The following is a 72,089-nucleotide window of genomic DNA, read 5'->3' on the forward strand; positions in this document are numbered from 1 at the left end:
TAGTTGAGGTATTATATAAGTTTTGAGGTAGAGGTAATTAGTTAATTAAAGTTACAAGAAGTTGTAATTTTAACTAACTTGTAATTATGGGACTCATTATATGTTGATATAATGGTAGTATACTACTCAAAAAGTGGAGTGTATATTATATTATTAATTGTAATATTTAAGTGTTAAATGATTACATTAATAATTAATTAAAATAAGAGAATAAAAGATGATTCTTTTGTTTTTGTTTGTTTTGGTTAGAGTGTGATAGTGACTTGTCATATGAGCTTTAATCATACCTATCCTTACACTACTCTGCCTACACTTTACAAATGAGTAAAAACAAATGGAAAAGATTCTTCCCCATGCTAAAACCCACCGGTTTTTGCTCTTTAAATAGAGCATTAGTTGCTCATTTTTCTATGTTGTTCTTTGCTTGTTATTACTTTCATCTTACCTCACATGCAAAGTCATAAAAACTCTCTAAAAATACTAATACTCTCCAACTATTACTAGAGGTAGTAATACTAGAAATATTAGTAATATTAAGGTTACATTTCTACTACATATCTAGTTAATATTAGTAGGAATTTTTGGGATTAATCTTGGGTGCAACTTATTGGAGTGTCTTCTATACTTGGAGTCTTAGGAGGATCATCCATCATATTAAGCTCAAGAACAAGTGAAGGAAGGTGACCTTACTTGTGCCCAATATTTCGAACCATATAGCAATGTAAGGGACATTGCTTTTCTTATAAATCTTTTATTTTGTTATGCATGCACTAGATCTAAAGAACATATAATTAAGAAGTTAATTAGTTCATCATTAGAGGAGTCTAATAATAGGTATATGAACCTAACAGTAGTGACCATTCAGCAAAATTAAGCCCGTTAAACTTAATAACAGACGTGGCTTGCGAATGAACAGATACGGGGATAGAGGCTGCAAATTTATGATATATGCTTAAACATTAATAAGTAGTAATAAAGATTCAAAACATAAATTTAAATTATACATTGAAGTTACCTTTGGGCAAACTACAATATATACATATAAGTAGGCATAAGAGATGCTTAATAAATTCACATAAGCAATACTCGACGTAATTCGATTGTATATGTTTGGCATCTTTGGATGTACTAAACGCACCTAACTTATCATGTCAATGTACCACGATAATGTTTATGTATTGTAAAACAAAAAATCAACCTTAGGGCGATCCTAAACTATTTTACAACTATAAATTCTCAATGTACTCATGAATAAATTGGAAAATATTGTAATGTCATTTCAACGAGCATCTCATGAGCATGAGTAATTGAGCTAATTTTAATCCGATACATATAAAATTTTCTGACTTGGCCACTTTGTTCTACTTTACAAATAACCACCTAACTTTAAAAAAATTCCACACCAATCTAACTTATTTTACATTATTGTGACGTTTTTGCGTAATTATCGACTCGATTTTATTTTTATGACTTCGGATTATTTTTATGACCAAACTACCCTTACTAATTACCTAGACTTATTACTTAGGAATTCCTAAAATCCTAATACTTGCTTCTCACTTTTCATTCTTAGGAAATTGACACTTAAAATTATGAATCCTAGAAATTAATTTTTCCCCTTTCTTCACCTTTTATCATCACATATAATTCATTAAATGCTCAACAACAGTTATTAGATTCCTGCTCGACATAGTTTCAAATGAGTTCACAGTTGGAGCACCACTTAATTTCAATATAGATGGCGGAATCTGAATTGTTTTTTAGGGAAACTACAACAAACACAACAGGTTAGAGTTCCTTGGTAGTTTAGTTCTTCATTGAGTTCTAAGTATGTATTTATTTTTATTCTAAATTTAGGAAAAAATCTGGGAACTTACGAGTTTACAACTTTTGTTTGGGAATTTTACTATAGTACTGCAACTTCAAATAACCCTGATCACAATAAAAGTCGTATACTCGTTTTCAACTGGATTAATTCGTATTTTATTTCCATATTGTAAGTGTTTCCTTAAATCTATCAAAAGCTTCGTTTTCGTTTTTCCTGATATCTTGCAATTAGAGAGTCAAATCGATATGGTAGAAATTCTGAACTCCACTGATAATCATGATCGTCTTGATGATAATTGGAGAATCATAGGGTCAGTTAGAAGAAGCCCGAGATAAGCAGAACGGAACCCTAATATGCCTACTGTGTCACCTGTGAAAAGACTTGAGAAGCTCCAAGTAAGGAGGCAGTTGTCAGCACTTTTTGTCCAGGAACAACAACCTGATTATGCTCAAGAAGAGTAACTTATTTATGCTCAGGAGGTAAATGATGAAGAGCATTGGAGTGAAGACAGTCAATATAGTCAATTAGATATTGGGGAGACTGAAGTTGACGATGATTTAGTAGACCATGAGGAGTTGTTTAGTGATAGGTCTCCTAAAGACATGGTTAATGTGGTTAACAAGAACATTAATCAGTCTTGTTCAAGGGTCACGGGCAAGGGGAAAGCAAAGTTGATTAATGTCGATGACTTGGATGTAAGGGTTGGTGAAGAAGTTAATTTGAATTCTGATGAGAACAATAGTCTGGCAGGTTCAGGGGACGAGGACAATAGTGTGACAGGTTTATATGATACTTTTGACCCTGTTGTTGACTTTGGGAGACCTATCGTTCTAAAGAAATGTTTGAAATTCCCTTCTGTTGAGGTTCATACGAAAGCAGTTAGGCAACATGCTATTGAGAATGGTTATGAACCATATTTTCAACACAATGACAGTACTAGAGTAACAATTTACTGCCGACATAGATGTGAGTGTCCTTGGAATGCTAAAAGGAGCAGGTTGCCTAAATGTACTTGTGGTATCAAGAGAAAGTGTAAGTTTAGGTTGTATGCAACTAAACTAGATGGTGATACCCTAACATTTGAAATTAAAACATTGAACTTAGATTATGTATGTGTATACACAACAAAGAATGTAATGGTCACATCGGAGTGGATAGCCTCAAAGTACCTGGAGGTGTGGAGGTCAGACCCTCATTGGACTTTAAAGGGTGTTCAAAGTAGGGTTAAGTTGGATTATGGTGTTGATATAGGATACCATATGTGTTGGGTAGCTAGAGCAAGGGCAAAAATGATGATAGAAGGTAATTCAGATGACCAATATAAAAGAGTATGGGACTATGTGTTTGCAATTATAGAATATAATCCAGGTTCCTCGGCTTGTGTGAAGGTATATAGGATTGACAGACCCCCTCCTATTTTCCAAAGAATGTACATATGCTTGGCAGCTTGTAAAGAAGGATTTGTGAAAAGGTGTAGGCCCCTCCTTGGTGTTGATGGCTGCCATTTGAAGGGGATGTATCCTGGAATGTGTTTGGTGGCTGTGGCAATGGATGGGAATATTAATATTTTCCCAGTTGCATGGGTTGTAGTAGAGGTAGAAAATGCCAAGACGTGGGGGTGGTTTTTGGATTTGTTGGTCAGAGATATAGGCTCAGATGAAGGGGATGGCCTGGCCTTTATGTTAGATAGGCAAACAGTATGACCTTTGTACCATACTTAATACAATTTCTAGGTCTAACTATGTAATAAACCCATGTTAAGTAATAAATTCCTTGTGTGTTAGGGATTGATTAAAGCTATGAATGTTATTGTGCCTAGAGCTGAGATTAGGTACTGTGTTAGGCACATATGAGCCAACTTCAAGCTACAATTCACTGGTCAAGCCTTCAAAGATAGCTTTTGGAAGGCTGCTTGGGCAACAACAGAGGTAAATACCATGCAACTGTTTTTAGAAATAAAACCTATTTCTGGCATGGAAATGCACAAAGCATGTATGCAATTGATCTGCTACTCTTCCCTTGTAAACTACTACTTGCCTACTATTGAACTGCTATAGATTGACCTTACTAAATTGTTACACAGGTTGACTTCAAATCAGAAATGGAAGAAATCAGATATCTTTTAGAGGGTGCTTACAACTATCTCAGTAGAATATCACCAAGGCATTGGAGCAGACATGCCTTCTCCACCAATTGTAAAAGTAGCATGATCCTCAACAATCTTTGTGAGACTTTCAATTCTGTCTTAAAGGATGCAAGAGACAAACTCATACTTACACACATGGAATGGATGCGTAGATATGTTATGAAGAGGAACTTTGTGGAAGAGAAGGAGCGGATAAGTATGAGGGGAAGTGCATGCCATACATTCAGAAGTGCTTCAAAAGATTGTTTACTGAATCTAGGTATGCTAAAGTCCACTCAAGTATGTCTACAAATTTTGACGTTGACTACAAAGGATGGGCTTTTACTGTGAACTTGGTGGAACATAAATGTAATTGCTTTCATTGGGAGTTAACTGGTATACCTTGCGTCCATGCCATGACATGTATTCTGAAACAAAGACTAACTCCTGAAGATTTTGTCAATGAAGCATATTCTAGTGAGAAGTATCTTATGGCATATTCACCTGCGGTCAAACCCATGCCGGGTGTTAGTCAATGGAATCAAATAGGCCTAGATGAACCACTACATCCAGTCTTAAGAAGGATGCCTGGGAGACCGTCTAAGAAGAAAAGAAGAAAAAAGGTTGATGAATCCACTCAAGTGAAGAGAACCAAAAAATCTAATAAGTGTGGAAGATGTGGTGGTCTAGGGCATAACAAAAAGACTTGTAAGAACCTCCCATCGTCACCCAAGCAAAGAGACAAAGGTGGTAGACCTCCTACGAACAGTTCCTGGGTCAATGCAAACAAGGGTAGAGCTCAACATAAAAGAGCAACAAGAACCCGTGATGAGGCCATTGTTAGTCAAATTGGAAGTCAACTATCTTTTAGGTCAACAACCCAACCACATTCGTAAAAGATCATTTGTAAAAAAGTTGGAAGTTTTTATCAATTAGGAATTTGAAAGTTCAAGCCATTTTGTTTTGTTTTTGTGAAAATTTTTGATGTAACATGGAATTTTGAATTGATTTGTCAATATAATTTGACTCATTTTGATTCTACTCCACTCATCTATCTATTTTAGGCAATTTTATTGAAGTCATTCTACTCAATTTGAATATGGAATTCCTTAATCTACATAGTATAAAAGCCAAGTTTTTTGGTGAATTGTGATTGGCTGCTTATTTTAGGGGTAAGAAAGTAATTTTCTAATGTGGGGCCTACCCATGATCTTAACAACAATTAATTAAAATTTTCAACAAATTCTTTACAAGTATTTGGGTAATTTATTTAACTAGTTTTACGCCCCGTGCAAAAAATGCACGAGTTTAATTTTATTAAACTGAAAAGATCAATAAGAAGGTGAATATATTTAATAAAAACATGATTTTAGTATTATAGTTATATCGATGTAAAAAGTAAATAAAATTTATACGCTTAACTTAGACGTAAGTAAAAATAACGCATTAGCTCGATATTATAAAAATACACAAATTCTTAGTTAGGACGACACTATCCGTTTAAGTTTAAAACGGCCATATATATATATATATATATATATATATATATATATATATATATATATATATATATATATATATATATATATATATATATATATATATATATATATCTAGGATAGTAGCCAATAAAAATATTTGTCCTATATACCCATGGAGAGTGATACTGAGCCATTTTAAACTTAAGACGAATAGTAGCCAATAAAAATATATATAGATATGAAAATTATACTTATGGTTTAAATTCTAAGTTCCTAACCATCGTAATTAACCCAAATTATTATTGGACCGATCCTCTAAAAACCAAAAAAAAAAAAAAAAAACTCCGACCATAAACCCTGTCCTATTTTTTTGGGTTTTTTCATCAAGATATTATAATATGGGTCTTTGTGTTAAATTTGGTGTATATTGATATCAATTTGCTTGTCTATATTTTATTTGTTATTATCCATTCGGTTTGTTATTTTCTAATTTAGTTTGAAATTTATTAATTTGTAGTCGTTGAACATATGAAATTTTGTACAGATTTTCATTTTTCATTTATTTTATTTTATTTTTTAGCATAAAATTTTATGTAAATAAACTTTTTATCATAAACTTAACATATGAATATGAATATTCTCAAATTTGTAAAATGGAAAACAAATGAAATTGGAGGAGAGATAGTAATTAATGGAGAGAAATTATAGTGGGGTCCATTTGCCCTAAAACCAAGCAGCCAATAGAAAGCATCTAAATGCTTTGGCTTTTATTGTTAGAGGATTCGTTATTACTACATTTCAATTTAATTCAATGTCAATTCTCTAATTTAATTTCAATTTATATTTTTTTATTTAATTATTGATAAAATAAATATTATATCTAATTATATTCATACAAGGTCAGTATATGATAATTTAAAACCGACCCGTGCATTGTTTTGCACGGGAATAAAACTAGTTGATTTGTAAAGCCATTTGTTAAAAATAGGAAAAATCACCTGTGACTTGCTATTGAGCTACTGATCTGCTAATGATCAGGTTATAATGCTACTGATCTGCTTACATCAAGGTGAGTTTAAAGCATAATTTTTCATTCATATAGGAATTTAATTACAACATCAGTGTCATCGTTAAATTCCATTACAACAAAAATCATAGTCGCCATTACATTGCATAATGATCTTACAACATAAACTTACTAATGCATAAACAAATACACCCGCATACAATTGCACAACATAACATTAGTATTGCTTTCACTTGTTCTTTATCTCTTTTTACCCATTTGCATTCCTCGATCAATTAATTGTTCTTCAATTTCAAAGCTTCATTTTCTGCAACTATCTTATTGTTCCCCTCCATCGGAAATGAAATCTTTTGGTCAATCTCTACAAAAGAATTGTAACTTCTGTCTTGTCATTTAAGACTTGCCAAATGATGTCCTTCTGCCATTCCGTTGAGTTTTGATGCGAAATGAGCAGACCTACCTTCAACATTATGACTGAAATTTAAAGTAACAATTGCATGTAAAATAGCTACTATGCAAAAATTAACCATCCAGCAAGTAAGAAAACAAATGAGAAGGTGTATCTACAAACGATACTTTCGTGAACTCGTTTGAAATTGTGTCGAGCAGGAATCTAATAACTGTTGTTGAGCATTTAATGAATTATATTTGATGATAAAGGGTGAAGAAAGGGGAAAAATTGATTTCTAGGGTTCATAATTTTAAGTGTCGATTTCCTGGGAATGAGGCAAGTATTAGTTTAGGAATTCCTAAGTAATAAGTCTAGGTAATTAGTAAGGGTAGTTTGGTCATAAAAATAATCCAAAGTCATAAAAATAAATTCGAGTCGATAATTACGCAAAAACGTCACAATAATGTAAAATAAGTTAGATTTGTGTGGAATTTGTTTAAAGTTAGGTGATTATTTGTAAAGTAGAACATATTAGGTGGTAAATTGTAAAAAAGGGAACATATTAGGTGGTAAATTATAATTTTTCCTAGTAGAAATGACCAGAATAATGAATCAAAACCACTAGTTATAGAAAACAAAAGATGATGCGAGGCATGATATCAGCATGAAGACCAGTAAATAAAACAAGAGATCACCAATATCAGGAAATATAGCCACTTGATCACAAAACCCATCAAAGTCTTAGACGTGCAGCAAGCAAAAAAACGAGATTATATTGCAGCAACTTTATGTGGATTTATGTGAAAAGTAAGTTACAGGTAAACATATCATAGTCAAAGGGTCATTAAGATAGCCATACATACACCTGTTGGGGCTGGTGTCCTTAACAGTTAGTGCAAGGACTTATAAATCTCTAAAAGGATCAAAGGGCATACTTTTGGTATTATTATCAGTTGATCCACGTTTATCAATAACGGTTGGCTTGCTAGATAAGTTTGACGTTATTGTCATACAGATGGCGGTGATCAACTGGTCCCTAAAAGTCACACCTATAGGATACGTTTGAGAGACGTGACAAGATGAAAATACAAATCATGTTGATGCTAATTTTGACTAACCATTAGTCCGAGTTATTTGACTAGTAATTAGTCAAAATGTGATGTTGAGATATTATATTTAATACGGATTAAATAAAATGGGCTAAGGCGAATTAAACAGTTAATTCGTAAATTAAATATAAACGATTATATTTAATTAATGTATATTGAATAAATTATACAATATCGTCTTTGTCGGACATGTATTAATACTTCAACTAACCCGTGTTATTAGTTGATATTTTAATAGCCGATAACCGATGACGATTTATAATAAAAACCGCATCATATACATTTTAGCGAGACGAGTCGGATCACGAGTTAAATGAGGAGAAAGTGGAAAGCCCACTCCCTCCTCTAGTGACCCGCGGACCGAGGCAAACAAAAGGGGAGGTCCCCTCTCCTTTGTAAATTAATTCATTTTTGACAAAAATTAGGGTTTTGGAGATCATTTCTCTCTGAAACCTAGATCTCACATCTCGAAAAACTCACATCAAGTTCTCTCAATATTGCAAGGCAATTAGAGAACACATTTCTAACACAAGGGCATATTCTCAGACGATCTTGGGTGCAACAATTAGGAGGAGGTCTACTTTGATCTCTCATTGCCGAATTGCACTAGGACCGAAGGTTAATTCTTGTGCTTAATCGTTTTTCGTTATATTTCGTTTATGACCATATTTCACATGTTAAATTTACGTTATAGTCCTAAATTTAAAGGGTCTTAGACGGATATTACCCCACAAGTGGTATCAGAGCGAGGCCACGTAAATTTTCATTGTGATTTTTCATAAAACGATCTTGAAACGATTTTTATTGTCTTGAAATTCGTGCGGCAACAGCATTTTTCTCTCGGCTGTTGCGGTTTTTGAAACCGTGACATGTTTTACACGGTTGATTCATCATTTTTCGTTTTGTTCTTTTGCATATTGTTATTTTATACGGAGATTATAACAATATGTCAAGTTTTGTCAGATTGTAAAATTGTTTTGATGCGGTTTTGATCAAAATTGCGTTTGTTTTGTTTCGACAAAACTGTTTTCACGAGGGTTTTGTTTTTCCAGAAACTTTTGTTCTCGATCGAGCTTGTTTTTAATCGATCGAGAGGTTTTTCTGTCTTATTTTTACTCGATCGAGTCCTTGCTGTACTCGATCGACCACTTTCAAAACCCCACTGCTCGATCGAGAAGTCCTCGTACTCGATCGAGCAGATTTGCTTGATAAAGCCCTCGATCGACCTCCGATCATCGTCGATCGAGTACTTTCTGATTAGCATACCTCTCGATCGACTAGCGATTCGATCGATCGAGCCCTTTTGTTCCTCGATCGAGCACTTTTGTCCCTGGATCGAGGGATTTTTGTTCTGCGACTTTGAAAATTTATTCTTTTTGTTTTAAATTTTCTTTTGGCCTTAATATGTACTTTATACGGATATTGTACACTCGCTATGATTGTGAAACGGTTCACACACGTACCATTGAGTTATTTTAAAGCCTATTTAAAGTAACGGATTGTAATAGATTAAAATTAAACTGATAGAAGCAGTTTTATCACATAAATTTTAATCGTTAAAAGGTGGTTTGGATAAATTTAACATAATTACGGAATTATGTCACGAATAAATTTGTTTTAGTTGATGCATTTTATTTATCGTCAATTTTGAATGCTTTTGAATGCTTTTATTACGTTTTTATTTATTTTACAAACGGTTGTAACTTAGTGTGGCCTTAGTAGAACGTGTTACTGTAATGATGGAACACGGTCTTGGTTGTATTTTGAGATCTCGTATCTCCGTTTTGGATTTTTCACTTGTAATTACAGTTTTTAATTAGAATGTAAATAGGTTTATATTTTGTAATTTTTAATTGTAATTTTGAGAAGACCAAAGATGGAGATCGGATGCTCACTCCCGCTGCAAGGTCAAAGATGGAACATCAAGACAAGCTTTTCGGGTCCAACGGTGGATTCCAAAGTTGTATTATGTTCTTTTTACTAGGATAGGCCACACTAGGAATTTTATTTACGTATTGCATTCTTTTATTTATTTTTCGTAACGATAATATGCATCATATTCCGCCTAAAACCAAACCACCTAATTATTGCATGAAAACTGACTCATATAGAGGTCACGAGTTAGTTTTCTTTGACATTCTTATGTCACACGATTTTAAGCCATCACCTAAGTTAATTCATTCACGTAATGCTAGTTATTTGTTCACTTAAAATGAATTAAAACTGAGTTGATGGGATCTTCCTCGTATAAACAAAATTGAGAATGGTCTTTATAGGTCAAACTCCAATGAGTCCCTTCTTCGTCGGTAGGCATAATATGACCCCTTCTACGTCGGGTAAGTTGGAACCGATTGACCTATTTTATCTCAACACTATGGTCACTCGTACGATCCTGTGATTATGGTGGACTATAGATAGGATTTACAGAAATCTATCGACCAAGAGTTCTTACGGAAGAACTAGCTAAACAGTTGGCTTATCAATTTACGGAAATTGAGTCTTGGGATCACTTGTATCATTCTTGAGGAAGATCAATTATGCAAGTGCTTGAGTCTACACGTTAAAATACATTTTAAATAGACTTAAATCACCTCGATGAGTTGCTTATTTCGTTTTTGTTTTTCTTTCTTTTTCAGTGTAGAACACGGATTTTTAAACTCGCTATAACGAAATGGTTGGTCCAACTAACGACCCAATGCCAAGTGCCACATTGGACCGTGAGTCCTGGCTTCGGATCTTCATGAATCGGATGAATCGGTCTACTCGATCAAGAATGATGGATCAAACTTCGCGGATGGGAGGCGGCATTACGGAATGCTTGCCACGCTGGCGACGGGAAGCTCAAATATCTAATAGAGCCCATCCCGCCAAACCTAGGTCCCACGGCTAGAGCTAATGAGATCGCCAAGTTTAACGATTTCTGTATGGAAGCGGGTGCGATTAAAAACGTACTCATTTTTGCAATGGAACCCAATTTGCAGAAACGCTTCATAGCCCATGGTGCAAACAAGATTTTCACCACGCTCACTAAGGAATTCTCGAAAGCACCGAGAATCGTGACCTATGAGCATACCACTCGCTTCTTTGATGCGAGACTCCGAAAACCAACCAGTTAGCCCACACATTCTCAAAGCATGATTGAGAATGTCGAGAAGCTGGAGACGCTTGATTGTAAGATCAGCGAGAACATCGTCATTGACCGCATGCTTCATTCACTCCACGATGGTTTTGCGCTCTTTAGAGCGAATTACTATATGAATGATTTGAAGAAAAGTCCCCATGAACTGCACTCTCTTCTCGTATGCACCGAGAAGGACATGAAGTTCAGTGGGAGCATGAAACATGATGATCTCGTTGTGTCAAACAAGGGCAAGGGAAAGGGCAAAGCTAAAGCGGAGACCTAGCAGAGGTAAGGCGAAGTTTAAGAAGTCGAGTTCGAGGCAAGAGTGGGCCTGGTGAGTCGAGCAACTCATCAAGCGCGACAAAGAGCAAGAATGAAAACATGGAATGCCATCATTGCCACAAGACTGGGCATTGGAGGCGTACATGTCCTGTCTATCATGAGGACATAAAAGCGGTCGCGTTAAACCCGTTGGTATGTCTTCTTCTTCTACTTTTATTCATATGATTGAGATTAACCACGCAAGTTACGGAACTTGGGTACTAGATACTGGTTGTGGTTCTCATCTGTGTAATCATGTGCAGGGGCTCCGAAACATCGAACCCCTCGTAAAGGGTGAGGTGGACCTGCGTGTCGGGAATGGAGCACGAGTGGGTGCCGTCTCGAGGGGAACATATGTGATCCAGCTTCCTAGCGGATTTGAGTTATCTTTATATAACTGCTATTATGTACCCAGTCTTTCTAAAAACATTATTTCAGTTTCTGCACTTGACAAACTTGGTTTTTCATTTGTAATAGAGAATAATTCTTGCATTTTCTCATTACACGATATGATTTATGGCAAGGCAGTCTCCATGAACGGAATTTATGTTTTAGATCGGACAATGAAAATATTACACGTAATGAATAAAAGGTGAAAGGTTGGTGACAAAGATCAAACATACCTATGGCAATCGTCGTATGGGACACATTAATGAGAAACGCGTAAAACAAATTTCATAAAGAATGGAGCTATCTCGGCCTTTGATTTTCAATCATTTGGCACGTGTGAATCATGTCTCATCGGTAAGATGACTCGGATTTCTTCAAAGGTGTTGGAATGCGCGCTGACCCTATTAGGGCTCATACACACGGATGTATGTGGACCTATGTCAATCACCGCACGAGAAGGCTATAGGTATTTCATCACTTTCACGGACGATTTAAGTAGATATGGCTATGTCTACTTAATGAAGCACAAAAGTGAATCCTTTGAGAAATTCAAAGAATACCAGAACAGGGTACATAACCTAATGGGTAGAAAGATTAAAACACTGCGTTCAGATCGTGGTGGCAAGTATCTTTCTCACGAGTTTGATCAACACCTTAAGGACTGTGGGATTGCCTTACGCTTAACTCCACCGAACACCTCGGTTGAATGGTGTGTCCGAACGGAGAAATCGAACTCTACTTGATATGGTTCGATCCATGATGAGTCACACGGTATTACCCGATTCATTATGGGGTTATGCTCTTCTCGTCACCGCTCTAATACTTAACCGAAGTCCGTCTAAATCTGTTGACAAGACTCCATATGAACTATGGAAGGGAACGGTCCCTAACTTGTCCTTTATACGGGTTTGGGGCTGCGAGGCTTATGTCAAGTGGAGACACGAGGATAAGCTCGGCCCGCGATCGGTCAAGACATACTTTATAGGTTATCCTAAAGGAACACTTGGTCATTACTTCTATTCGCCAACCGAACAACGTGTTTTTGTTGCGGCTAGTGCGACATTCTTAGAGAAGGAATTTCTCGAAAATGCAAAGAGTGATAGAACCTTCGAGTGTCGGAGATTCCAACCAAATACCGAGCAACCATTGGAGGAACTGTTCTTTCAATCCCGGCTGCGGTGAATATTCCCGAGGAACCTAGGAGGTCGGGAAGAGTCTCTATTCCTCCGGCATGATACATTGGTATGGTCGAGGAACATGACATAGATGACATTCTACTCTTAACGAGTAGTGAACCCGCAACCTATAAAGGTGCCATGACTAGTTCTGACTCAAAGCTATGGCTTGAGGCCATGCAATCCGAGATGGACTCCATGTATGAGAACAACGTGTGGGATCTTGTTGACTTACCTGCTAAGGTTCGTCCCCTTCAATGCAAATGGCTTTACAAGATAAAGCATTCTGTGGAAGGTCAACAAGATATCTACAAAGCACGACTAGTTGCCAAAGGTTTCACCCAAGTGCCAGGTTTGCACTACGATGAGATTTTTGCACCCGTAGTCATGCTGCGTTCCATTCGGATTATCTTAGCGATTGCCGCTTTTCATGACTATGAAATTTGGCAAATGGACGTGAAAACCGCCTTCTTAAACGGCTTTTTGGAGGAAGAGTTGTACATGGTACAACCCGAAGGTTTCATCGATCCAGAACATCCTAAGAAAGTGTGCAAGCTTAAGCGTTCCATTTATGGACTTAAGCAAGCATCAAGGAGTTGGAATCATCGCTTCGACCAAGTGATAAAAGAAAATGGATTTACTCGATCGGTCGAGGAACCATGTCTGTATATCAAGTCGAGTGGGAGCAAGATTGTCTTCCTAATATTGTATGTTGATGACATACTCCTGATTGGGAATGACATACCTCTCTTAACTTCGGTGAAAGTATGGTTGAAGAACCATTTCCAGATGAAAGATCTGGGTGAGGCACAAAGAATTTTGGGCATCCGTATCTATCGAGATAGATCACGTCGGATGTTATCTCTCGGTCGAGTCTTACATAGACAAAGTCCTAGAGAGATTCAAAGATGACTAACTCCAAAAGGGGTTTCTTCCTATGGCTCCAGGGGTGCATTTGAGCAAGTCTCAGGCACCAGAGACACCGGAAGAGAAAGAGCGCATGGCAAGGATTCCTTATGCCTCGGCTATAGGATCAATCATGTATGCCATGATATGCACACGTCCGGGCGTGGCATATGCATTGAGTATGACAAGTCGATTCCAACAAGATCCAGTGATTCACATTGGATGGCTGTCAAGAACATTCTTAAGTACCTACGGAGGACTAAATATTGGGCATTGACTTATGGAGGCGAACAAAAGCTATGCGCAACCGGTTTCGCAGATGCTAGCTTCCAAACGGATCGTGATGACTCGAAATCTCGATCGATTCGTATTTACTCTTAATGGCGCTGCGATCACCGGAAGAGTTCCAAACAAACCGTTACAAAGATTCTACGACTGAGTCCGAGTACTATGCCGCGTCTGAAGCTACAAAGGAAGCGATATGGATGCGTCAATTCTTACATGGACTATCTGTAGTGCCTAGTTCGAATGACCCGATCACCATCTATTGCGACAATAGTGGTGCCATCTTCCAAGCTAAGGAGCCAAAGTCTAGCAACAAGTCTAGACATGTACAACGGAAAGCTCATCTAATCCGGGATTACGTGGAGCAAAAGGAAGTAGTGATAGAAAAGATTGCTACAGATGATAACATAGCAGATCCTCTCACTAAACCATTACGACAAGATAAGCATTGTGGGGTAATATCCGTATAAGACCCTTTAAATTTAGGACTATAACGTAAATTTAACATGTGAAAAAGGTCATAAACGAAAAACACAATGAAACGATAAAGATTAAGCAATAACCTCCGGTCCTAGTGCAATTCGGCAATGAGAGATCAAAGTAGATCTCCTCCTAATTGTTGCACCCAAGATTGTCCGAGAAATGCCCTTGTGCTAGAATGAATCCTCTAATTGCCTTGCAATATTGAGAGGATTATTTGTGAGTTTTTGCTTAGATGAGAGATCTAGGTTTCAGAGAGAAATGATCTCCAAAACCCTAGTTTTTCTACAAATGAAATGCTTAGGTTAACAAAAGAGAGAAAGCCTCTCTTTTGTTCTTGTTGATTCGGCCAAACCGAGTCCAAGGGAGAGGAATGGGCTTTCATTTCCTCTTCATCTTAACTCGTAGTCCGACATGTAATTCGCTAAGTGTATATGACGCGGTTTCATTATAAACTGTCATCGGTTATCGGTAATTAAGGCATCAACTAATAAGACGGGTTAGTTGAATTATTAATACATGTCCGACAAAGACAATATCGTATAATTATATTCAATATACATTTAATTAAATATAAAACGTTTATATTCAATTTACGAATTAACTGCTTAATTCTTCTTAGCCATTATTATTTAATCCGTATTAAATAAAATATCTCAACATCACATTTTGACTAATTATTAGTCAAATAACTCAGACTAACTGGTTAGTCAAATTTGGCATCTACATGACTGTATTTTCATACCGTCACATCTCTCAAACGTATCCTATAGGTGTGACTTTTAGGGACCAGTTGATCACCGCCATCTGTATGACAATAACGTCAAACTTATCTAGCAAGCCAACCGTTATTGATAAACGTGGATCAACTGATAATAATACCAAAAGTATGCCCTTTGATCCTTTTAGAGATTTATAAGTCCTTGCACTAACTGTTAAGGACACCAGCCCCAACAAGCTCCCACTTGTCCGTACAAGTGTATGTGCAATGACGTTATCCGCACTAACTGGAGGACACAAGCTCCAACAAACTCCCACTTGTCCGTACAAGTGTATGTGCGATAACCGATTCTCATATTCATTTAAAATTTATCCCACTCAATGTAAAACAATTTGCAGATCCGGATCCGCAAAGGTCGTATTTTACAATCGATCTGTATCAAGAGTGGTTTCCCCGAATAGAGAGTAACTTAACTGATAAAACGAATCCGTATCCGAGTATGGCCATGCATTTCAGTTACAGCTCCTCGAGTGGCCCTGAGAAATATCGAGTACCTGATAAAGGCTGAATATTTCCTTCAACTCGAACTCCTTCCGATCTAAGCGCAGCATGAAATGACCCAGAAAAAATCTACTTGGCCCCCTGTTACGGATGACCGTGAGAAAGAAACCAAAGTCACCCAAAATCGCCTTAGTCTCAAGAGACAACATAGTCAAAAGAATCGACTCTTAGGATCACCATGGAAGTCCTATCCACGACCGGGCACCGAATGTTATAAAACATTTAGGACTCCACGTCGATGTCACAATTGTGTCCTACGAAATATCCGTATAAATCGCCTCTGTGATTGGTCACCAACCGGTTGACTTATGGCTCGTTGAACCCATCATCAACCAACGTCACAAAATAATTGCCAGAGTTATCAGCTCATGTGGGCAATTAAGGACTGAAAAATATAATGTTCTTTCAGTTCACTTTGTGGTGTTCAAAAATTGTCGCACAATTCCACATGAAAAACAAAATATATAAATATCAAAACGATGATGTCGTATAGAGTACAAAAGGGAATGAATCTAATCCATAAAAGAGTACTACAACTTAGGAACACGTTTAATTCCCATGGAATTAACGTGCCCTTCATGCTTATCTTGTCGTAATGGTTTAGTGAGAGGATCTGCTATGTTATCCTCAGTAGCAATCTTTTCTATCACTACTTCCTTTTGCTCCACGTAATCTCGGATTAGATGAGCTTTCCGTTGTACATGTCTAGACTTGTTGCTAGACTTTGGCTCCTTAGCTTGGAAGATGGCACCACTATTGTCGCAATAGATGGTGATCGGGTCATTCGAACTAGGCACTACAGATAGCCCATGTAAGAATTGACGCATCCATATCGCTTCCTATGTAGCTTCGTACGCGGCATAGTACTCGGACTCGATCGTAGAATCTGTTTATGAATGATTTGTTTGGAACTCTTCCAGTGATCTGCAGCGCCATTAAGAGTAAAAACGAATCCAGACTGAGATTTCGAGTCATCTCGATCCGTTTGGAAGCTAGCATCTGCGTAACCGGTTGCGCATAGCTTTTGATCGCCTCCATAAGTCAATACCCAATCTTTAGTCCTCCGTAGGTACTTAAGAATGTTCTTGACAGCCAGCCAATGTGATTCACCTGGATGCTGTTGGAATCGACTTGTCATACTCAATGCATATGCCACGTCCGGACGTGTGCATATCATGGCATACATGATTCATCCTATAGCCGAGGCATAAGGAATCCGTGTCATGCGCTCTTTCTCTTCCGGTGTCTCTGGTGACTGAGACTTGCTCAAATGCACCCCTGGAGCCATAGGAAGAAACCCCTTCTTGGAGTTAGTCATGCTGAATCTCTCTAGGACTTTGTCTATGTAAGACTCCTGACTGAGAGATAACATCCGTCGTGATCTATCTCGATAGATACGGATGCCTAGAATTCTTTGTGCCTCTCCCAGATCTTTCATCTGGAAATGGTTTTTCAACCATACTTTCACCGAAGTTAAGAGAGGTATGTCATTCCCAATCAGGAGTATGTCGTCAACATACAATATTAAGAAGACAATCTTGCTCCCACTCGACTTGATATATAGACATGGTTCCTCGACCGATCGAATGAATCCATTTTCTTTTATCACTTGGTCGAAGCGATGATTCCAACTCCTCGATGCTTGCTTAAGTCCATAAATGGAACGCTTAAGCTTGCACACTTTCTTAGGATGTTCTGGATCGATGAAACCTTCGGGTTGTACCATGTACAACTCTTCCTCCAAAAAGCCGTTTCAGAAGGCGGTTTTCACATCCATTTGCCAAATTTAATAGTCATGAAAAGCGGCAATCGCTAAGATAATCCGAATGGAACGCAGCATGACTACGGGTGCAAAAATCTCATCGTAGTGCAAACCTGGCACTTGGGTGAAACCTTTAGCAACTAGTCGTGCTTTATAGATATCTTGTTGACTTTCCACAGAATGCTTTATCTTGTAAAGCCATTTCCATTGAAGGGGACGAACCTTAGCAGGTAAGTCAACAAGATCCCATACGTTGTTCTCATACATGGAGTCCATTTCGGATTGCATGGCCTCAAGCCATAGCTTTGAGTCAGAACTAGTCATGACACCTTTATAGGTTGCGGGTTCACTACTCGTTAAGAGTAGAATGTCATCTATGTCATGTTCCTCGACCATACCAATGTATCTGTCTGGAGGAATAGAGACTCTTCCCGACCTCCTAGGTTCCTCAGGAATATTCACCGCAGTCGGGATTGAAGGAATCGGTTCCTCCAATGGTTGCTCAGAGTTTGGTTCTGGAATCTCCGACAGGTCGAAGGTTCTATCACTCTTTGCATTCTCGAGAAATTCCTTCTCTAAGAATGTCGCACTAGCCGCAACAAAAACACGTTGTTCGGTTGGCGAATAGAAGTAATGACCAAGTGTTCCTTTAGGATAACCTATAAAGTATGTCTTGACCGATCGCGGGCCGAGCTTATCCTCGTGTCTCCACTTGACATAAGCCTAGCAGCCCCAAACCCGTATAAAGGACAAGTTAGGGACCGTTCCCTTCCATAGTTCGTATGGAGTCTTGTCTACAGCTTTAGACGGACTTCGGTTAAGTATTAGAGCGGCTGACAAAAGAGCATAACCCCACAATGAGTCAGGCAACACGGTGTGACTCATCATGGATCGAACCATATCGAGTAGTGTTCGATTTCTCCGTTCGGACACACCATTCAACTGAGGTGTTCCAGGTGGAGTTAACTGTAAGGCAATCCCATAGTCCTTAAGGTGTTGATCAAACTCGTGAGAAAGATACTCGCCACCACGATCTGAACGCAGTGTTTTAATCTTTCTACCCAAGAGGTTCTGTACCCCGTTCGGTATTCTTTGAATTTCTCAAAGGATTCACTTTTGTGCTTCATTAAGTAGACATAGCCATATCTACTTAAATCGTCCGTGAAAGTGATGAAATACCTATAGCCTTCTCGTGCGGTGATTGACATAGGTCCACATACATCCGTGTGTATGAGCCCTAATAGGTCAGCAGCGCGCATTCCAACACCTTTGAAGGAAATCCGAGTCATCTTACCGATGAGACATGATTCACACGTGCCAAATGATTGAAAATCAAAGGCCGAGATAGCTCCATTTTTTGATGAGCTGTTTTACGCGTTTCTCATTTATGTGTCCCATACGGCAGTGCCATAGATACGTTTGATCTTTTTCACCAACCTTTAACTTTTTATTCATTACGTGTAATATTTCGCTGGTCTGATCTAAAACATAAATTCCGTTCATGGAGACTGCCTTGCCATAAATCATATCGTGTAATGTGAAAATGCAAGTATTATTCTCTATTACAAATGAAAAACCAAGTTTGTCAAGTGCAGAAAATGAAATAATGTTTTTGGAAAGACTGGGTACATAATAGCAGTTATATAAAAATAACTCAAATCCGCTAGGAAGCTGGATCACGTATGTTCCCCTCGAGACGGCAGCCACTCGTGCTCCATTCCCGACACGCAGGTCCACCTCACCCTTTACGAGGGGTTCGATGTTTCGGAGCCCCTGCACATGATTACACAGATGAGAACCACAACCAGTATCAAGTACCCAAGTTCCGTAACTTGCATGGTTAATCTCAATCATATGAATAAAAGTAGAAGAGGATGAAGACATACCAACAAGTTTAACACGACCTGCCTTTAAGTCCTCATGATAAACAGGACATGTACGCCTCCAATGCCCAGTCTTGTGGCAATGATGGCATTCCATGTTTTCATTCTTGCTCTTTGTCGCGCCTGATGAGGTGCTCGACTCACCAGGCCCACTCTTACCTGAACCCGACTTTTTAAACTTCGGTTTGCCTACTGCTAGGCCTGGCTGAACTTTGCCCTTACCTTTGCCCTTGTTTGACACAACGAGAACATCCTGTTTCATGCTCCCACTGAACTTCATGTCCTTCTCGGTGCCGTACGAGAAAGGGAGTGCGATTCATGGGGACTTTTCTTCAAATCATTCATATAGTAATTCGCTCTAAATTGCGAAAAACCATCGTGGAGTGAATGAAGCATACGGTCAATCACGATGTTCTCACTGATTTTACAATCAAGCGTTTCCAGGTTCTCGACATTCTCAATCATGCTGAGAATGTGTGGGCTAACCGGTTGGCCCTTCTGGAGTCTCGCATCAAAGAAGCGAGTGGTATGCTCATAGGTCACGATTCTCGGTGCTTTCGAGAATTCCTTGGTGAGCGTGGTGAAAATCTTGTTTGCACCTTGGGCTATGAAGCGTTTCTGCAACTTGGGTTCCATTGCAAAAATGATTACGTTTTTAATCGCACCCGCTTCCAAAGTGAAATCGTTATACTTGTCGATCTCATTGATTCCAGCCGTGGGGCCTGGGTTTGACGGCATGGGCTCAAGCAGAAATTTGAGCTTCCGTCGCAGAATGCGGCATTCCGTAATGCCGCCTCCCGATTCAGCGAAGTTTGATCCATCATTCTTCAGTCGAGTTGACTGATTCATCTGATTCATGAAGATCCGAAGCCAGGACTCACGGTCCAATGTGGCACTTGGCATTGGGTCGTTCAAGTGACCAGCCATATTGTTATTAGCAGTTTATGTGAACGTGATCTACACTGAAAAGGAAAGAAAAACACAAAACGAAATAAGCAACTCATCGAGGTGATTTAAGTCTATTTAAAAAGTATTTTAACGTGTAGACTCAAGCACTTGCATAATTGATCTTCCTCAAGAATGATACAAGTGATCCCAAGACTCAATTTCCGTAAATTGATAAGCCAACTGTTTAGCTAATTCTTCCGTAAGAATTCTCGGTTGATAGATTTCCGTAAATCCTATCTATAGTCCACCATAATCACAGGATCGTACGAGTGACCATGGTGTTGAGATAAAATAGGTCAATCAGTTCCAACTTACCCGACGTAGAAGGGGTCATATTATGCCTACCGACGAAGAAGGGACTCATTGGAGTTTGACCTATAAAGACTATTCTCAATTTTTGTTTATACGAGGAAGATCCCATCAACTAAATTATAATTCATATTAAGTGAACGAATAACTAGCGTCTGCGTGAATGAATTAATTTAGGTGATGGCTTAAATCATGTGACATAAGAATGTCAAAGAAAACTAACTCGTGACCTCTATATGTGTCAGTTTTCATGCAATAATTAGGTGGTTTGGTTTTAGGCGGAAAATGATGCAAATTATCGTTACGAAAATAAATAAAAGAATGCAATACGTAAATAAAAATTCCTAGTGTGGCCTATCCTAATAAAAAGAACATAAAACAACTTTGGAATCCACCGTTGGACCCGAGAAGCTTGTCTTGATGTTCCATCTTGATCCATGTAGCGGGAGTGAGCATCCGGTCTCCATCTTTAGTCTTCTCAAAATTACAATTAAAATTTACAAAATATAAACCTATTTACATTCTAAATAAAAACTGTAATTAAAAGAAATAAAATGGAGATACGAGATCTCAAAATACAACCAAGACCGTGTTCCATCATTTCGGTAACACGTTCTACTAAGGCCACACTAAGTTACAACTGATTGTAAAAATAAATACGTAATAAAAGGCATTTAAAAGCATTCAAAATTAACGATAAATAAATGCATCAACTAAAAAAAAACAAATTCATTCGTGACATAATTCCGTAATTATGTTAAATTATCCAAACCACCTTTTAACAATTAAAATTATGTGACAAAACCGCTTCATCAACTTAATTTTAATTCATGATAATCCGTTACTTTAAATACGCTTTAAAATAACTCAATGGTACGTGTGTGAACCGTTTCACAATCATAGCGAGTGTACAATATCCGTATAGAGTACATATTAAGGCCAAAAGAAAATTTAAAATAAAAGGAATAAATTTTCAAAGCTGCCAGAACAAAAATCCCTCGATCCAGGGACAAAAGTGCTCGATCGAGGAACAAAAGGGCTCGATCGACTGAACTGCTAGTCGATCGAGAGGATTTCCAAACAGAAAGTGCTCGATCGACTAAACAGGTGGTCGATCGAGTACTTTTATCAGCAAATCTGCTCGATCGAGTACGAGGACATCTCGATCGAGCAGTCAGGGTTTTAAAAGTGGTCGATCGAGTGCAGCTGAGGACTCGATCGAGTAAAACAAGACAGAAAAACCACTCGATCGATTTAAAAACTTGCTCGATCGAGTACAAAAATTTCTGGAAATGCAAAACCCTCGTGAAACAGTTTGTCAAAACAAAACTTATTGCAATTATGATCAAAACCTTGTAAAAATAAATCAACAAATTTCAAAACATTAACATATTGCTATAATGATCGTGTAAAATAACAATATGCAACGGACAATAACCGTATCAGCCGTGTAAACACAAGACACGGTTTTAAAACCGCAATGACCAAAACAAAAAAAAAATTCTGCCGTGAGAATTACTGCTGCCGCATGGATTTTTAGACAAAACAAAAATCGTTTCAAAATCGTTTGATGAAAAATCACAATGAAAATTTACGTGGCCTCGCTCTGATACCACTTGTGGGGTAATATCCGTATAAGACCCTTTAAATTTAGGACTATAACGTAAATTTAACATGTGAAAAAGGTCATAAACGAAAAACACAATGAAACGATAAAGATTAAGCAATAAACTCCGGTCCTAGTGCAATTCGGCAATGAGAGATCAAAGTAGATCTCCTCCTAATTGTTGCACCCAAGATTGTCCGAGAAATGCCCTTGTGCTAGAATGAATCCTCTAATTGCCTTGCAATATTGAGAGGATTATTTGTGAGTTTTTGCTTAGATGAGAGATCTAGGTTTTAGAGAGAAATGATCTCCAAAACCCTAGTTTTTCTACAAATGAAATGCTTAGGTTAACAAAAGAGAGAAAGCCTCTCTTTTGTTCTTGTTGATTCGGCCAAACCGAGTCCAAGGGAGAGGAATGGGCTTTCATTTCCTCTTCATCTTAACTCGTAGTCCGACATGTAATTCGCTAAGTGTATATGACGCGGTTTCATTATAAACTGTCATCGGTTATCGGTAATTAAGGCATCAACTAATAAGACGGGTTAGTTGAATTATTAATACATGTCCGACAAAGACAATATCGTATAATTATATTCAATATACATTTAATTAAATATAAAACGTTTATATTCAATTTACGAATTAACTGCTTAATTCGCCTTAGCCATTATTATTTAATCCGTATTAAATAAAATATCTCAACATCACATTTTGACTAATTATTAGTCAAATAACTCAGACTAACTGGTTAGTCAAATTTGGCATCTACATGACTGTATTTTCATACCGTCACATCTCTCAAACGTATCCTATAGGTGTGACTTTTACGGACCAGTTGATCACCGCCATCTGTATGACAATAACGTCAAACTTATCTAGCAAGCCAACCGTTATTGATAAACGTGGATCAACTGATAATAATACCAAAAGTATGCCCTTTGATCCTTTTAGAGATTTATAAGTCCTTGCACTAACTGTTAAGGACACCAGCCCCAACAAGCATGAAGGGCACGTTAATTCCATGGGAATTAAACGTGTTCCTAAGTTGTAGTACTCTTTTATGGATTAGATTCATTCCCTTATGTACTCTATACGACATCATCGTTTTGATATTTATATATTTTGTTTTTCATGTGGAATTGTACGACAATTTTGAACACCACAAAGTGAACTGAACAAACATTATATTTTTAGTCCTTAATTGCCCACATGAGCTGATAACTCTGGCAATTATTTTGTGACGTTGGTTGATGGTGGGTTCAACGAGCCATAAGTCAACCGGTTGACTGACCAATCACAGAGGCGAGTTATACTGATATCTCGTAGGACACCATTGTGACATCGACGTGGAGTCCTAAATGTTTTATAACATTCGGTGCCCGGTCGTGGATAGGACCTCCATGGTGATCCTAAGAGTCGATTCTTTTGACTATCGACTGTCTCTTGAGACTAAGGCAGATTTTGGGTGACTTTGGTTTCTTTCTCACGGTCATCCGTAACAGGGGGCCAAGTAGATTTTTTCTGGGTCATTTCATGCCGTGCTTAGATCGGAAGGAGTCGAGTTGAAGGAAATATTCAGCCTTTATCGTACTCGATATTTCTCGGGGCCACTCGAGGAGTCAGAATCGAAATGCATGGCCATGCTCGGATACGGATTCGTTTTATCGGTTAAGTTACTCTCTAGTCGGGGAAACCACTCTTGATACAGATCGATTGTAAAATACGACCTTTGCGGATCCGGATCTGCAAATTGTTTTACATTGAGTGGGAGAAATTTTTAAATGAATATGAGAATCGGTTATCGCACATAAACTTGTACGGACAAGTGGGAGTTTGGTGGAGCTTGTGTCCTCCAGTTAGTGCGGATAACGTCATTGCACATACACTTGTACGGACAAGTGGGAGCTTGTTGGGGCTGGTGTCCTTAACAGTTAGTGCAAGGACTTATAAACCTCTAAAAGGATCAAAGGGCATACTTTTGGTATTATTATCGGTTGATCCACGTTTATCAATAACGGTTGGCTTGCTAGATAAGTTTGACGTTATTGTCATACTGATGGCGGTGATCAACTGGTCCCTAAAAGTCACACCTATAGGATACGTTTGAGAGACGTGACAGATGAAAATACAAATCATGTTGATGCTAATTTTGACTAACCATTAGTCCGAGTTATTTGACTAGTAATTAGTCAAAATGTGATGTTGAGATATTATATTTAATACGGATTAAATAAAATGGGCTAAGGCGAATTAAACAGTTAATTCGTAAATTAAATATAAACGATTATATTTAATTAATGTATATTGAATAAATTATACAATCTCGTCTTTGTCGGACATGTATTAATACTTCAACTAACCCGTGTTATTAGTTGATATTTTAATAGCCGATAACCGATGACGATTTATAATAAAAACCGCATCATATACATTTTAGCGAGACGAGTCGGATCACGAGTTAAATGAGGAGAAAGTGGAAAGCCCACTCCCTCCTCTAGTGACCCGCGGACCGAGGCAAACAAAAGAGGAGGTCCCCTCTCCTTTGTAAATTAATTCATTTTTGACAAAAATTAGGGTTTTGGAGATCATTTCTCTCTGAAACCTAGATCTCACATCTCGAAAAACTCACATCAAGTTCTCTCAATATTGCAAGGCAATTAGAGAACACATTTCTAGCACAAGGGCATATTCTCGGGGCGATCTTGGGTGCAACAATTAGGAGGAGGTCTACTTTGATCTCTCATTGCCGAATTGCACTAGGACCGAAGGTTAATTCTTGTGCTTAATCGTTTTTCGTTATATTTCGTTTATGACCATATTTCACATGTTAAATTTACGTTATAGTCCTAAATTTAAAGGGTCTTATACGGATATTACCCCACAACACCGATATACAATTTCTTTAGACAATATTCATCATTGATTATTACTGTATTAACTAGTAATTAAGTGAATGTTGTAGATCTTGATCACAATCATATGCAATAAATCAAACTTGAGTAAGAATCATAAACGGAAAATCATAAGTTCAATAATCCATGGCTCAGATACCACATGTAAGTTTTAATCAGCAATTAACATAAAGCCAAGACCTTTGAACATTATGATTATCACAAGAATAAGATTAGAGAGCACCTACCTTGATCCATGGTGAGAAGCTAGGAGCAGCAGCGGAGACGCAACCGAGACGATTAATTCCTGAGATTCAGTTTCTCCCTCTTGACCCTTTTAGTGCTTGACAAAGTTTCTTGTCTGATGGAGGCGTAAGAACTTTTGTAAATGGGTTGAGAGAGGACCAATCCCTAGAGGCATTATTTATACATATTCACCATAAGAATATATCAGGAATTTACCTTATTTTATAACCAATAGAATATTATCTTTACATATATTAGACCATATAATATACCATACTTGAGCCACAATAAAGTAATAATGATTACAGATTTACGAGTCAGACTTATAACTCATAAAGTCCAACACTTTGTGGCCAATGGAGGGAAGCTGCAGTGCTGTTTTTCTATCAATGAGCTAAGGTGGAAGATTAGGAATTCAGAGTTCATTATTGACTTTTATGTTATTCCTCTGGGAAGTTGTGTTGCTGTGTTGGGCATTCAGTGGTTAGAAACCTTGGGACACCACATCACATGAGACTTTAAACAACTCTCTATGCAATTTAAATATACTGAGAGGAACCATGTGCTGAAGGGAGCACAACCTTCTAAGCTCAAGGAGTAGAGAAGGTTAGTAAGATGATTGTTGAAGGTGGTCATTTTTCACTAATACAACAACTGGAGGAAGGGGAAATAAAGTTCTTTGCCATCTCCTTAACAAGTGACAAAGGGGGACTGGAAGGATGAGAACTACAGAGCATGCCAGACTAGTATTCAGGAGTCTTTGAAGAGTCTAAAGGTCTACCACCATTGAGAGAAGGACACAAACCTAATATTGTGTTAAAAAATGGAGCTGCACCTGTAAACATTAGGTCTTATGGTACAAAAAGACATCATAGAGTCCATGACACAAGAGCTCTTGAACAGTGGGGTGATCAAACATAGCAACAGTCCTTATGCATCTCCTGTAATACTGGTTAAAAAAAAGGGTAGCACATGGAGGTTATGTGTGGATCATAGGGCTCTAAACAAACAGACAATCAAGGATAAATTTCCCATTCCTTTGATTGAGGAGCTCCTAGATGAACTGCATGGAGCAAAATACTACTCTGAGATTGATCTTAGTTCTGGTTTCCATCAAATAAGGATGAATCCTGAAGATGTGGCCAAAACAACATTGTAAACCTTATAACGATCTGACACATCTTCTTATCATAATCTCATTGTAGCTTTAGAGGTAATTTGTCATTTAAAAGAATGTAAGGAAAAAAAAATAGATTTTGGGGATTACCATTAATTGTGATGAATGTAGGTTATTATTATTTTTATCTTTAGAAGAAATTGAGTAGAGGCATGCAATTGGTTGTGTTATTGATAATAGGTTTTGTCATTTAGATAGAAATTATATTTAATTATAACATACAATATACGAATAACACGACAAATCAACGATGTAAAGCAATTGTGTAAAATGGTTGTGAACTCGATTATCATTAATCGATTATTATACGGTTCGCCAATTATCGTAGACACGTATATACTTATTTGTGAGACTATGACGAAGAGAAAACACGAAAAATAAATATTTGTGTGGAGATACAATAGTCTTATATGAGTTTTACAAATTATTAATCTCCCCGTTTTAATCGCGTGATTACATTTGATTAAAAATTTTCTCACAAATAAAAAAGAATTCAAAAAGGAAGGGATGTAACTTCTAAGGGCATATAGGAGGCTTGACTCATCTTTTAAAGTGCCATAGAACTTATAGGCCAATGCGAAAATTCTTCTTCCCAGGTTTTCCATGTAAATAGAATAGGGATACAAGTCAAGGCATACTTACCCATCTTTTCTTATTCGCATGGAACATAGTCTAACTAACCCTCCCATATACTAGATTTCATGCTTGCCCATTATTGGTCTTATTCCCAGGGCCCCTTTCTTATTCTCTCACCTGTTATCACATCCTCTATCCCCTCTCTATAAAAAAAAGCATGCCGGAAGCACGAAGAGCTAAGCCACTAATGTCGTGTGGCGAAGGTTATACTTCAAAAAGTAAGCGAAACTAAGGTTTCGTATGTGTTATATCCTTTCGATCAAGCAACAACTTATAGGGCAATAAAATTCTTCAAGAAGTAAAAAAAGAGCGTTATGGAAAAATGGAAAAAGAGGGAGAAAGTTGCAGAAGTGCTTATGGAATTCATGAAATAAGGCAGAATTTAGAACAAGACTTTCTATCTCATTCTTTCATCATAGAATTAAAAAATATATAGTTGAGAACTAAAACCTTTCATCCTAATCTCATTTTCTGAAAAAGGGAGCCCTCTTGATCACCAAAATAGATTTTTAGACAAACTTGGCATAAATAATTATTCAGGTTAAAGGACGAGGGAAGATTGAGCTGCCAAAAGGTTTCATATCGCGGAAAAGCTAGTTGGATAAACAATATAGGGATCAGCCACTTGGCAATGTTACCTTGGGAAGAAAAAAAAAGATTTGAACTCACATTCTAAAGCGTTTTTCCTATATGAACAAGATTAGTATAGAAGAGTTGGTGAACATTGTTATGACTCATAGCTTTAAGATGACAAGGATGAATTAGCCACTTCAACACCACATACACTCTTAATTACAGACATACTTGCATTGACCTCAACATAAAAGGATGAGCATGATATTTGTACGCATTGGTTTTGTAACACCCTCATACTCCAAGTGTCTTACCAGGACTACTTAAGGCATGGGAGTGCTACCATCTCGATTGCCGGAGGCAATGTATATCAAATAGATAATAACGAAACATACTTTATTAAATATATTTAAAGCGATACAATTCCAAAACCAAAACTGTCTAATTGAAAATAAAATTGTTCCTCTAAACTGTCAAACAAACTAAATAAAATAAATAAATGTTTAACGACACAACGAAAGACTTCTAGATATATCGCGACGACTCAACCCAGCTATCTATGCGCGTCCATCTCATACATGTTCAATAACTGCTCACCACCCCCGAATGGATCACCACAGTTTTCAAAACATTTAAACGGGGTCAGTTACTGATTACATAAAAGCAATACAAAAGAGACAGTACACAATCATCCCATTCTCCAACATAAGTCCACACACCTGACTACACACTTGTGTAGTCCTGCCAAAATACCTGTCGCAACAAGTATTCCACACCGCCAGTGGGGGACCGCAGCCGTTCCCACCTAAACCCCGCTCATCTCATCCGAGCGATAACTCATGTTCCTTAATGTGCACATCCCCTTCTGTGGCGAACCACAGACAAACAATCACAACCAACTATACAATCAACAATCACCAATTCCAATTCCAATTCCAATATGATATGAATCAACAACAATAAACAACATCATGTAATCAATAACCGAGTAAGGAAACCCTACCTGGAATAGCAACCACAAGACCGTCACAACAGCTAATCAGTAATGCTCCCCTGCGAAATCTCCTCCTATATTCACATATAATCATACAATCATCGTCTAAACAACATCATACTCCCAAATCCCTAATCTACCCAATTAGGGCTTTAAACAAACTCAACGAAATGATATAAAAATTATACAAGAATCTTACCCTTGACACGACGAACACATCAGCGTAAAGAACACGACGATCCGACAACCTTAGCCTTTGGGATTTGCTAACAACGCGAAGAATGAAACAACGTCTCTTCTCTCTTAGAAAGTTTTTTAGAAAAGTGAAAAATGATTAAGAGAGATGACGGAACCCTTAAATATTAATCACGTGTTATTAACAAAACCTGGCTAAAACAGCCCGTAATACCAACTTACTCGATCGAGTAAGTGACTTACTCGATCGAGTGGCCCTTACTCGATCGAGTGTCACACATACTCGATCGAGTACCCATCAGGCAGACTACTGTTTCGTATAAAAACATACTTACTCGACAGAGTAAGCCCCCACTCGATAGAGTACCCAAAGATATAGAAAATCGTAGTTTTACAGTCTTCCTGTAATACTACGGTTTTATATGTCTATGGGTACTCTATCAAGTGGGGCTTACTCTGTCGAGTAAGTAGTTTTTGACGCAAAACAGTAGGCTTCCTGTAGGGTACTCGATAGAGTAAGTTGGGGACTCGATCGAGTAAGGGGCACTCGATTGAGTAAGTCACTTACTCGATCGAGTAAATCACTTACTCGATCGAGTAAGTGTGTTTTACGGGTTTATTTTGACGGGTTTTGTTAATAACGCGTGATTAATATAAAAGGATTCGTCATTATTTCTTAAACACCTTTTCAACATTCTAAACCTTTAAGAGAAGATTTGAAGTTACGTACATTGCATATCTCGCGTTATTGGCAAATCCTAAAGCTAAGTTCGTTGGATCATCTTGTTCTTTACACCGTTGTGATCATCGTGTCAGGGGTAAGTTCCTTGTATAATTTATGTAGTGTTTCGTTGAGTCTCTTTAAAACCCTAATTGGGTAATGTTGGGGGTTTTGGGTGATTTGCATAGTATTGGTGGTAATTGTATGTGTGTATGTTATAGGAGGAGGATTCGTAGAGGAGAGATTTTAATTAGCTGCTAGATCATCTGTGGTGATTTCTATTCCAGGTAGAGTTACCCTACTCAGTATTGGTTACATAGTGTTGTTGGTGATTGTCATTGTTGTTGATTAATTATCGTATGGAATTGGTTTTGGGTAAATGTTGATTGTGTAAGGTGATTGTTGTATAACTGTCTGTGATCTTCGGGGTGCGTCCCTGGCTGAGTGGAGTCACTTACGGGAGTGGCTTCACGCCCTTGATTCACCTTCTGTGGAGCCCGCCACAGAAGGAATGTGCACATTAATGAACATGGGTTTATCGCTCGGAAGAGATGAGCGGGGCTTAGGTGGGAACGACTGCGGTCCCCCACTGGCGGCGAGGAGTATTGTTGCGATGGGTACTCTGGCAGGACTACACACTCAGTGTGTAGTCAGGTGTGTGGAGATGAGATAGAGTTGTGGTGATTGAGTTGTACTGATTGAGTTGTTTGTAGTATTGTTTCATTGCAACTGTTGTTTTATTTAATCAGTACTGACCCCATTTAATTATTTTAAAAACTGCTGTGATCCATTCGGGGGTGGTGAGAAGTTGTTGAGCATGTATGATGGCTTACGCGAGGGATAGCTGGAATGGAGTCATCGCATGTCCTAGAGTCTTCAGTTGTGTCATGGACTAGTTGCTTTTAGTCGTTTGGATTTTGAGAACATTTGTATTTCTTTTTATCAGTTTTGGATTTGATTTGTATCACTTAAACTTTACTATTATTTAAGTACATTTCGTTATTGTCCATTTGATTATCATTGCCTCGGGTAACCGAGATGGTAGCGTTCTCATACTTTAAGTGGTCCTGGTAAGGCACTTGGAGTATGGGGGTGTTACAAAGTGGTATCAGAGCCAGGTTCTTGAAACCTGTAACCAATGAACCTAATTAACATAGGGAGTCAAACTAAAATGAACCCGGGTAGGAGTTGTAGGAGTTAATGCAAAGACTTGGGAGACGTCCTAAAGTCGCGAACTCCCCTTACAACTTTGAACCGGTCACTATGGGGTATGTGTCGGGATCGCTATGTGTTTATCTTGTGTTGTGTATCTATATAATAATGTGTTGTGTGAATTGGTGGATGCATGCATGTGGAGGATAGCAGGTGTGAGGTAAAAGATGATAATGATGTGATTATGTATGTCGTTGAATGAATGGCGTAATTGCATGATAGTTGATCTATAATGTAGCTTGTTAGAAACATGTAAAGTAAGTTGTTGATATATATATATATATATATATATATATATATATATATATATATATATATATATATATATATATATATATATATATATATATATATATATATATATATATATATATAGAGGCAAGATCCGGTGAGTTTGCCACTTTTCGTGAGTTTCCCCCGCATATATAAGCAAATGAGTTGACAAAACCCAATTATCAAAAATTTAGCCGTCATAAATCGCCAAACTTTCTCTCTCTATCTCCCTTTCTCTCTCTCTTGATAAACACTCTGTTTCATCAAAAATCAAGCGAATTTTTTCATCGCTTCTTCAAATTTTGATCAACAAATTTGATCAAGAAATTCATCAGTTCTTCAAATTTGATCAACAATTCGTTCATTATTTTGATTCTTTCAATTAAAACTATCAATTTGTTCATCAATTTTTCGAAATTTGATCCACAATTCTCCGAAAACCCTAATTCTTCAAATTCGACTGAAGGTATTGATATTTCTTCCCTATTTCTGATTTAATAATCGAATAATTTCAGTAATTGAATCAAATAACAAATTCTGCCTTAATTTACGTGTTTTTCTAATAAAATTCAGCTTCAACGATGCTGAATTCAGACGATCAAACGCTTACTATGATTGATAATAATGCTGATAATCAAACAACGATGAATTCAGGTATAAATTTGTGACATAATGCTGATATAAAAACTGTTGTTATTACGTTGATAAGTTTTTTGTTCAAATTACTGATTGCATGTAAGTTGTTTTCATATTGTTTTCATAACAGTAATTGCATGTAAAGTTTAACTGTAATTGCATGTAGGTTTTCATTCATGATATCATTCAATATCTAGTATTTGAATAATTGGATTACAATAATACAATAATTGCCTTACAGTATTAAAATAACTTTGTTATCACATTAAAATAACTGCATTAATACTACTTTATAGGAACTGATAGAATAATTGCATTTGTATAATACAATAACTGCATTATAACGTTAAAATAATTGTTGTAACAGAGATTGTTTTTTCCTAATAAATACTACTTTATAGGAACTGACAAAAAAATCCTTACAATAACTACTCTTTAATAATGAAATAACTTTGATATTACATTAAAATAACTGTGTGTGCATTGTGGTGGACTAGGCTACCAATTTCACTAAAACCCTTTCCCCCTCTGATAGAATAATTGCATTTGTATAATACAATAACTACATTATAACGTTAAAATAATTGCTGTTGCACAGATTGTGTTTTTCATAATAAATACTATTTTATAGGATCTGACAAAAAAATCCTTACAATAACTATTCTTTAATAATGAAATAACTTTAATACTACATTAAAATAACTGTATGTGCGTTGTGGTGGACTAGGCTACCAATTTCACTAAAACCCTCCCCTCTCTGATAGAATAATTGCATTTGTATAATACAATAACGCATTATAACGTTAAAATAATTGCTTTAATGAGATTGTTTTTTTCCTAATAAATACTACTTTATAGGATCTGACAAAAAATCCTTACAATAACTACTCTTTAATAATGAAATAACTTTAATACTACATTAAAATAACTGTGTGTGTATTGTAGTGGACTAGGCTACCAATTTCATTAAAACACTCCCTATCTCGATAGAATAATTGTATTTGTATAATACAATAACTGAAATATAACGTTAAAATAATCTGCTGCAGAGGTTGTATTGTTTTGTTTTGTATAGAATCTAAGATATTGAAATTAATAATACCATAACAGTTCTTCTGTTTTAATGTTTCCAGGCATTGAAATTAATACTACCAATGCAACAACTTTTTCTACACCTACCGTTAAATGCGTCGAAACAGAGAAAATACTATCCATAATCTGGGATTGAGATATACTCCGGTGGCGGTGAGGAGTGGAATAGGATGGTAGAAAATGGTTTCAAACCTGCTCTGGGGTTAATGTTTGTAAAGCTGGAGGAGGCAATAGAGTTTTACAATTTATATGCTGTGGCTTGTGGTTTCATACCAAGGAAGTACACACAAACAAGATTCCGTGATGGTTTGATAGACAAAAAATCAATGGTGTGCAACAGACATGGATTCAAAGAGGATCGCAAAAAACTCAAACCTGTTGTTGAATTTGAAAACACAGAAGAGAAAAAAAAAGAGGAAAAGGTCTGTAGAGCCAAAGAAAACAAAAATAACAAGATTTGGTTGCAAGGCAAAAATACGGTTTTGTGCTGTATTCAATGACCTTAAGGAGCTAATAGGGTATGCTATTGATACATTTTATGAAGGTTATAATCACAAGCTCTGCTCACTCAAAGAACGGGAATTCCAGAAAAACGTAAGAACACTTAACCTTTACATGAAGCAGACAATTGTTAACAATTGTAAACTCAACATCGGGGCTACCAAGACTTTTAGAATTCTCATGGAACAATCAAATGGGTATGCAAACATTGGTGCATCTCTCAATGATTTCAAGAACTTCAAAAGAAATATTAAATGTTATATAGGTGAGAATGATGCTGACATGATTCTCGATTATTTAAAGGCGCTTTCTCAATCGCAAGATGGCTTTTACTATGCTTACCAAGTTGATGAGGATAATTGTTTGGCTAAACTCTTTTGGGCAGATGCACAAGCAAGAATGAATTATTCCTTGTTTGGGGACACAATCACCTTTGATCCTACTTACGGTACTAACAAGTACCGCATGGCCTTCACCCCATTCACCGGTGTTGACAACCACAAAAAATCGGTGACTTTTCTTCTGCACTTGTTGATCATGAGAACGATGGGTCATTCATTTGGGTGCTTAAGAAGTTCCTTGATTGTATGGGCAACAAGGAACCTCGGTGCATTCTTACCGATCAAGATCCTAAATTAAACTCGGGTGCGTTCTGTATTCAAGCAAGCAAGACATCGCTACTGCATGTGGCATATAATGAAAAAACTTACCGATAAAGTTGAGTCACAGATTTGTAAGGAGACTGACTTTGTTGAGCGGATATGCGGAGTTGTTTGGGATACTGACTTGGAACCCATTGAGTTTGAAGAAAAATGGACTCAAGTGATTAATGACTTTGAGTTGAATGATAATACTTGGTTGACATACATGTATGGCAAAAGGCACAAATGGATACCTGCTTACTTTAGGGATTTGCCTTTAGGCTGCCTTTTGAAGACTACACAAAGATCAGAGAGTCAAAACAGTTATTTCAAAAGATTTGAGAGCATAGATGGCACACTTGTAGAATTTTGGTTGCGTTTTCAGAGTGCAATGGAACAACAACGCTATAATCACAGATTTCTTGATGCTGCAAGTGACAGCACATTGCCACAGGTTTCTTCTAAGACAATGATTGAAAAACATGCCTCTAAAATCTACACACATACTGTTTTCTATGAGTTCCAAGAGCAAGTGCAAATGGCTCCCTGTTCGTGTGCCGTTGTTGGATTTTCTGAGCAAGGAAACATGCACATTATAAATGTTGAAGATGCCTACAGGAAGCATAGAATATTTCAGGTTATTCAATTTTATAAACATAATTGTCTTTTTACTTTAACATACAATAACTGTGATAAAAGAATACAATAACCGTCTTTTACCATTACAATAATCATGTGAAAACTATACAATAATCACAATTATGCTTTACAATAATTGATGTAGAGTTTATTTGCAATTGTTCTGATTTTTTTCCATAAATATATTAATTTGATAATGCTTTACAGTAATTGATAATGCTTTACACTTGCCAATTTGTTACAATAATCAAGGATATGCTTTAAAATAATTGGGGAAGAGCTTTACAATAATCAGATACATGAGAGCTTTAAAATAATCAGAAGTATGCTTTACAATAATTGGGCAAACGCTTTACAATAATCAGCTACATAAAAAGCTTTAAAATAATTGCATTTGATCATTTGAATAAATTAATAATCATGTGAAAACTACTTTGTAACATTATATTAAACATAAAAAAACTGAAGGACTTCTACCTTGGTGTTAATTGCTAGTCTGCATAAAATAATTCATGTTGAACTATATAATAACTATGATTGCCTTTTAAAATAACTACACTTTGTGCATGCAGTTGCTCACAATAACGAATCAAAGGAAACAACATGTACGTGCAAGATGTTTGAGAGGAAAGGAATCCTTTGTAAACACATTATATGGATTATATCGGAAAAGGACTGCAAAGCATACCGGAGCAAAGACATCGAAACTAGATGGACGAAGAAATCATATAGAAAGCCTTTGTATGGATTGGATGGAAAGTTATTGCAAGACTACGATCCCACTGATTTGAGAAAATTGGAATTATCAAGGGTATGGTCAGAGTTTTATGCAACAATAAGTGTTCTTAACTCGATGCCTGATAATCAAATCAAGGAGCTAAGTTTGATGCTTTTACAATTCCGAGAGAAAATAAATCCAACCAAAGAGAGCTTGACAAAGGATCAAGAACTGGAAATGCTCTTAGGTTGTTCAGCAAAATCAAATATTACTGTTCTTCCACCCAAGATTGCAAAAAACAAAGGAAGCGGCATGAGAATGAAATCAAACAAGGATAAGGCAATTGAGAAGGCGAGCAAACCGAAGAGGCTATGTAATAACTGCAAACAAATGGGACACCATGACAAGAGAAACTGTCCAAATCCGTTTGTTGAGCATGCTTTGGAGGAAGAAGATGAAGAGGAAAACGAAATGGAGGATGAAGATGAAGAAGAAGAATGAAAAATGAAAAATGCATTACGCTTTAAAATAATCAAGATTACGTTTTAAAATAATCCATATTATGCTTTACAAATAACCGCAAGATTGCAAAATAATTGTGTTAGACTTTTTTACAAGTAATCAGGGGTATACTTTACAATAATGTGTTAGACTTTTACAATAATCAAAGTTATGCTTTACATTAATTGATGTTGAATTTTTTTGCAATTGTTCTGATTTTGTTCATTTAATAATACCTTGCGCTATTACAATAATCATGTGAAAACTATACAATAATCACAATTATGCTTTATATATTTCCAAAAATATATTAATTTGATAATGCTTTACAGTGATTGATAATGCTTTGCACTTGCCAATTTGTTACAATAATCAAGGATATGCTTTAAAATAATTTGGGAAGAACTTTACAATAATCAGATACATGAGAGCTTTAAAATAATCAGAGGTATGCTTTAAAATAATTGGGCAAACGCTTTACAATAATCAGCTACGTGAAAGCTTTAAAATAATTGCATTTGATCATTTGAATAACTGAATAATCATGTGAAAACTATACAATAATCACAATTATGCTTTATAATAATTGATGCTGAGTTTATTCGCAATCGTTCTGATTTTTTTCCATAAATATATTAATTTGATAATGCTTTACAGTGATTGATAATGCTTTGCACTTGCCAATTTGTTACAATAATCAAGGATATGCTTTAAAATAATTTGGAAAGAGCTTTACAATAATCAAATACATGAGAGCTTTAAAATAATCAGAGGTATGCTTTAAAATAATTGGGCAAACGCTTTACAATAATCAGCTACATGAAGGCTGATAGAATAATTGCATTTGATCATTTGAATAACTGTCTAGAGATATTACAATAACGACTTAAAGGCATTACAAAAACACTAACTTGTTCATCAACCAATGACAATGACTACATCAAATTTGTTCAAACAATCAATAACAGCTATCTAAACATTAGATTATCGAACAAATCCATCTAGAATTGTTTGCTAAATCCATCTATAATCAATCAATTGTTCTTTTATGTGTTTCGCCGAGAAGGACCAGTAACGGCTGTTGTTTTAACCCTTTTCTTCCCTAATCTTCTGAATTTTAGAAGTTCTTTCTCTACTTCCGATATACTCCGCCTGAAAGTTCCCACTTGTTCCAAAAGAGATGCTCTTGACTCGTTGACATCTGACATCAACAAAATAGCAACCATCTCAAGCCATATAGGAATCCTCTCACATTTCTTGTTAACCGCATACAATCCTTGCTCGTGCTTCCCTTCATATGTGAGCATGTGAAACATTGTGTAAAATCCCGATTCCTTATCACCCTTGATAGTCGCTTTCCATTCAAAATCAACATTCACGAATGTAAATGTGTTAATGACAACTCCTTCTTTTGCTGTTTTCCTTGTCTCCAAAAAGTCAGAAAAACAATTAACCTACAACATGTACAAAAAAAGAAAGAATTAGAAAGCACGACTATACAATAACAAGTTTAAAACAATACAATAACTTTGTTACAGCAATACAATAATTCTGACTGAAAATAGCATTTGTATATGATCAGGAGTTAGAAAAACGTACTGCAATCTTTGCAAGTCTGTAAAAATCGGATTTTTCCCAATCTTTATACGACGTATGGTCCAGCACATCAACCGTCTCGTTCATAAAGTTCACACAAACACAAAAGTAGTACTTCTCTAAAGACAACGGGATGAAGAGAAGGTCCACATCGATCTCAGAGTTTACAACATTTTCACCTAAAAAATGGGACCAAGACTGCACTGTAATACTCCGTATTTATGAGTCTTGGGGTACTCTATCGAGTAGGCCTTACTCTGTCGAGTAAGGGAGTTTTGCGAAATAAAATAGTTTCTGACCTGTTGGGTACTCGATCGAGTAACTAGGGTACTCGATCGAGTAAGGGGGTACTCGATCGAGTAGCCTTGGGTACTCGATCGAGTAGCCGGTTTACGGGGAGTTTTTCTCGGGTTTTGTTAATTATGCGATTAAGATATATAACCTTCCGTCATTGTTTCTAAATCACTTTTGCAAAACCTAATTTCTTATTTTAAGAGAGAAGGCAAGTACGTTCTTAATCCTAATCGCATTGTTGACAAATCCCGGAGCTTGAGAGGTCGGATTCCATCGTTCTTTATACCTTTGTGATCCTTGCGTCGAGGGTAAGATCTGCATACCAATTTTATAGTATTTCGTCAAGTTTCGTTAAACCCTAAGTTTGGGATTGGGGGTTTTTATGATTTGTTAAGGTTAGATTGTGATTATGTGATTATGTGATAGGAGAAGGATTTGTAAAGGAGAGGTTTTGAGACAATTGCTAGATCGTCTGATGATTGTGTTGCTTTCCAGGTAGGATTTCCTACTCAGTATTAGTCCCATAATGGGATGATTGTTGATGTGTTGAGATTGATTGTTTAATATCGTAATTGTGTTGTGACGGTGGTTGATTGTGATTATTGATTAATATCGTAATTGTGTTGTGACGGTTGTGATTGTGATTGTTGTCTCTGGTTCTCGAGATGCGTTCTCGGCTGAGTGGAGTCACTTGCGGGAGTGGCTTCACGCCCTAGTTTCGCCCTTCGTGGAACCCGCCACGGAAGGGGATGTGCACATTAATGGACAGGGTTATCGCTCGGTATGATGAGCGGGGCTTAGGTGGGAACGGCTGCGGTCCCCCACTGGCGGGTCCGGTCCAAAGGGACGTCGGTGATTGAGATTGTTGGGATTTGTGTGGTTGTGTGTGTGTGTGTGTGTGACGGTTAAGTCATCATTTATTGGATTATTGATATATATGTGTAAATTGTGTGATTAGTACTGACCCCGTTTAAATGTTTTAAAAACTGTGGTGATCCATTCGGGGGTGGTGAGCAGTTGCTTGGCAGGTATATCTCGGATACGCGTGGGATCTAGCTGGGGATGGAGTCATCACATATCAGAGTCTTTAGTCTTCCGCTGTGTTTATTAGAACAGTTCCTTTCAGTTGGTTCATAGTTTGAGAACAATTGTATTTGGCTTACAGTTGGTTTTGTTATGTAATCACTTAACTTGTTTAGTAAAGTATGTTTCTTCATTGTCTTATGATTATCATGCCTCGGGTAACCGAGATGGTGACATCCTTATACCTGAGTGGTCCTGGTAAGGCACTTGGAGTATGGGGGTGTTACAAATGGTATCAGAGCGACGATCCTGAAACCTGTGACCAATGAACCTAATGAACATAGGGAGTCAATTAAAATGAACCCGGGGTAAAGGTTGTAGGAGCTAATGCAAAGACTTGGGAGACGTCCTAAAGTCGCGAACTCGCCCTACAATTTTGAACCGGTCACCATGGGATATGTGTCGGGATCGTTATGTGCTTATTGTGTGCTGTGTGTATCTATGTGATGATGTATGTTGTAATTGTTGGATGTTTGGAGTAGAAGGTCGAGTTTGTGAATGAAAGGTTGGTGAAGTATATAGAACTGATGTTGATTGAAAGCATGTTGCATGATAGTTGGGTTACCATGTTGGTTGGAATTGTTAGAAAAGTGCATGAGAATGATGAGTAATGTGGTGGAAAAAGGGAGTAGTTCATATGTGATATGATTATACATAATTTTGTTTGTGTAATTTTATATAACGATTTCATATACATGCCTACTATTGTTCATATGTACATGTTGTATGAAGAATGTGGTTGAAATGGATGAATTGATTGGAAAAGTTGGAGTGGCAATAGCATGAGAATACGAATTTTGTGATTATGAATATGTTTAGGTGACGAAGTGTATTTGTAATATTGATGTATTAGTAACATGGAATAGGATTTGTAATGTATGAGTACGATTTGTCTTACGAAAGGATATAGAATAAAAGAATGTGGGTAGTGCATGATGAATGTTGTTGCTTTGTTTTCGAAAATAATAATATGTGATTGGGGCTACTGGTTTCATGAGTATTGGGTTGTTTTCGTTTAACTTGGTTGTTGTTTAAGTTGTTTGGAAGTAAAAATCAAATAGTTATGTCGTCTGATTACAGCAAAGTTGTCTTTAAACTGTTATAACTTGAGATGCATAAATGATTTTGATGTGATTCCAATTGGAGGTGATAGTTTGTCCTTTTACGATTCTAACGATAGGTCACACGCCCCAAACGAGCAAGAAATGAGTGAGTTATGGCTGTTTTACGAAAACTGGACAGTGCTGAGAAATAGGGTACTCGATCGAGTAGCCTTGGTACTCGATCGAGTAGGGGGGTACTCGATCGAGTACGTCATGTACTCGATCGAGTGTCCCTGGTAATTTGTTTTACGTGCTTCTGATCTTCACCTACTCGATCGAGTAAGTCCCTTACTCGATCGAGTGGCCTATACTCGATCTAGTGACCCCTGTTTTGGGTCATATGCTTATCTTTTGACATTCGTTGCATATTATGTTTAATTCAAAGGTAATATTTTGCTTCTTTATGCACCGTTTTATATGTATATTGATCCTGATGCGTAAGTTACCCAATCTTATGGTGTAGTGAGTGGCACCTGTGGTGAGTAGGAGTTCGGTGGGAGGACATGAGTTCTATGTGTTGTGATAGACAGTGGAAAAAGAAAAGGGAGAATGGTATGGCTTAATTGAGGCATAGAACATGTTTTGTGAGACGGGATGAGTGATATGATTAGGTGTTGAGTAATGTAAGAATAAGTGAATGTGGGCAAAGAGTGATGCAAGTTTAAGGAACGTGAGAATGAAAAGATTGAAAGAAAGGATGTGGATGGTAGCAACCTGAGATGTATAACGAATTGTTGAGGGAGATGGTTAGAAATAGAGTTGAGTAAGAATATATGTAATGAAAGGTCGTTTTAGAAGAATTGAGAAGAGTGGTATATAGCGAACTTAATGGAGGCATGTCACGACGTAGATTTGCATAGATAGTGAGTGAGTTTGGGAGATTTGGTTCATTAAGAAATGAAACTAATGTGTGACTTCCTTGAGCAAGTAAGTCATGAGAGATCAGGGTGAGTAATAGCATGAGGTGGTCTGGACTGATTTATGTTAAGTGTGAGTAATAGCAGGATAAGAAAAGATTGATGGTAAGAAAGAGTGAGATGGTACTAATATGAAATGAGGGAAATTGAGTTTTGGAACAAACAAAAAAAAAAAAAAAAAAAAAAAAAAAAAAAAAAAAAAAAAAAAAAAAGGTAACTGGTTTACTAAAGAGTTAGGTAGAAGGAATAAGGAGTTGAACTATTAATTGGTATTATTGAGTGTAAAGAGAAAGGAAGGAGAAAAGTAAGCTGAGGAAAATGTTCACCGGAGTTATGTGATATAAAGGTAAGGAATCATCGAAATGGGTGATAGTATCACGAGGATGTTAGCTAATGGTTATATAGGAGTTTCAGGACAACATGATTGATAATGAGTTTCGAGGAACTAAGGGAGTAAGAAGTTGGTGGAGTATTGGAACGATACGAGATATTTGGCGGAGAGTTGGATGACAATACAAATAAGATAGTATTGGGAATAATGTTGAGGTAATTTTGTTGATGGGTTTGCTGTTCGTTGTTTGGGATGTTAACCAAAGATAGGAAAGAAATCGTGATGTTTAGAGATGAGTGAAGAGGTTTGATGTCCGGACAGTGGTAGTATTATGGTTTTGACTAATGGTTAAGAGTGACGGTATGTTAGAGAGATGGTAATTCTAAAGAGGCTGATTTTGTAGAGACTGAATTGATAAGTATGGTTGTGAGGAAGTATAAGACATAGTCTTGGGAGGCGGTTTCTCATAATGAGTGTTAGCTATATGGTCATGTATGGCAGAAGGTGTTGGGTCTGCGAATGGAAGAATATGATGAGGGGCATGCGAGTTAAGCTCGGGTGACAGGTAACCTTGGTTGAGTGGTAACTTACGTGATCAGGATTGATTGGTTGGATGTGATTATGGGTCTATGTAATATATAAATGTTTGTGTGAGGTTCTGACCTCACAAGAAGTGGTATGGTGTGATAGTTATAATGTTGTTATTTGAATGTTCTGTAATATATGTTGGATACGGTAATTTAATTGAATGATATTCAAAAGGGTAATAATTTGATTGATCTGGCACGACTGGTTATACTTGTATGTATTCATGATATATGTTGATTCCGTGATGCGGTAAGGGGATGATATTCATGAGGTTATTATCTGTTTAATTCATAAAATATGTGGTGTTATGATTTAGTAAAGTGGATTTGAGTAAGTTTTTCTTATCTGAGAAATTATTCTGAGTCAGTATTTATGGGAGTTGTATGCAGTCGTGATGACTATCGATGTGGTTGTGGTGCCTCGGGTGGTGATCCAGGCACGATATTTAGTGTTGTGATGCGGGTATTTTCGCACTGCGGTGTGGCTGTTGGTGGCGGTGTTGTGATGACCGTCACCGGTTGTGGTGGAGTAGACAGGATGATTATGATTCGAGTTTCGAAAGTACATAGCAGTTATACATAGATTGTTGTTTTGTTTGATGTTGTTCCCTGCGAGTTTCAGTTTGTGCAGATAGACAGTTGTCTTGATCATTGGTGTTTTCTTTATCAGGTTAAGTTTGAGAATGAGGGTAGAATACGATATGGAATAGAGTTGTATATGTCTTCGTTGTTGTCATGGTATAGTGATATTCTGTTAATGGGACACGGTTGTGAGAGGTTGTTACAATAATTTTGATCTTGTTCTAGATAAGGCTTCAGTAGACATGGTAATGGCAAGTGAGTCGTAGAACATGTGTGGTAATGACCCGAAAGATGCAGGTGGTTCATAATCCTTTGTTGAAGACAGTGAGTGTAGGGTGTTGGGGAATTAGTGCCATGTTGAGTTATGTATGAGTTTTTCGGTAATGGAAGAAATAACTTGAGGATCTAGTGTGAGTATACGTAACGAGTGTGGATCGTGAGTTATGCTTTTGGGAGATAGGTGCTTTACATAGAGAGGTATGTTGTTTTGCAGAAATAATGGAGAGTTAGTATGGTGATTTTGCTACGAGCCTTATGGTATAGGTTAGGGGTGTGCCGAATGAGTTGAGTTATGAGAAATGTTTAAGTAAGAGAGTCTTGGATATATGCATGGCAGTGTTTAGATTATAGGTGGTTATCTTTGACATGCGGTGGTGATGAGGATAATGAGCCGATATAGCTAGGATTTAGTATTAGTGAGTTACGAGGACGTAACATTTGTCTTAAGAGGAGTAGGATGTGATAAAAGAGATTTTGATGGGTGTGCATATGGTAATATATTTGGAAGTTTGAGTCTTGATGTCGAATAAAAGGTTGATTCGTGTTGTGGTTAATTTTGTTAAAGGTCATGACCGTACTGGTAGTAGTTCGATGTTTAGGAGTGTGAGAATATTTGGATAGTGTTGACAGTTGGATGATGATGGTTATGAGTTCGATAGTCTTGCCAGTTGGATGAGGATGTTTATGAGTGTGAGTAAACTTCGAGGACGAAGTTCCTTTTAAGGGTGGTAGAATGTAACATTCCGTTTGATGTTATGAGTATTTTGGTAGAGTATGGAGTTAGTGTTGAGAGAGAGATATAATGGAGTTGATACGATATCGTGAGCCATGTTGTGGAGGTAGGAATAGTTAGTGGAGTTGGTGTTACGAGTTCATGTTTGGGTTAGAGTTTTGTTTTGAGTTTTTAGTCACGTTTTTGTGTCTTGATCGAGTTAGTATGTTTGTTTTTATGTATGGGTTGAACTTCGGGGACGAAGTTCTTTTTAAGGAGGGAAGACTGTAATACTCCGTATTTATGAGTCTTGGGGTACTCTATCGAGTAGGCCTTACTCTGTCGAGTAAGGGAGTTTTGCGAAATAAAATAGTTTCTGACCTGTTGGGTACTCGATCGAGTAACTAGGGTACTCGATCGAGTAAGGGGGTACTCGATCGAGTAGCCTTGGGTACTCGATCGAGTAGCCGGTTTACGGGGAGTTTTTCTCGGGTTTTGTTAATTATGCGATTAAGATATATAACCTTCCGTCATTGTTTCTAAATCACTTTTGCAAAACCTAATTTACTGTTTAAGAGAGAAGGCAAGTACGTTCTTAATCCTAATCGCATTGTTGACAAATCCCGGAGCTTGAGAGGTCGGATTCCATCGTTCTTTATACCTTTGTGATCCTTGCGTCGAGGGTAAGATCTGCATACCAATTTTATAGTATTTCGTCAAGTTTCGTTAAACCCTAAGTTTGGGATTGGGGGTTTTTATGATTTGTTAAGGTTAGATTGTGATTATGTGATTATGTGATAGGAGAAGGATTTGTAAAGGAGAGGTTTTGAGACAGCTGCTAGATCGTCTGATGATTGTGTTGCTTTCCAGGTAGGATTTCCTACTCAGTATTAGTCCCATAATGGGATGATTGTTGATGTGTTGAGATTGATTGTTTAATATCGTAATTGTGTTGTGACGGTGGTTGATTGTGATTATTGATTAATATCGTAATTGTGTTGTGACGGTTGTGATTGTGATTGTTGTCTCTGGTTCTCGAGATGCGTTCTCGGCTGAGTGGAGTCACTTGCGGGAGTGGCTTCACGCCCTAGTTTCGCCCTTCGTGGAACCCGCCACGGAAGGGGATGTGCACATTAATGGACAGGGTTATCGCTCGGTATGATGAGCGGGGCTTAGGTGGGAACGGCTGCGGTCCCCCACTGGCAGGGCTGGTCCAGTGGACAGTCGGTGATTGAGATTGTTGGGATTTGTGTGGTTGTGTGTGTGTGTGTGTGTGACGGTTAAGCTGTCTGTTTATTGGATTATTGATATATATGTGTAAATTGTGTGATTAGTACTGACCCCGTTTAAATGTTTTAAAAACTGTGGTGATCCATTCGGGGGTGGTGAGCAGTTGCTTGGCAGGTATATCTCGGATACGCGTGGGATCTAGCTGGGGATGGAGTCATCACATATCAGAGTCTTTAGTCTTCCGCTGTGTTTATTAGAACAGTTCCTTTCAGTTGGTTCATAGTTTGAGAACAATTGTATTTGGCTTACAGTTGGTTTTGTTATGTAATCACTTAACTTGTTTAGTAAAGTATGTTTCTTCATTGTCTTATGATTATCATGCCTCGGGTAACCGAGATGGTGACATCCTTATACCTGAGTGGTCCTGGTAAGGCACTTGGAGTATGGGGGTGTTACATGCACAACCTTGTCTTTCTGGCTGTCAGTTACATCATCACTATCCGCTGCTTGCTCTAGCATCTCTTCAAAGATTTCCTATAAATACCATAAAACTGTTAATAAAATTGACGATAAATGATTAAACATTCTACAGTAACTGAACAATGAAAAACAGATCATACCATATGTTGTGTCCCAAGGAACATCATCACTGGCGCTTCTTTCTCCTTAACCTCCATGAAATTCAAGACAACCGACCGGCGGCTATTTACGCGCAACTCGGTGTAATCATCGGGCTTCGTAGAAAGAATATCGACCTATCCAAGATAGCATTGCCCGCAGAAAACAGTTCACCGCAAAGGAGTTAAAAAAAAAGCTTAGTAAATTTTAAAAACAATATTTAAAAAATAACTACCAAAGAATAATAAACGAGTTTTTCATAAAACAATAACTATGTTAATGTAATACAATAATCGATTATTGTACTACATTAACATAGTTATTGTTTTATGAAAACTCAGTTATTGTAATTGTAAAAAAACATAGAATAATTGAACTTGTAGAATACAATTATTAGAATAATCACACAAACTTGTTTCTCATTGAGTTTGGAGAAAAATGAACATACTCATCTGCAAGATTGTAATCATCCAAGAAACAATAATCAACAACTTGTTTCTTCTTGCTTGGCATAGCGCGTGTATATCTGTTGTTAGCCCTCATAACTTTTGAAACAACAACAAGATTTGTATCTGCCTTGCCACGTTTATTGAGCGACCAAGACCATCGAGTTCGGTCTACTACCTCGGCCTGATCTAATCATCCCAGCGCTCATAGGTGTACCAGGCATACTCTTTTTCCTAGGCCCCGGAGTACCTACACCATCATCAGGTTCCTCTGCCATAACCCTAAGAGCTTCCAAAGCATCAGCTTCAGCCCTTGCTGCTTCCAACTCAGCTAGCCTACGCTTCTCAAGCAAAACAGGCAGCAAAGGTGCCTTTGTCTTTGTAAAATCATCAACCAAATCCAACAATTCTTTCCTAATTTTGTTGATATTGGCTAAAACCAAGATGGCAGCTATCTCAGCTCTATATATGATCCTTTTCAATGGGTCATGCAACTCGATTTGAACAACTTCCCAAAGATAAAACATCATATGAATCATGACAAAAACACCACAATCCAAATTCTGGGACCCTTCCGATTTCCACCCAAAAGCCACATTTACAAATTTGAAATTGCGGACCTCACTGCCTCTTTCAAAACCTTTCTCGACAAGATAACTACCAAATATTTCAACCTGGTTACATTTTTAAATCAAAAATCATCACTAAAGAACAAGAAAAATAACTAAAAGAAGTAGATGAAAACAAAAACTTATAATAAGGTACATACAATAGAGTTGGTAGCCAACACCCAGATACTATCTTCAAAATCATCATATACACGATTGTCAAGATAGTCCACAGTCTTCCCCACAAAGTTAACAACAACACAGAAAAAATGATCTCCAAAATGAACAGGAATAAAAACCTGGCATGATAAAACAGACGTACATAAACCTTTCTTTGTTCTCAACGATAAAATAATCAACAGAAGAAAGAAAGAACAGAAAGAATTGGAAAAATTACCAAATCGGCACCAATGTCAAGAGAACCTTCATTTGTTCTCAATGACAGTGTCCCAAACATTAGAAATTTCCTTTCTGTATAAATCTTTCTCATCATCAGCAGCTTTGATAAGCTTAAACAAAGAAGCCTATGAAAAATATTACCACACGATAAGAGAAAATGAAATATCACAATGAAAAAACTTGGTTAACTGAATACAATAACTACTATTCTGCTTTACAATAACTATCACAACAAAAACAGCTTTCATAATACAATAACTGATTTTTCATAATACAATAACATTGTTATTGTAATACAATAATCGATTATTGTATTACAATAACAATGTTATTGTATTATGAAAAATCAGTTATTGTAACTTGTAAAAAAGACAGAATAATTGAACTTGTATAATACAATAACTGAAATACAGTATTAGAATAATCACAGAAACAATAAACAAAATTGAAGAATAGGAAAATTGAAGAATAGGAAAACTGTTTTAGCTGAATAAAATAACAGCTAATATACTTTACAATAATCAAGTAACTACAATAGAATAACTGTCATAACCATTGTAAATTTACTGAAACAGAAATATATAAAAAAAATTTCACATACCGAATGACTTGTACAAAAAAAACTTCTTGTGGGGGATAACCCTTTCCCAACCTTGACCAGCATGTCATTAAGTAAGAATGACCAGCAATCAATCACATTCGATGTGATCATAGTCTTAGCACACAATGAAATAATGTCATCTCGAGTTAACATGTGATGAAATGAAAACACAACCAAATCCTCCCTGCCACATGAAAACAAATTATATAGTAGATATATTAGCAAAAAAAGAAAAAAAAATAGAGGGAACAAAAAACATATAATGCTTACCCAATTCGTAGGTCATGATCGTGCAGAAAACAGTAATCAAGTACAGTCTTCCTCCGCATTAAAATAGGAGCAAAAAGCTCCTTGTAATTGCACAAAAAAAGAAACTACAATCGCATCGGGATTGGGTGATTCACAATCTAAATCACACCCTATACCACAAATCCCAAAAAACGTATGCTCGGGCATAACGTCCGAATGCGACGGGTAAGCACTTATAACGAAATTATCTTGGATTCTATCCCCAACAACACCCTCGTTGACAACTTTGTTAACAACGTCATCCACACTACTCAAGTCCACAGCTTCATTCTCAACATCAATATTATCAATGCCGTCATCAGTTGGCACCTCCTCATTTAGTTTCTCAACCGCTGAATCAGGGACCTTATTTTTACCTTTCTCCCGAGAATAAACCACCTTATATTTTTCGGGATCAAACGCAAAACCCCCATTCCTTTCATCTTTTCCCTTTTCATGCTCCCCCTTTTCATGCTTCCCCTTTTCATGCTCCTTACAAAAACTTTCATACAACGGCGGTTTACTTCCCTTTGTTTCATTTCCTCTGCTTTTTCACAAATAAAATTGAAATATTTAGTGAACAAAGAATCATCGTCACTAATGAAAGCGAGTCGAAGAAATCAAGTGGTCTGTCGAAGAATCTTCAACTGTTGAAGAACCACACTCCTTCCCCATCGCTTCCTTCCGTTGCGTGTACAAATGGAGAAATATCTCAACATCCCTCTTCATCATCAAAAGATGTGCTTGGGAAACCTAAGAAAAAGGAAAAAAAAAAATGAATAATTATACTAAGTCTTTACAATAATTATAATAACTCTTTACAATAATTATACTAAGTCTTTACAATAATTGTCCTAAGTCTTTACAATAATTGTCCTAAGTCTTTACAATAATTGTACTAAGTCTTTACAATAATTGTCCTAAGTCTTTACAATAATTATAATAAGTCTTTATAATAATTATACTAAGTCTTTACAATAATTGTCCTAAGTCTTTACAATAATTGTCCTAAGTCTTTACAATAATTGTCCTAAGTCTTTACAATAATTGTCCTAAGTCTTTACAATAATTGTACTAAGTCTTTACAATAATTTACAATAATTGGAAAAATAACTGCTACAAAACTTTAAAATAACTACACTACACCTTTACAGTAACTACACAAAAATGATTGAAAGAATGATTGGAACTTACATCACGGCCTTTGCTCGAATAACATCATCGTATCAAAACAATCGAGCGATTCCGGATACTTTTTCCCAGGTTCAGGTTTATCAACGACTGCACACACCTCAGCAGCTTTTGCTTCTCTTAAGCGTTTGCAGACAGGATACACACCATTGACATATTCCCCATTACCTAGCGAACCAGACTTGAGCTCTGAAATACACCTACTAACAAAATACTTCTCATCCCAGTGCTTGATAAGAGGAGTCTCAGAAGACATTGTTTTTTCCGTAAAAGACAAACGATGGAAGTATGCCACCATAACAACAAGTATGCAACCACGCAAAGTAGACGACCCAGTTCTACACTACTCAACACCTGCGACTAATTTATCAAACACATACGCACACCAATCCAAATGGTGGATACGTGAAACATCTTGCACCGCTTTAAGAATTGTAAAGTCAATTCCATAATTTGAAGGGGGAGCAAGGACAATGGACATAGCATAAAGCACAAACACCTCCGAAATTCATCTCCCCCATCATCCCCCAAATCAGTAATTGCAGTATAAACAAGCAGGGATAGTAACATAATTTGTCCCTTCTACGTTAAACTTCTTCCTAACTCGACTTTCAACGTTTCTTGTGAAGACAATACACTATGTCCAGTATAAACAACCTGAACCTTATCACCACCATTTGGCAATCCAAAAACATCACACACATCATCTTTTGACAGAAGAAATTTGACATCTCTTGCTTTAAAAATATGAGCAGTAGCATTAAAGTGTTTTACAAACAATGGTATAACACCCAATGGTATACTGGTCACTTTAAAATCAAGCAAACCACCAAATCCGATCTCAATGACACCTTTACGATTTGGACCAAGTTGTTTTACCAGATTAACCAAACCATTAGACGACTCACTTTAATGTTTGAAGCAATCGAAAATGGAAAATCAAGCAAAAATTAAAAAGAGTAACACATCAAATAAAGAGAAACTCATAACAAGGGGGCAGCACACATATACTCACATGTTCAATTTTGAAGTTCCAGGAACCTTACTGAGCTTCTTTTTTGGAAAATTTACTTTTGAGCGTTTCAAATCATCTTTATTACCATCTTCAGGCTCCCTGCTACGTTTAGGACCCATTTGTTTGTATCACTCGAGCAACGAAATACAAAATTATCAAAATAAACACAAAAAATATGACAACAACTAATACAATAACTGAATTTTAATAATACAATAATCAAGATACGAATCTACAATAACTGGACTTGACTAAAATGATAACTAAATAATACTACGTATAGAATAACTAAATTACTATATTACAATAACTACCATAATACATTACAATAACAACATCAATATATTACAATAACAAACTTTTCATATCAAAATAACTGGACTTGACTAAAAGCTGACTTTTAAACACTAACCAAAGATCAATATCTAAAATAATACTCATTACAATAACAGATTTTCTAAATTACAATAACTAGCACAAATACATTACAATAACAACATCAATATATTACAATAACACAAATAATTCCAAACAAACACACATTATGTTCATTAGAATGTACAGGAATTCAAGACAAAAAAAGAAAAACCTGAAGAAAAGATACAAAAAATGAAAAAATGAATTACGAAACCCTAAATTATGCGGAAAAATTGAAAAAATTAATTTAACAACAAAAACAAAACAAAATTAAACTATATACTAAACAAAATGAAGAATAAACACAGAAAACAAAAGAAAATCAAGTAGAAAACAAGAACAGGAACCGAAAATCGAGTAGAAAATCAGCGGAAATTGAGCACAATAACTGAAGTTCAATTGAGTTCATTGATTACCTGTTGAGAGAAACCGAAAATGGAGTAGAAAGACGAACAAATTGAGCACAATAACTGAAGTCCAATTGACGAGAACCACGAACGAAACTGACGAGGAATGCAGAAACTGAATAACGAAAATATGAGAGAGAGAGAGAGAGAAAGATAGAGAGAGAGTGAAACTGAATGAAAAAAGTGGGAAAAAGAAGTTCAAGTGTCAAAAATTTACTTTATATATGAGATGTAAGATTAAATCTCAGCCACATATCTTATGTTAGATGAATGGTCCAGATTTAGAGGGGTAACTCACCAAAAGTACCCTAACTCATTTGATCCTATTTCTATATATATATATATATAGATGAATAGGATCAAATGAGTTAGATGAATAGGATCAAATGAGTTAGGGTACTTTTGGTGAGTTACCCCTGTAAATCTGGACCATTCATCTAACATAAGATATGTGGCTGAGATTTAATCTTACATCTCATATATAAAGTAAATTTTTGACACTTGAACTTCTTTTTCCCACTTTTTTCATTCAGTTTCACTCTCTCTCTATCTTTCTCTCTCTCTCTCTCTCATATTTTCGTTATTCAGTTTCTGCATTCCTCGTCAGTTTCGTTCGTGGTTCTCGTCAATTGGACTTCAGTTATTGTGCTCAATTTGTTCGTCTTTCTACTCCATTTTCGGTTTCTCTCAACAGGTAATCAATGAACTCAATTGAACTTCAGTTATTGTGCTCAATTTCCGCTGATTTTCTACTCGATTTTCGGTTCCTGTTCTTGTTTTCTACTTGATTTTCTTTTGTTTTCTGTGTTTATTCTTCATTTTGTTTAGTATATAGTTTAATTTTGTTTTGTTTTTGTTGTTAAATTAATTTTTTCAATTTTTCCGCATAATTTAGGGTTTCGTAATTCATTTTTTCATTTTTTGTATCTTTTCTTCAGGTTTTTCTTTTTTGTCTTGAATTCCTGTACATTCTAATGAACATAATGTGTGTTTGTTTGGAATTATTTGTGTTATTGTAATATATTGATGTTGTTATTGTAATGTATTTGTGCTAGTTATTGTAATTTAGAAAATCAGTTATTGTAATGAGTATTATTTTAGATATTGATCTTTGGTTAGTGTTTAAAAGTCAGCTTTTAGTCAAGTCCAGTTATTTTGATATGAAAAGTTTGTTATTGTAATATATTGATGTTGTTATTGTAATGTATTGTGGTAGTTATTGTAATATAGTAATTTAGTTATTCTATACGTAGTATTATTTAGTTATCATTTTAGTCAAGTCCAGATTATTGTATTATCAGTATGCTCGATTATTGTATTATTAAAATTCAGTTATTGTATTAGTTGTTGTCATATTTTTTGTGTTTATTTTGATAATTTTGTATTCTCGTTGCTCGATACAAACAAAATGGGTCCTAAACGTAGCAGGAGCCCGAAGATGGTAATAAAGATGATTTGAAACGCTCAAAAGTAAATTTTCCAAAAAAGAAGCTCGATGGGTTCCCGGAACTTCAAAATTGAACATGTGAGTATATGTGTGCTGCCCCCTTGTTATGAGTTTCTCTTTATTTGATGTGTTACTCTTTTTAATTTTTGCTTGATTTTCCATTTTCGATGCTTCAAACATTAAAGTGAGTCATCGTCCTAATGGTTTGGTTAATCTGTAAAACAACTTGGTCCAAATCAAAGGGTCATCATTGAGATCGGATTTGGTGGTTTGCTTGATTTTAAAGTGACCAAGATACCATTGGGTGTTATACCATTGTTTGTAAAACACTTTAATGCTACTGCTCATATTTTTAAAGCAAGAGATGTCAAATTTCTTCTGTCAAAAGATGATGTGTGTGATGTTTTTGGATTGCCAAATGGTGGTGATAAGGTTGAGGTTGTTTATACTGGACATAGTGTATTGTCTTCACAAGAAACGTTGAAAGCTGAGTTCCGGAAGAAGTTTAACGTAGAAGGGACAAATTATGTTACTATCCCTGCTGTTTATACTGCAATTACTGATTTGGGGGATGATGGGGGAGATGAATTTCGGAGGCTGTTTGTGCTTTATGCTATGTCCATTGTCCTTGCTCCCCCTTCAAATTATGGAATTGACTTTACAATTCTTAAAGCGGTGCAAGATGTTTCACGTATCCACCATTTGGATTGGTGTGGGTATGTGTTTGATAAATTAGTCGCAGGTGTTGAGCAGTGTAGAACTGGGTTCTCTACTTTGCGTGGTTGCATACTTGTTGTTATGGTGGCATACTTCCATCGTTTGTCTTTTAAGGAAAAAACAATGTCTTCTGAGACTCCTCTTATCAAGCACTGGGATGAGAAGTATTTTGTTAGTAGGTGTATTTCAGAGCTCAAGTCTGGTTCGCTAGGTAATGGGGAATATGTCAATGGTGTGTATCCTGTCTGCAAACGCTTAAGAGAAGCAAAAGCTGCTGAGGTGTGTGCAGTCGTTGATAAACCTGAACCTGGGAAAAAGTATCTGGAACTGCCTGACTGTTTTTAATACTGATGATGTTATTCGAGCAAAGGCCAAGTGATGTAAGTTCCAATCATTCTTTCAATCATTTTTGTGTAGTTATTGTAAAGGTGTAGTGTAGTTATTTTAAAGTTTTGTAGCGCTATTTTTCCAATTATTGTAAATTATTGTAAAGACTTAGGACAATTATTGTAAAGACTTAGTACAATTATTGTAAAGACTTAGGACAATTATTGTAAAGACTTAGGACAATTATTGTAAAGACTTAGTATAATTATTGTAAAGACTTAGTATAATTATTGTAAAGACTTATTATAAATATTGTAAAGACTTAGGACAATTATTGTAAAGACTTAGTACAATTATTGTAAAGACTTAGGACAATTATTGTAAAGACTTAGGACAATTATTGTAAAGACTTAGTATAATTATTGTAAAGAGTTATTATAATTATTGTAAAGACTTAGTATAATTATTCATTTTTTTTTCTTTTTCTTAGGTTTCCCAAGCACATCTTTTGATGATGAAGAGGGATGTTGAGATATTTCTCCATTTGTACACGCAACGGAAGGAAGCGATGGGGAAGGAGTGTGGTTCTTCAACGATTGAAGATTCTTCGACAGCCACTTCCGATTTCTTCGACTCTGCTTTCATTAGTGACGATGATTCTTTGTTCACTAAATATTTCAATTTTATTTGTGAAAAAGTCGAGGAAATGAAACAAAGGGAAGTAAACTCTGCCGTTGTATGAAAGTTTTTGTAAGGAGCATGAAAAGGGGAAGCATGAAAAGGGGGAGCATGAAAAGGGAAAAGATGAAAGGAATGGGGGTTTTGCGTTTGATCCCGAAAAATATAAGGTGGTTTATTCTCGAGAGAAAGGTAAAAATAAGGTCCTTGATGTAGCGGTTGAGAAACCGAATGAGGAGGTGCCAACTGATGACGGCATTGATAATATTGATGTTGAGAATGAAGCTGTGGACTTGAGTAGTGTGGATGACGTTGTTAACAAAGTTGTCAACGAGGGTGTTGTTGGGGATAGAATCCAAGATAATTCTGTTATAAGTGCTTACCTCGTCGCATTCGGACGTTATGCCCGAGCATACGTTTTTTGGGATTTGTGGTATAGGGTGTGATTTAGATTGTGAATCACCCAATCCTGATGCAGTTGTAGTTTCTGTTTTTTTGTGCAATTACAAGGAGCTTTTTGCTCCTATTTTAATGCGGAGGAAGACTGTACTTGATTACTGTTTTCTGCACGATCATGACCTACGAATTGGGTAAGCATTATATGTTTTTTGTTCCCTCTTTTTTTTTTTTTCTTTTTTTGCTAATATATCTACTATATAATTTGTTTTCATGTGGCAGGGAGGATTTGGTTGTGTTTTCATTTCATCACATGTTAACTCGAGATGACATTATTTCATTGTCTGCTAAGACTATGATCACATCGAACGTGATTGATTGCTGGTCATTCTTACTTAATGACATGCTGGTCAAGGTTGGGAAAAGGTTATCCCCCACAAGAAGTTTTTTTTGTACAAGTCATTCGGTATGTGAAATTTTTTTTATATATTTCTGTTTCAGTAAATTTACAATGGTTATGACAGTTATTCTATTGTAGTTACTTGATTATTGTAAAGTATATTAGCTGTTATTTTATTCAGCTAAAACAGTTTTTCCTATTCTTCAATTTTGTTTATTGTTTCTGTGATTATTCTAATACTGTATTTCAGTTATTGTATTATACAAGTTCAATTATTCTGTCTTTTTTACAAGTTACAATAACTGAGTTTTCATAATACAATAACATTGTTATTGTAATACAATAATCAATTATTGTATTACAATAACAATGTTATTGTATTATGAAAACTCAGTTATTGTATTATGAAAGCTGTTTTTGTTGTGATAGTTATTGTAAAGCGAAAATAGTAGTTATTGTATTCAGTTAACCAAGTTTTTTCATTGTGATATTTCATTTTCTCTTATCGTGTGGTAATATTTTTCATATGCTTCTTTGTTTAAGCTTATCAAAGTCTGCGATGATGAGAAAGATTTATACAGAAAGGAAATTTCTAATGTTTGGGACACTGTCATTGAGAACAACGAAGGTTCTCTTGACATTGGTGCCGATTTGGTAATTTTTCCAATTCTTTTTGTTCTTTCTTTCTTCTCGTTGATTATTTTATCGTTGAGAACAAAGAAAGGTTTATGTACGTCTGTTTTATCATGCCAGGTTTTTATTCCTGTTCATTTTGGAGATCATTTTTTCTGTGTTGTTGTTAACTTTGTGGGGAAGATCAGGACTATCTTGACAATCGTGTATATGATGATTTTGAAGATAGTATCTGGGTGTTGGCTACCAACTCTATTGTATGTACCTTATTATAAGTTTTTGTTTTCATCTACTTCTTTTAGTTATTTTTCTTGTTCTTTAGTGATGATTTTTGATTTAAAAATGTAACCAGGTTGAAATATTTGGTAGTTATCTTGTCGAGAAAGGTTTTGAAAGAGGCAGTGAGGTCCGCAATTTCAAATTTGTAAATGTGGCTTTTGGGTGGAAATCGGAAGGGTCCCAGAATTTGGATTGTGGTGTTTTTGTCATGATTCATATGATGTTTTATGCTGGGAAGTTGTTCAAATCTGAGTTGCATGACCCATTGAAAAGGATCATATATAGAGCTGAGATAGCTGCCATCTTGGTTTTAGCCAATATCAACAAAATTAGGAAACAATTGTTGGATTTGGTTGATGATTTTACAAAGACAAAGGCACCTTTGCTGCCTGTTTTGCTTGAGAAGCGTAGGCTAGCTGAGTTGGAAGCGGCAAGGGCTGAAGCTGATGCTTTGGAAGCTCTTAGGGTTATGGCAGAGGAACCTGATGATGGTGTAGGTACTCCGGGGCCTAGGAAAAAGAGTATGCCTGGTACACCTATGAGCGCTGGGATGATTAGATCAGGCCGAGGTAGTAGACCGAACTCTGATGGTCTTGGCTGCTCAATAAACTGTGGCAAGGCAGATACAAATCTTGTTGTTGTTTCAAAAGTTATGAGGGCTAACAGCAGATATACACGCGCTATGCCAAGCAAGAAGAAACAAGTTGTTGATTATTGTTTCTTGGATGATTACAATCTTGCAGATGAGTATGTTCATTTTTCTCCAAACTCAATGAGAAACAAGTTTGTGTGATTATTCTAATAATTGTATTCTACAAGTTCAATTATTCTATGTTTTTTTACAATTACAATAACTGAGTTTTCATAAAACAATAACTATGTTAATGTAGTACAATAATCGATTATTGTATTACATTAACATAGTTATTGTTTTATGAAAAACTCGTTTATTGTTGCTGGTAGTTATTTTTTAAATATTGTTTTTAAAATTTACTAAGCTTTTTTTTTTAACTCCTTTGCAGTGAACTTCTGTTTTCTGCGGGCAATGCTATCTTGGATAGGTCTGATATTCTTTCTACGGCCAAGATTACACCGAGTTGCGCGTAATAGCTGCCTGGTCAATTGTCTTGAATTTCATGGAGGTTAAGGAGAAAGAAGCGCCAGTGATGATGTTCCTTGGGACACAACATATGGTATGATCTGTTTTTCATTGTTCGATTCCATCGTAGAATGTTTAATCATTTATCTTCAATTTTATTAACGATTTTATGGTATTTATAGGAAATCTTTGAAGAGATGCTAGAGCAAGCAACGGATTGTGATGATGTAATCGATGACCAGAAAGACAAGGTTGTGCAGTCTTGGTCCCATTTTTTAGGTGAAAATGTTGTAAACTCTGAGATCGATGTGGACCTTGTCTTCATCCCGTTGTCTTTAGAGAAGTACTACTTTTGTGTTTGTGTGAACTTTATGAACAAGACGGTTGATGTCTTTGGACCATACGTCGCATAAAGATTGGGAAAAATCCGATTTTTACAGACTTGCAAAGATTGCAGTACGTTTTTCTAACTCCTGATCATATACAAATGCTATTTTCAGTCAGAATTATTGTATTGCTGTAACAAAGTTATTGTATTGTTTTAAACTTGTTATTGTATAGTCGTGCTTTCTAATTCTTTCTTTTTTTGTACATGCTGTAGGTTAATTGTTTTTCTGACTTTTTGGAGACAAGGAAAACAAAGAAAAGAAGTTGTCATTAACACATTTACATTCGTGAATGTTGATTTTGAATGGAAAGCGACTATCAGGGGTGATAAGGAATCGGGATTTTACACAATGTTTCACATGCTCACATATGAAAGGAAGCACGAGCAAGGATTGTATGCGGTTAACAAGAAATGTGAGAGGATTCCTATATGGCTTGAGATGGTTGCTATTTTGTTGATGTCAGATGTCAACGAGTCAAGAGCATCTCTTTTGGAACAAGTGGGAACTTTCAAAGTGAGTATATCGGAAGTAGAGAAAGAACTTTTAAAATTCAGAAGATCGGGGAAGAAAAGGGTTAAAACAACGGCCGTTCATCGTCCTTCTCGTAAACACATAAAAGAACAATTGATTGATTATAGATGGATTTAGCAAACAATTCTAGATGGATTTGTTCGATAATCTAATGTTTAGATAGTCATTATTGATTGTTTGAACAAATTTGATGTAGCTGTCATTGGTTGACTGAACAAGTTAGTGTTTTTGTAATGCCTTTAAGCTGTTATTGTAATATCTCTAGACAGTTATTCAAATGATCAAATGCAATTATTCTATCAGCCTTCATGTAGCTGATTATTGTAAAGCGTTTGCCCAATTATTTTAAAGCATACCTCTGATTATTTTAAAGCTCTCATGTATCTGATTATTGTAAAGCTCTTTCCAAATTATTTTAAAGCATATCCTTGATTATTGTAACAAATTGGCAAGTGCAAAGCATTATCAATCACTGTAAAGCATTATCAAATTAATATATTTATGGAAAAAAATCAGAACGATTGCGAATAAACTCAAAGATCAATTGTTATAAAGCATAATTGTGATTATTGTATAGTTTTCACATGATTATTCAGTTATTCAAATGATCAAATGCAATTATTTTAAAGCTTTCACGTAGCTGATTATTGTAAAGCGTTTGCCCAATTATTTTAAAGCATACCTCTGATTATTTTAAAGCTCTCATGTATCTGATTATTGTAAAGCTCTTCCCAAATTATTTTAAAGCATATCCTTGATTATTGTAACAAATTGGCAAGTGCAAAGCATTATCAATCATTGTAAAGCATTATCAAATTAATATATTTATGGAAATATATAAAGCATAATTGTGATTATTGTATAGTTTTCACATGATTATTGTAATAGCGCAAGGTATTATTAAATGAACAAAATCAGAACAATTGCAAAAAAATTCAACATCAATTAATGTAAAGCATAACTTTGATTATTGTAAAAGTCTAACACACTTATTGTAAAGTATACCCCGATTACTTGTAAAAAGTCTAACACAATTATTTTGCAATCTTGCGGTTATTTGTAAAGCATAATATGGATTATTATAAAACGTAATCTTGATTATTTTAAAGCGTAATGCATTTTTCATTTTTCATTCTTCTTCTTCATCTTCATCCTCCATTTCGTTTTCCTCTTCATCTTCTTCCTCCAAAGCATGCTCAACAAACGGATTTGGACAGTTTCTCTTGTCATGGTGTCCCATTTGTTTGCGCTTATTACATAGCCTCTTCGGTTTGCTCGCCTTCTCAATTGCCTTATCCTTGTTTGATTTCATTCTCATGCCGCTTCCTTTGTTTTTTGCAATCTTGGGTGGAAGAACAGTAATATTTGATTTTGCTGAACAACCTAAGAGCATTTCCAGTTCTTGATCCTTTGTCAAGCTCTCTTTGGTTGGATTTATTTTCTCTCGGAATTGTAAAAGCATCAAACTTAGCTCCTTGATTTGATTATCAGGCATCGAGTTAAGAACACTTATTGTTGCATAAAACTCTGACCATACCCTTGATAATTCCAATTTTCTCAAATCAGTGGGATCGTAGTCTTGCAATAACTTTCCATCCAGTCCATACAAAGGCTTTCTATATGATTTCTTCGTCCATCTAGTTTCGATGTCTTTGCTCCGGTATGCTTTGCGATCCTTTTCTGATATAATCCATATAATGTGTTTACAAAGGATTCCTTTCCTCTCAAACATCTTGCACGTACATGTTGTTTCCTTTGATTCGTTATTGTGAGCAACCTGCATGCACAGTGTAGTTATTTTAAAAGGCAATCATAGTTATTATATAGTTCAACATGAATTATTTTATGCAGACTAGCAATTAACACCAAGGTAGAAGTCCTTCAGTTTTTTTATGTTTAATATAATGTTACAAAGTAGTTTTCACATGATTATTAATTTATTCAAATGATCAAATGCAATTATTTTAAAGCTTTTTATGTAGCTGATTATTGTAAAGCGTTTGCCCAATTATTGTAAAGCATACCTCTGATTATTTTAAAGCTCTCATGTATCTGATTATTGTAAAGCTCTTCCCCAATTATTTTAATGCATATCCTTGATTATTGTAACAAATTGGCAAGTGTAAAGCATTATCAATTACTGTAAAGCATTATCAAATTAATATATTTATGGAAAAAAATCAGAACAATTGCAAATAAACTCTACATCAATTATTGTAAAGCATAATTGTGATTATTGAATAGTTTTCACATGATTATTGTAATGGTAAAAGACGGTTATTGTATTCTTTTATCACAGTTATTGTATGTTAAAGTAAAAAGACAGTTATGTTTATAAAATTGAATAACTTGAAATACTCTATGCTTCCTGTAGGCATCTTCAACATTTATAATGTGCATGTTTCCTTGCTCGGAAAATCCAACAACGGCACACGAACAAGGAGCCATTTGCACTTGCTCTTGGAACTCATAGAAAACAGTATGTGTGTAGATTTTAGAGGCATGTTTTTCAATCATTGTCTTAGAAGAAACCTGTGGCAATGTCTTTGTCACTTGCAAAGATCAAGAAATCTGTGATTATAGCGTTGTTGTTCCATTGCACTCTGAAAACGCAACCAAAATTCTACAAGTGTGCCGTCTATGCTCTCAAATCTTTTGAAATAACTGTTTTGACTCTCTGATCTTTGTGTAGTCTTCAAAAGGCAGCCTAAAGGCAAATCCCTAAAGTAAGCCGGTATCCATTTGTGCCTTTTGCCATACATGTATGTCAACCAAGTATTATCATTCAACTCAAAGTCATTAATCACTTGAGTCCATTTTTCTTCAAACTCAATGGGTTCCAAGTCAGTATCCCAAACAACTCCGCATATCCGCTCAACAAAGTCAGTCTCCTTACAAATCTGTGACTCAACTTTATCGGTAAGTTTTTTCATTATATGCCACATGCAGTAGCGATGTCTTGCTTGCTTGAATACAGAACGCACCCCGAGTTTAATTGCCGGATCTTGATCAGTAAGAATGCACTGAGGTTCCTTGTTGCCCATACAATCAAGGAACTTCTTAAGCACCCAAATGAATGACCCATCGTTCTCATGATCGACAAGTGCGTGATAAAAGTCACGATTTTTTGTGGTTGTCAACACCAGTGAATGGGGTGAAGGCCATGCGGTACTTGTTAGTACCGTAAGTAGGATCAAAGGTGATGGTGTCCCCAAACAAGGAATAATTCATTCTTGCTTGTGCATCTGCCCAAAAGAGTTTAGCCAAACAATTATCCTCATCAACTTGGTAAGCATAGTAAAAGCCATCTTGCGATTGAGAAAGCGCCTTTAAATAATCGAGAATCATGTCAAGATCATTCTCACCTATATAACATTTAATATTTCTTTTGAAGTTCTTGAAATCTGTGAGAGATGCACCAATGTTTGCATACCCATTTGATTGTTCCGCCAGAATTCTAAAAGTCTTGGTAGCCCCGATGTTGAGTTTACAATTGTTAACAATTGTCTGCTTCATGTAAAGGTTAAGTGTTCTTACGTTTTTCTGGAATTCCCGTTCTTTGAGTGAGCAGAGCTTGTGATTATGACCTTCATAAAACGTATCAATAGCATACCCTATTAGCTCCTTAAGGTCATTGAATACAAAGACAAAACCGTATTTTTGCCTTGCAACCAAATCTTGTTATTTTTGTTTTCTTTGGCTCTACTGAGACCTTTTCCTCTTTTTTTCTCTTCTGTGTTTTCAAATTCAACAACGGGTTTGAGTTTTTGCGATCCTCTTTGAATCCATGTCTGTTGCAGACCATTGATTTTTTGTCTATCAAACCATCACGGAATCTTGTTTGTGTGTACTTCCTTGGTATGAAACCACAAGCCACAACATATAAATTGTAAAACTATATTGCCTCCTCCACTTTACAAACATTAACCCCAGAGCGGGTTTGAAACCATTTTCTAACATCCTATTCCACTCCTCATTGCCACCTGGAGTATATCTCAATCCCAGATTATGGATAGTATTTTCCTGTTTCGACGCAACAGTAGGTGTAGAAAAAGTTGTTGCATTGGTAGTATTAATTTCAATGCCTGGAAACATTAAAACAAGAGAACTGTTATGGTATTATTAATTTCAATATCTTAGATTCTATACAAAACAAAACAATACAACCTCTGCAGCAGCAGTTATTTTAACGTTATATTTCATTATTGTATTATACAAATACAATTATTCTATCGAGAGAGGGAGTGTTTTAATGAAATTGGTAGCCTAGTCCACTACAATACACACACAGTTATTTTAATGTAGTATTAAAGTTATTTCATTATTAAAGAGTAGTTATTGTAAGGATTTTTTGGTCAGATCCTATAAAGTAGTATTTATTATGAAAAAAACAATCTCTGTTACAGCAATTATTTTAACGTTATAATGCAGTTATTGTATTATACAAATGCAATTATTCTATCAGAGAGGGGAGGGTTTTAGTGAAATTGGTAGCCTAGTCCACCACAACGCACACACAGTTATTTTAATGTAGTATTAAAGTTATTTCATTATTAAAGAATAGTTATTGTAAGGATTTTTTTGTCAGATCCTATAAAATAGTATTTATTATGAAAAACACAATCTGTACAACAACAATTATTTTAACGTTATAATGCGCTTATTGTATTATACAAATGCAATTATTCTATCGAGAGGGGGAAGGGTTTTAGTGAAATTGGTAGCCTAGTCCACCACAATGCACACACAGTTATTTTAATGTAATATCAAAGTTATTTCATTATTAAAGAGTAGTTATTGTAAGGATTTTTTTGTCAGTTCCTATAAAGTAGTATTTATTAGGAAAAAACAATCTCTGTTACAGCAATTATTTTAACGTTATAATGCGATTTTGTATTATACAAATGCAATTATTCTATCAGAGGAGGGAGGGTTTTAGTGGAATTGGTAGCCTAGTCCACCACAATGCACACACAGTTATTTTAATGTAATAACAAAGTTATTTTAATACTGTAAGGCAGTTATTGTATTATTGTAATCCAATTATTCAAATACTAGATATTGAATGATATCATGAATGAAAACCTACATGCAATTACAGTTAAACTTTACATGCAATTACTGTTATGAAAACAATATGAAAACAACTTACATGCAATCAGTAATTTGAACAAAAAACTTATCAACGTAATAACAACGTTTTATATCAAGCATTATGTCACAAATTTATACCTGAATTCATCGTTGTTTGATTATCAGCATTATTATCAATCATAGTAAGCGTTTGATCGTCTGAATTCAGCATCGTTGAAGCTGAATTTTATTAGAAAAACACGTAAATTAAGGCAGAATTTGTTATTTGATTCAATTACTGAAATTATTCGATTATTAAATCAGAAATAGGGAAGAAATATCAATACCTTGATCAATTTGAAGAATTAGGGTTTTCGGAGAATTGTGGATCAAATTTCGAAAAATTGATGAACAAATTGATAGTTTTAATTGAAAGAATCAAAATAATGAACGAATTGTTGATCAAATTTGAAGAACTGATGAATTTCTTGATCAAAATTTGAAGAACTGATGAAAAAAATTCGCTTGATTTTTTGATGAAACAGAGTGTTTATCAGTAGAGAGAGAAAGGGGGAGAAAGAGAGAGAAAGCGCTGGCAGATTATGACGGCTAAATTTTTGATAATTGGGTTTTGTCAACTCATTTGCTTATATATGCGGGGGAAACTCACGAAAAGTGGCAAACTCACTTTGATCTTGCCTCTATATATATATATATATATATATATATATATATATATATATATATATATATATATATATATATATATATATATATATATATATATATATATATATATAGAGAGAGAGAGAGAGAGAGAGAGAGAGAGAGAGAATTAGGATCACTTGAGTCCACCCTATCTTTTTGAGTCCGTGAGTCCAGCGAAACAATATCACAAGTTATACTAAACAATATCACGCGTCATATTAAACAACATCACTCTTGCTGAACCAGATTCGCCCTCTGTTATTAACTTCTTTTCTCATACTTTTTCTTACACCCATCAGTGCTAGGGACGGAGCTCCAACAAATACCATCATCCTCACGCACTTTCCCGCCGGTGAGTCGATTTTGGCGGCGTGTTCGTCGGAGTTATTGCATATTACTTCTTTCATATTTTTTTCCTCTCTTGTTCTCTTCTTTATATTCGCCTATTTCCTTCATCGCCGGCGATGAGACCTCTAATTTAACAGCGGCGGCATTGTTCTTTGATGGAGGTTAATGGAAGAAGGATCGTTGATTGTATGTTAGTGAGGGGTGGTAGGGATGGTCGTGAGACGGACTTGTGCGCCGTGGTGGTGGTTGTTGTGGAGGTGAACGTGTGGTGGTGGGTCGTGGGTGGTGGTTGTTGGGAAGGTGAAGGGGTGGTGGTGGGCCATGGGTGGTTTCGGTCGACGATTAGTGTCACTGACTATAGTTTTAAGCCTTCTTTTTACTATTTTCGTTGTATATTTTGCGTGATATTGTCCAGCATAAGCAGTGTTATTGTGCTGTTATTCTATTGTTATTCTGCTGTTATTGTGATGTTATTCCGGTGTCACTTTGTTTTTTTACTACTACTTTGATTTTTTTACTCGTTTTTTTTACCGCATGTTATTGTGCTGTTATACTGGTGTTATTGTGATGTTATTCCGGTGCCATTTTGATTTTTTTACGACTTTGATTTTTTTTTCTTTTTTTTTACCACGTGTTATTGTGCTGTTATTCTACTGTTATTCTGTTGTTATTGTGATGTTATTTCGGTGTCACTTTGATTTTTTTTTACTACTTTGATTTTTTTACTCTTTTTTTACCATGTGTTATTGCGCTGTTATTCTGGTGGTAGTGTTATTCTGGTGTTATTGTGATGTTATTCCGGTGTTACTTTGATTTTTTTTTACTACTTTGATTTTTTTTTTCTCTTTTTTTCCCGTGTTATTGTGCTGTTATTGTAGTGTTATTCTGGTGTTATTCTAGTATTATTGCACTGTTATTCTAGTGTTATTGTAGTGTTATTCTTATGTTATCGTGGTGTTACTCTGATATTATTGTACTGTTATTGTGCTGTTATTCTTCTGTTATTTTCACGCTTCTCTAATTTTTTTATTATTCTAATGTATCCCATTGTCATTCCGTGTTACTCTTATGTTATTCAATATTAGCTATTCTTGTTCCACAACCGAGTCAAAACAAAGTTAAATGAAAGTAAAACGATTTTGAATCAAATGAAAAGGGCTAATCAAGTTGACAAATGAGAGTAACCAGACTGTTCGGTTAGGATAATTGTCTAGCAACTATTAACTCCCAAAGTGACAAGGCCGCAGTTCCTGATCAAATAGTCCAACCATTCCCTTAAATAGCAATGAATCGAAATAATGGAGCAATTAATTGAGTAGTGGCACACTTCGTTTAGCAACATCAAAATTGACGTCAACAAGGCCTGTAATACCAGCTTTATTTTTTTGACCTGGTTTAACTGGTCCAATACCTTCTGGTGTTCCTGCATTACATAAAACATGAAAGATTAAGTTTAAATGCACAATTACAGCATATCCATCCTTACCAGGAGCTTAAATCAAATGCGATGGATACCTATCAAAATCACATCTCCTTCCATAAGGGTCATGAAAGAGCTAATGTCAGAAACGGGATTGTGAAGATCATATCTTTGGTTGATCCTTTCTGGCGTAATACTCCATCAACCTTTTCATTCACAAACCCCAATATTTAATCACATCATTTTATAAGGTTGTTATGCTTTTAGAATCCACATTTTACAAATAAATTTTACGACGAGTATGGTGAAAGAATTTACCTCTAACCACATATAATAAATTATACCTGTAGGACATGAACAAGCAGGGGTACTGGACAGTCCACCAACTGCACACAACCCAATTCTACCACAAATGTATGGAATTCCACAAGAGTCAGCAGGGCCTACAAATTCTTGAGTCTGTTTATTACCGGAAAAACTTTGGATTATGAATTGCCCATTTGAATCCAATTTTGCAATCCGAAAATCAGATGAAGGTAAGCTAATCTGAAGTACAATTTTAGATCCATTTTGACTAAAAAGATACAAACCTGTCTCATCCATCGTTAAATACTCGACTGCAAGATTTGAATTCGGGTTTGCTTCAAGACCCATTGACAATTTCCAGTACTTGGATCCAAACCATTGCAGTAAAACATCAGAACTTGTTACTGTCATACTGTAATTTCCTTCTGGACAGTCGGTTTAAAACCGAGTTTATTAATGAAACCCCAACAAGTAACTTTTGTTTAATTACTAATGTATCAGTAGGATGATCAAAACTATCCCAAATCGAAACATTGTTTCGATCAAGCAACACAATATTACCATTCACATTCAAAATTATGGATGATACGGATGAAGTCAATCGCACCAATATCTAGTACCAAGGCCGACTAACGAAATTAATCAGCCATGACAAGCTAAATAGAGTGACGATACTTACGAAATTAATCAAAACATTGAAAGGAATCAACAAAGATATTGCAGATTGCGACACCACCATAACAATCTACAAGTACTCAGGACAAAGACGAAGATGACGATTACATAATTAGGACGGATAAATGTGAACTTCCCACAACGACCCACCTCCACCATCAGGCGACCAAACCACCGTTACATTAAAAAATGGAAATTAAAAAAAAAACGAGATCTACAAAAATGATGCTAGGATTCTCCGACTTGAACCCAGACATCCGCCATCTGATGCATAATTGGTGAAATTTATCGGAGAGTAGCTTAAATTGAGAAGACAACATTATTTTTTGCTTGAATTTCTAGATATTAATTGTAATTTTTAAAGATTTTGGGATTTTTTTCGGATTTAGAGTGAAAGGCAGTGGTTTATTTGTTTTGAATTGATGTTTCGTGGGTTTTTGTTAATATTAGTTTCAATTTCAGCCGTCTAATCCATTTAATCTAATGGCTGAGATTTTCCAAACTCACAACCCACCGTAAGAACCAAACTCACGAGATCCCGCCTCTCTCTCTCTCTCTCTCTCTCTATATATATATATATATATATATATATATATATATATATATATATATATATAAGGTATGCATGATTGTCGTTTTATAAGTGAGTTGGTTGGAAGTGTTGAGTTGAGCATGCAGGTAGTATACGAGTCAGCATGACTCGATCGAGTGGGGGGCACTCGATTGAGTAGGTGAGTGACTCGATCGAGTGGGTGTAACTTGATTGAGTAGGTAATTTTTCGTTTCTAGGCAGTAGCCTGTTTTTGGGCACTCGATCGAGTATGTTTGGGCACTCGATCGAGTGGGGCCAACTCGATCGAGTAAGGAGGTGGCTCGATCGAGTAAGGAGGTGGCTCGATCGAGTAAGTTTTTGGATGCATTCTGGTCAGGTTATGTAACACCCCCATATAACAAGGAGCCTTAACAAGACCTTCCCTAGCATATAAGGGCGTGACCATCTCGGTTGCCCGAGGAAAGCAATCATCAAAAGTCGAATAAAGAACATTTATTATTTATTACAAATGATTAAACCAAAACTACCGATACAAAAGATACAACTCAACATCCTTATGTGAACTATCTTTGACGTAACTGGTGAAAGACCCTTCCCTGCCAAGACTCCAGCTAACTTCTAAGACATCACCTGTAAGACCGACTGCTCACCATAAGGGAACACGGCAGACACAACAGAAGCAAACAAGAAACAACCACACAAGGTCAGTAATTGCGGACAATACATTAACAACAGACAACTCACAACAGTCACAACAAAACACACACACACGATCCATCACTACTCCGATCAATCACCGTCACCGACTGTCTACTGGACCAGCCCTGTGATGTGACCAATATTTGAGCATATTTAGTCCCCGAATTAGCCTCGTTCCTATGCTTTTTAGTGCATAATTGGGTCATTTACTATCTTTAGTCCTTTGTTTTGCATATTCTTTGAGGTTTTGTTTCCTTGGTAGGAGAGGAGTGCAAACCTTGCATTTTCATGGCAAAATAGAGCTAAATTGATCGAATCTAATGACCAAGCATCAAAGAGAAGACAAGACTAGAAGGACTTTGTACATAATGAAGTAGATGGGCAATGATGAAGAAGATCCTTGCATCCCCGACAAAATCCCGGAGGATTGTTGGAAGAAGAAAAGAAGAAAAAGAAGCTGAGTCCCTGGACGCTCGTCTAAAAGCTCCCCAGGACGCTCGTCCAAGCCACCCAGACGCCCGTCCAGCAACTCCCCAATCCGCCCATCCCGACCCTTGGACGCTCGGATTCTACTCCAGAGGGACACTTCCTCTTCTTCCTTCCATTGGAGATGCGCATATTTTTGGAAGACTAGCTAAAAGGAGACCCGCATCTTTTCTTGAGAGGAGCGATTCCTCAAGGACTTAATCGTCATTTAAGCCCTTAGTAACCCTAATTTGTGCACCTAATCCCCACTATAAATACCCCATTAGTCTAATTAGATTATCATGTTTTTCTTATCAATCTTTAGTGTAGTTTATATTATCCTAATCTCTCTTTAATCTTGTAATCAACTTCTAATCAAATATTAATACAAATCTCATTTCCTTAATTTCTCTTTTGTTCATCTTTTATTTTGGGTAATTGAAGATTATTTGGGTTTATTGGGAGATTGACAACCTTCCATCAATCATCAAGTACTTCTTTTATTCTTTGTATTATTATTTTGGAATCATCATTAGGTATAACTCTCTTAATCTCTTTTTAATTATTGTTAATCATCTTCATTTATTCATCATGTTTTGCTTTGTTAATATGATTGACAACCTTGTTAACATGTTAAACTTGATAATGAGTGAGTAGTTTCCTTAACTAGGGTTAATGGGTAATTAAGGGAAACCAACATGGGGGATGATTCATGCTTAATTTAATATGTTTTCATAATTTATTTGCTTGCTTGTTGTGATCTCAACTTATGCACATGTTATGTTTGATGAAATGCGAGCCTATGAATCCTTGCATTTTTTACCCATCACCTACCTTTTCAATGAGACTTGTAAGACATAAACCAACTCGAGTCTCATTAGACCATGCATATAGTTGAGTGGGGAGGATTAAGTCAACTTGTAGGTGTTGTACAATCTAATCGATTCGGCTCCGGGACCCAAACCTTCCTAGGATTGTAAGATATAAACCAACTTGATCCTATCACAACAATAATTGCTTGCTTATAATTTGAGAATATGTTTGTATGTTCAATTCCCATGAATCCCCTATGACCCCATGACACCCTAGTGCTTTTAATCAATTGTTTACATCTCATATTAGTCATCTTGCTTGTTTACATTTATTTTTATTTTGTTTAGTGATCTTCTCATCTCAACCCAAATCGAGACACCACTACTTGCAATCAAAAATCCTACATCAATACCCATCCCTTGGGATCCGACCTTTACTGGCCTCTTTACTAATAGTAGAGTTGTTTGTGAAGTTATAAATATTGTTTTGGTCTAGGTGCTCCTAACGACAAGTAACCGAAATCTAAGCTAAAAGCGGACTCGACCAAAAATGGCGCCGTTGCCGGGGAAGTAAAGCTCCTCAAGGTTTGTTCTAATTATTTTCGAGTTGTTTGATATTTTGCAAGATGGATATTATAGATTGTTTTGTTGAGAACCACTTGAGTATACCTTTCTTCAAAGAGCCTACGCAAGCATTGGAAGCCTTGGAAGCAAGTGAGGCCAAAAATATGCATTGGGAGTTGGAGGTAGATCTTCTTGAGGCCGCTCTAGCTAACAAAGAACTTACTCATGAGCAATCCGAATTAGTACATAACATCCTTGTGGAAGCATATCAACCTATGGACCAAGAGCAAACAATCATATAAGATATCCTACAAGCCGAAGAGCAAGAAGAATTTGTCATGGAATTTGAGTATGACGAGATTGATGAGCTTGGAGAACAAGTTGAACATGCCATGGGAATGGAGTGTCGAATGGAAATGGAGCAAGTTCTCAATGAACCTTCAATGGAGGAAAGTGAGGTACAAGTCCCAACTTTAAAACCCCTTCCCCCAAATTTGAAATATGCTTATCTTAATGAGTCTAAGACCAAACTCGTGATTGTTAATGACAAACTTGATGAAAACCAATTAGGAAAATTGCTTGATGTGTTAAAACAACATGAAAAGGCTATATGTTATAATCTAGATGACCTCAAGGGGATAAGTCCCAACTTTTGTATGCATAGAATTCATCTAGAGGAGGACCATAGACTTACCATCCAATCTCAAAGGAGATTAAACCCACACATGCAAGAAGTTGTTAAAGGAGAGGTTATGAAATTACTTGATGCGGGAATCATATGTCTCACATCGGACTCTTTGTGGGTTAGCCCCGTTCAAGTGGTACCTAAGAAAGGAGGTACCACGGTAGTGACAAATGAAAAGAATGAGCTAATACCCACAAGGAAGATTACCGGTTGGCGTATGTGTATTGACTATCGAAAATAGAATTCCGCAACAAGGAAGGATCATTTCCCCTACCATTCATTGACCAAATGCTTGAGAGGCTAGCCTCCAACAAGTTCTTTTGCTATCTTGACGGGTATTCGGGATTCTTTCAAATCCTTATACACCCGGATGACCAACACAAGACCACCTTCACATGCCCTTATGGTACTTTTGCATATAGGAGGATGCCTTTTGGCTTGTGTAATTCCCCCGCCACTTTTCAAAGATGCATGATGAGTGTCTTCTCCGACTACCTAGAAACCATAATGTAAGTTTTTATGGATGATTTTAGCGTTTATGGAAAAGACTTTGACTCATGTTTGCATAATCTTTCTCTTGTATTGCAAAAATGTGAAGATGTTAGTCGTGTTTTAAATTGGGAAAAATGTCACTTCATGGTCAATGAAGGAATTGTTTTGGGTCATTTAATCTAGGAAAAGGGCATCGAGGTCGATAAAGCTAAGGTTTAGGTGATAGAGAAACTCCCACCTCCCGTGAATGTTAGAGGGGTGAGAAGTTTTCTCGGTCACGCGGGTTTCTATCGCCGTTTCATAAAAGACTTCTCAAAAATCGCGAAACCCCTCACTGAACTCTTACTTAAAGATGCCCAATTCCATTTCACTAATGAGTGTGTTGAATCCTTTAATAGAATCAAGGAAGCACTAATCTCGGCACCGATCATTCAACCTCCAAATTGGGAACTACCATTCGAGATTATGTGAGATGCTAGTAACTACGCCGTTGGACGGTTCTTGGCCAACAGGTAGGGAGAGCTCTACATGCTATTTATTATATAAGCAAGACTCTTTTGTAATGCCCCATAAACAACAGGAGTACAAAATGGTATATTTTATTAATAGCAGCGGAAATTACAGAGCGTTACCGTCGTATTTCCCCATACAGAGAAATACAAGGCTTACATTATTCTTTAGTACAACCAAATAACTAGTAATGAGTCTTATTGATAAGATTATATTATTATGATACATCATTCTTATTCTATTTTCTTGCGTCAACCTCACTCGTGCCCTTCCCTGTTTCCTGTACCTGAAAAAGATTAATAAAATAAAGGGTCAACCAACCACAGGTTGAGTATATTTCCCGTAACCTCCGACTCAAATTAATATAACTCGGGTCATTATTATTGAATAGGGCTACATTACGGAGCCGAGACTCCCTTAGGCTATGCCCTCCTCCGTGTACACAGGATAACCATCTCTTTCTCTTTTTCTCTTTTTTTCTTTTCTTTTTCTTTTTTTCTTTCTTTATTTCTTTTTATCCGGATATTACGGGGCAGAGCCAATTGCCGAGCCCTCTGCCGAGCCCACTTCAGAGCTCACATCCATGTACACGGGATAAAAGAATAATGTGGTCCGGTCCCTTCCAATAATAATGTCCCGGATGATACATTGGTCAAATGTACATCTTAGCAATGATATTTTAACATTAACATTATCATGTGAGCATTACAACGTCAATTATTAACACAAATAGTACCACATTTATAACTCACATAAACCACATTACATAAAATATACAAGTATAACATAACTTTATCACATAAACAATAATTCACGTATATTATAATATCAGTTGAGTAATTATAACGATAACATACTTACGCATTTAATTAACTTAAGACGAAGGGATAGGAAATATACCTTTAATATATCATCTCATAAATTGCTTGCCACCATTTATCTATATAATTTATCTATATACAAAATAGTATTGATCATTTTCGTTGTGTCATGGTTATGAACTATGAATGAGGCATCCTATTTATAGTTTTCAAAAGTCGGTTAACACTTACTAGCAAATGCTACGTGGTGAATGTTTTCACCAAATGAAATCAAGTCAACCAT

The 72,089-nt window shown here is 36.2% G+C and overlaps 4 protein-coding genes and 2 long non-coding RNA genes across 6 annotated transcripts; 1 reads left to right on the forward strand and 5 right to left on the reverse strand.

Moving 5' to 3' along the window:
- Positions 1–6,504: 6,504 nt before the first annotated feature.
- LOC141588538 (uncharacterized) lies at positions 6,505–26,203 on the reverse strand. Its single transcript, XR_012519791.1, has 2 exons — positions 25,569–26,203; positions 6,505–6,935 (listed from the first exon to the last, which is right to left on the reverse strand). It is a non-coding gene; the product is annotated as an uncharacterized LOC141588538 (long non-coding RNA).
- Positions 26,204–33,245: 7,042 nt separating this feature from the next.
- LOC141646331 (protein FAR1-RELATED SEQUENCE 5-like) lies at positions 33,246–34,215 on the forward strand. The gene is made up of 2 exons (XM_074454257.1): positions 33,246–33,404; positions 33,475–34,215. Exons 1-2 carry the CDS (start codon positions 33,246–33,248, stop codon positions 34,213–34,215), a joined length of 900 nt encoding a protein of 299 aa, XP_074310358.1.
- Positions 34,216–57,189: 22,974 nt separating this feature from the next.
- Positions 57,190–60,192, reverse strand: LOC141646344 (protein FAR1-RELATED SEQUENCE 1-like). The gene is made up of 3 exons (XM_074454263.1): positions 60,034–60,192; positions 58,955–59,452; positions 57,190–57,228 (listed from the first exon to the last, which is right to left on the reverse strand). The coding sequence occupies exons 1-3, from the start codon at positions 60,190–60,192 to the stop codon at positions 57,190–57,192; spliced, it is 696 nt and encodes a 231-aa protein (XP_074310364.1).
- Positions 60,193–60,224: 32 nt separating this feature from the next.
- Positions 60,225–60,719, reverse strand: LOC141646357 (protein FAR1-RELATED SEQUENCE 5-like). The gene has a single exon (XM_074454271.1). It carries the CDS (start codon positions 60,717–60,719, stop codon positions 60,225–60,227), a length of 495 nt encoding a protein of 164 aa, XP_074310372.1.
- Positions 60,720–60,792: 73 nt separating this feature from the next.
- Positions 60,793–61,191, reverse strand: LOC141646366 (protein FAR1-RELATED SEQUENCE 5-like). The gene has a single exon (XM_074454282.1). The coding sequence runs from the start codon at positions 61,189–61,191 to the stop codon at positions 60,793–60,795; it is 399 nt and encodes a 132-aa protein (XP_074310383.1).
- Positions 61,192–65,057: 3,866 nt separating this feature from the next.
- LOC141588573 (uncharacterized) lies at positions 65,058–65,433 on the reverse strand. The gene is made up of 2 exons (XR_012519792.1): positions 65,320–65,433; positions 65,058–65,227 (listed from the first exon to the last, which is right to left on the reverse strand). It is a non-coding gene; the product is annotated as an uncharacterized LOC141588573 (long non-coding RNA).
- Between the last annotated feature and the right edge of the window lie 6,656 nt (positions 65,434–72,089).

The sequence above is a fragment of the Silene latifolia genome, chromosome 1 (assembly GCF_048544455.1).
Source record: "Silene latifolia isolate original U9 population chromosome 1, ASM4854445v1, whole genome shotgun sequence".
NCBI lineage: Eukaryota > Viridiplantae > Streptophyta > Magnoliopsida > Caryophyllales > Caryophyllaceae > Silene > Silene latifolia.

Coding starts and splice junctions, on each gene's coding strand:
- LOC141646357 (XM_074454271.1), bottom strand. CDS start 60,719: ATGGGCAACAAGGAACCTCAGTGCATTCTTACTGATCAAGATCCGGCA.
- LOC141646366 (XM_074454282.1), bottom strand. CDS start 61,191: ATGAAGCAGACAATTGTTAACAATTGTAAACTCAACATCGGGGCTACC.
- LOC141646331 (XM_074454257.1), top strand. CDS start 33,246: ATGGTAGAAAATGGTTTCAAACCTGCTCTGGGGTTAATGTTTGTAAAG. Junction 33,405..33,474: donor TGATAGACAAAAAATCAATG/GTGTGCAACAGA, acceptor TTGAAAACACAG/AAGAGAAAAAAAAAGAGGAA.
- LOC141646344 (XM_074454263.1), bottom strand. CDS start 60,192: ATGATTGAAAAACATGCCTCTAAAATCTACACACATACTGTTTTCTAT. Junction 59,453..60,033: donor ATGCCTACAGGAAGCATAGA/GTATTTCAAGTT, acceptor CTGTGCATGCAG/GTTGCTCACAATAACGAATC. Junction 57,229..58,954: donor AGGATAAGGCAATTGAGAAG/GCGAGCAAACCG, acceptor GTATATGATCAG/GAGTTAGAAAAACGTACTGC.